The 72,089-nt window shown below is 45.9% G+C and overlaps 1 long non-coding RNA gene across 2 annotated transcripts; it reads right to left on the bottom strand.

Annotated features, from left to right (window-relative positions):
- Positions 1-38,156: 38,156 nt before the first annotated feature.
- Positions 38,157-47,168, bottom strand: LOC135902901 (uncharacterized). Of its 2 annotated transcripts, XR_011511174.1 has the most exons (4): positions 47,089-47,168; positions 43,664-44,828; positions 42,522-42,602; positions 38,157-40,368 (listed from the first exon to the last, which is right to left on the bottom strand). It is a non-coding gene; the product is annotated as an uncharacterized lncRNA (long non-coding RNA). The 2 variants fall into 2 exon arrangements; XR_011511173.1 differs by lacking the exon at positions 47,089-47,168 and having other exon boundaries at positions 43,664-46,986.
- Between the last annotated feature and the right edge of the window lie 24,921 nt (positions 47,169-72,089).

Raw genomic sequence — 72,089 nt, forward strand, 5'->3', positions numbered from 1 at the left:
TACAAAGACTTGCTTAGTCCCTGCCAAATTGTATTCCCACCATCATGTTCAATCTGGCATGCTCACGCGAACTTAGAAAGTCGAATACAATTAGCCCGGCGACAGAGAGAGATAGGTTCTATCGTGACACTAGAAATTTCTAAATCCTACAATAGTTTAGAATACGTAATTTTGTTGGATATTTTACGAAATCTAGAGTTTCCACGTTATCTTGTAAACTAGATGTGTGAATTTTTAAATGGGAGGCAATTTTACTGTTCTCTAAGAGGCTTTTCTTCGAGTATACATAACCAATCACGTGGTGTTCCTCAAGGAGCTGTCACTTCGTTATTATTATTTAACATTCTGCTGAGTTCCATTACTCGTCATCTAGATGTACAAACATATGTAAACAAAAATTATTTTGCTTTTCTTCGCATCAGAGAGTGATATTCACTCGCCCAATTATAGATTACAGAATCACCTATAGTACCGCCTCGAGACAATACCTGAAGTGGAGTCGGTGAAGTTAATCAATCAATCTTTGACGGTTCCCGCGGCTGACTTCACCATATGGACCTTATAATTAAAAATGGAGTGAGGGTAGTTGGCATGCTACGTAAGCTACGCAGCAGCCGGTCGGAGATGCGGAAACGCCCACTTCTAATGATATACAAAATGTTTGTGCAGCCCATTTTAGTATTTGAATGTTTATTATTTTCTGGTGCGCCAGCTTATAAATCACGCCCCATTCATTGTTCAGCTTGACGTAGAAGTTGTGCGGAAACCCGCAAGGTGGAGAGAAGTGATTAATAAAGAGGTGGATTCTGATTTTCCCTTTATTAATTGTTCAGCTTGAGCGGGAAGTGCTGAGATTTTGGTGCGGATTACCGAAATTTCTTGCCAATAACGTGCTACATCAAGAAGTCAGGTACTGCCCTCAATATTGTGTAGAGTTCGTTTACTGACGGTACGAACATTCTGAAACATGTACAAATCCCCTATTAGGAGATTGTAAAACATATTCATTTCCCAGCCTGCCTTGTTCTTCGGAGTACACTGGCCTCGGTTTTCGTACACCACACATGATCTTTGTACAAACCTTCATTAATGTGAGTTTCCGCGGCAACAGAATATTTCGTAGCGTAAATTGCCTAAATTCCTGTTCATGGTCTGCCTGATTACAAGTCAGCGAAAGACAGCGTTTCAGAGTTTCTGCCCGGCCCACGCCATCCTGAGCTGCTGGTTGTTGATGTGCATAATTTTCAACACGTGTACAGTTTTTTTTTCTCCTTATGGACCTCTTTCACAATGACGACAATCCTGCGCGCACTTCAGATTTCCGCCACCATCGTGCGGACGCGCGTAGGAAGGTCGTGGGCCGTGCAGGCTCTGCTGCAGGTTGTGCCGACTATTTATTCGTGTTTGACACTAATTAATACGCCGCTAGTAGTAATGAGTACAGCACTCGCAACTTTAGTTAACGCTTTCGTTTCACACTCGTGAGCTACAGCGTAATCAGAAGCTGCCCGTCAGAAAGCGCGTGTAGGCGACAGCAGTCACGCGTCTTTCGCTGAAATGACCGGCACCGATGGCTGTGACAAGTCGACCCGCTTGTGTGTGGCCGAGTACTGCAGCGCTTGCGAGACCACTTCGGGCGTGCTCTACGGTGGCGCTGGATTGCTACACCAGTACATAAGACATCGCGGCATGCCGCGCTTCTTTTTTCGTGTAATTTGCTCTGGTGGAATCGGGAGCAACGTATAGACCAGACAAAAGTTGCAGCTCCTGCAGTGAAGGCCTCTTTCCTTTGCCGCTATTGCATTGCAGTAGTCAACGACGCCTTCGTGCTGGAAGCGCAGGAACAATATGGGACCAAAGTATATTCGACCTATCCTGTTGCGCAGACTCAAGATTGCGTTCGCAGGGAGATGTTATGCAAGAAACATGCTATGTGTACGTCATAACACCGCAGCAAGCTCAATGAGACCTGATTCTATAGAGCCCGCTCGGCTCACAAACTTCCTACGCGCGTCCTGCGCTGGCCCGCACGTCTACTCGCCCCTTTGGTGGCGGGAACCCAATGTGCGCACAGGGTTTTCATCATTATGGAAGAATTCTATAGTAATAACCTGCATGTAATAATCTAGCTCCGCGCCGTCGTGGTACGATGACGATGTTTTTCTTTCCTTTTTATGCTGAGGTAGAAGTCATACAGTCGACGCTTATCCGTAGGTTGCTGGCCGTTGGTACAATGGATTTCAAACATATTATGGATGCTTAACTAGAGATGACAAAGGTTAAAATATAAGTAGCCATTAGCGCCTGAACAAACTATCTGAGACACAGTTTCACATCGACAAAAGCGAGTAATTAGGCTCGGCAAGCATTTTTTTATAGAATTACATCAGCGATCAATATCGACATCTTTAAATAATACCTATCTCTTGTTATGAACACTGTTGTTTCCAACGGCCATTTCAAATCCACTATATTTGGCAACACGGGTCATTTTATGTCTTATTCTTTACCTTTATGTCAACTGCGCAAGTTGATACGCACTCTCCATTCTAACGCGGTAGCGTTAAGGATCCTGTGTCGCTGAAAATCCGGCGACGGCGTCCCGCTACGGAGTTGTATGTCGCTTCGGCAAAAAGAATTTCAAACCAATTCCGGACCACGCATACCCAACCACTTCTCTATAACCAACGTTGCTCATACCTTGTCTTTCATTCTTTACAAAGTTATTCCTCGAAATCTTGAGAATGGCAGCCCACAAACAAATGTAATGAAAAAAGAAAACAAACACCGGCAGTGCATGTCCTTTATGCTAGCTTTTCTCAGACTGAAATATTAAAAGTGTGAAACAATAACAGGCGATCGACCCACGCAAGAGGCCGCATTTCTACCAGAAAGCTCGCCTTCGTGCATAGCGTCCGCAGTGAGCGTTCCCCTGTAAATGTTACAGTTACACAAGCTGTAGTTGCCGGTAAGCATGAAAAGCAGTAAGGGGTCTTTGAACGCTATCACGTTCCACTCTTAAAGGCGAAGCTTAAGCGTTCTCCATTGTTTTTATTGTACACTGAGCAAGCTGAAGTCTGTTTATCGTGCGATTCATCTTGAAAGAGCTAACAGATAATAGTCTCCTGCGATTTCCTGGCTGCAAAAAAAAAAAAGGCGAGAAACTTGACAAGCGATATCGCTTTTTTTTACCACCTTCTCTATCATAAACGCTAATGATGGAAATAAAATTCGTTGTATTGTATAAATTATCATGCGTAGTGAATTACCAAATTATAAACTAGTACATTCATGACAAACAAGTAGGGATAATCATAACTAGGAATCTCAGACAATGGCTCGGCTCCTAAACCCCAATGCAACGATGGCATCAATGTTTCTGAGGAGGCACGGGGAAGCTTCGCTGGCTTAAGATGATTCTGTGAGTGAAGTTATTTTGGGCGTTTTACTGTTTCAAAGTCTCATAGAGTGGCGCAAAAAAAAGGAAGAAAAAAGTAATGGCCGATCTCAATCATGCCCCGAGTGGCAGAAGTAGCGTACGCAGGGAGAGCAGACACAATCATATTGAATATGTTGTAAATTTCTGGGTCTTATTAAACCAGCTATTCGAATAATCTTCCCTCCTGAGTCATTTTAATGAACGCGCGCCTAATGAATGTCCAGAGCCGACATGCATGCACTTATGTATTAGGAAGACAAACGCCGCTTATTAGTGCAGATACTTTCAGCTGAATTTTCCCCTGCATGTAGCGACAACGAAATCTCGTAGCGAACACAAGAACATCTACACTTACGAGGTGCTGCAGTCTCGAAAGGAAGTTAAAATGAATGATCAACGTCGAAAAAGGAAGTTGGCGTAAATCATTAGAATGCCTCGATGATGCTAGGGTAGATAAGCGTTTAAGAATTACTAATCGCTAAGCCAGTCGAATTCAAAATAATCGCTTCTCGTAGTCCTCGCATTAAGGAAGTGTTCCTCGATTTGCAGCACAAGAGCGTATATTATTTTGACAGCGCTTAGAAACAGGCAGGCACGCCTTTGTCGGTGGTCGTCTCATGCTAAAAGGTGTTTCTTTCTCTTTTCTCTTTCTTTTTTTGAACGCGTCGAAAGAGCACAACAGCCAAAGTTACGTAAACAGAAGAAGCACGAAACAAGCGATGGTTCTCACAAGAATGTTAGGCTACATTACTTAAACATTGCTGGCTCTCCCGCAATCAATAGTAGATGTAAGCATTGTTACGATTCACTTTGCGCGGCAACGAATGGCACGGATGCCAAACGCCTGAGACACGACGTGCCTAATCGTCACGCTCGTCAACATGAAAAGATTTGCCCGTCGGATGTGTGCGACGGGATTATGCACAAGTGCAAATCCTACTCTCCTTCATCCTGCGTTCAAGCTTTCTACGCGGAAGAGCGGTTTCTTTCCGTGTTCCTCTGTGTGGTTTGACCCGACGTGACCTACGCTCAACCTTTCTACGCCAAAGAGTGGTTTCTTTCCGTGTTCCTCTGTGTGGTTTGACCCGACGTGACCTACGTTCAACCTTTCTACGCCAAAGAGCGATTTTTTTCCCGTGTTCCTCTGCAGAGGAACACGGAAAGAAATCGCTCGTTGGCGTAGAAAGGTTTAACATAGGTCACGTCGGGGCAACCCACACATGTGTGGGTGTACCCGACGTGACCAACGGGTAAATCCCCACAGAGAAATCCATCCAGAGAAAGATGGACATAAACCACACTTTGGTGTAGAAAGCTTGAACGTAGGTCACGTCGGCTCAACCCACACATGTGGGTTTACCCGACGTGACCTACGTTCAAGCTTTCTGCACCAAAGAGTGGTTTATCTCCATGTTTCGCTGTGTGAACTGACTCCACATGTCCTGACAAAGACATCTACCAGAAAGCAAGAGAGAATGAGGTTGTCTGGGTGGCGGACGGCATAAGAAGGCCAACGAGCCGCCACGTGGAGACACATCTTCTCTGCCTTTGCGGGCAGGAGCAAGCACGCGGAACGTTTCTGTATTCTTTTTTTTGTTTTGGAGTACAAGCTCACCCATAATGATGCGTTAAACGTCTGTTATTGTTTTTACATTGCCTCGTCTTCCCTACCGAACCTTCTCCGATGGTCAACCCTGGTCCGAGCTCCAAGCAGACGCTGTTGAAGGTCGCCGAAACCCCGTCCTCGTAACAACTTATCCGCAGCCTTAACGTCATGAAATGGCAACTGGCAAAGCAGATTGGTTGGAGATGATACCAGCCACAATCTTAAAACAGGAGTCCACATTCGCAACGGCACACCTCACACCACAACACACCACACCGCACCGCACCACGTCATACTGTGCACTGGTGCATATGGACGCTGTTCAGCTAGAAGAGGAAAAGCACCTGAACGAGACGCCACTCAGCGCGGCGCCATCTCTCAAGGTGACGCGAAACCCACGCTGCGGAACTCACGGACCGCTGGCGTTGAACAGGCAACCTTGTCACAGCGCCAAAAGATTACATGAAGTGTATGGTGCCCTGTATCTGCCTTTTAAACGTCGCTACTGGAAATGACAAATAAAGCTTCAGCGTACTAGAAGTCACAGCCTGAGTGATATTGTGAACAGAGATTACGAATAACTCATAAGCAATATTTTTTGTAACTTGTTTGGGCAGAAACTAGCCTATGTAATGCGATCCTATACAAAAGGTTGGGGGCCAGAGACCGCATTTGCTTAAGTTTGGACTGGTTGCTCGAAGGATCTCGTTTTGCTCTCGCAACTTGCATGGATGGTCTCGTTTGAGTGGCCGGTAAACGGCGCTGGTTTTTGGCTCAAGGTCAGTTGAAAATCGTCGACAACGGGAACTAAAAGCATTTCATGCTTAAAACGACGATGGAACAGAGGAAATGATTGTGTTACAATATACACTGTATTTACCAGTGTTCACGTAAAGATGATTTTCATGGAGCAGCCCGGATGATTGCTTGTGTGCACCTCGATTCATAAGTTTTACGCAAATAATCTTCACGCCACTTAGACGGCATCGAGACTTGCGCCTATTCCACACCTAAATATTATGCATTTCAGACTCAGTTTGTCTGTTCGCCACTTCACACGTAGGCCATTGGCGCGCTTCAGTGATCTTACGTTATCACTATAAGCACTAAGCAGTACAAATGTCAATCTTGTCACAAATGAGGACTTCTTCGGTGAAAAATGCAGTGACGTGCAGAACTGTATGGGGCTAATCGATTCCATGATCATTTATGTGGCGCAAAAATGGACTCACCTCATGTCAGACTGACACAAAGAAACTCACGTTTCCTTGTTGGGGGAGACGACTTGCAGTGATCTGAAACACTGCGCCAGCGGTTGTCGACGAACTGTATGTACCGATCGACCCAAAAGCCGTATGTATGTAGATGCAGTATGTTTATATATAGATATAGAAACACACGGCAGCGATAATTTCCCAATTCTTATATCGCGTACCAGCTTGAAAAGATGTAAGAAAAATATGCGCACATATAACGTACAGTATGTTGCAAGAAATGGGTCCTACTGGTAGAGTGGCATTGTTGGAATTACTTGATGACTTACGGATAAAATATTGTGCCCCTTAATCTTGCAAAACCGCTCGCGTGATACCTATATTGAAGCTAGGCAAAACTGCTTCTTCTCTTGAGTATTTTCGTGCAGTAAGTCTTGCGGGCTGTTTGTGTAAGGCCATGCAGAAAATGATCGATGCAATGCTAGAGTAATGGTGTGATCAAACACACGTACTTCCCGATCACAGGACAGGATTTAGAAGGCGGTGGTGCATTGCGGACGCAATTTAAGGTATCTTTACCTACGTAGAACATAAACGAGCTAGAGGAAATTTGACGACAGCAGCGTAGTTAGACATTTATCGGACGTTCGATACCGTAAGACATGTTCATGTATTGTGCGGCCTGTCAAAACTAAACGTCTCTGCATGGACGCTACGATGAACATGGAGTTTCTTAAATGGCAGAACAGTGTTCACCCAAACAAGCGAAGGAAAAAGTTCTTATCATAGCTTCAGTTAAGGTAACCCACAAGGAATTGTACAAAGTCCGTTTCTTTTTAACTGGACTTACCACGCGGACTAGACTGCTCGTTATACACATACGCGTCATTTGGGCCTCCGATTTATGCACCAGCCTTGTTTAATCAATGTTACAGCAAGGCTTAAATATTGTGCACAAATTCTTAAAGGAAAGAGGAATGTGACTATCCCACACTAAACGCGCTGTGCTTTCATTAATCAGACGACACCTGAAGCACTCTCAGCTCTGCCTCGAAAGACAACCTTTAGAAATAGTAAAGCAATGCAGGTTTCTTGGTGCTATATTAGTCAGACAGCTATCTTGGAATCTTCACATTAAAATATTTCAAGAGTAAGTGAACTCAATAATTAATTTTCTTCGCCGCGTTGTTGCAAGCAGGACATTGGAGGGGTCAGTTTCACAAATGCTAAAAATACGCACCTATAAAACAAAAAATATTTTTTTCCCAATTATGCACGCGCTCTCCCGCTCGTCTGGGAAACGGCTTTGGCGGTTAATTGCTAGGAGCCTTCGAGTGTGCTTGGAGGTTCCTCGGGTAACTTCCAGTTCTTTAGTAATTGAAAAAGCACGTCACCATCAATTTCCTGTGATGAGAACAGTCGAAACCTGCAGACATTTTTTTTTGCGTTTCTGTCCAGCCTGAGAGATATCTACTAGCATAGCACTTAATTACAGAGACACGGCTGGCTTAAACGTTGGGGTTTAGACACACAAAAATCTATACCAATAGACTTTTGGAGTGGAGATGTTGCATGTGCACTATGCCGCCTCACGGACAGGAAGATAGAGCTTTCGGTTGAAGGAGTAATTAGAAAAGGAGACATGCTCGTGTTTGCAGCACAATAATTAGCATTAAACTAGATAATAACCGGGCTACACCCAAGCAAGTATAGGTAGCTCTTGTCAAAGTAATCCTTCGACTTCCACATTTGTCAATCCAGAATGGAACCCTAAACAGACCTATAGCTATCTCATTCGACAGCATCACCTGCAGCAGAACCTTTTGCCATATTATTGGTACTACGGTGCATAAATAAAAGAAGGGAAAAATGGGTTATTCTGTGTGATTATCATGCAACATTATCATTTCTTGATAATGTAACATCAGTTCGCAAAATCTGAATTTAGTTATGAAACCGTAAAAGATCTTAAAAAGCACTTAAACAACTTCGCATTATAATGTTCCAGTGGATACTCAGTCACTGCAGCATCCAAGGGAATACAGCAGCTGATGAAGCGGCACGACAAGCGCCATGATCACAATGTTACATAAGCACTTCATCTATATAGCAAGTTGCGCCGTATTTTCAGAAAGACTGCAGCCTGTGGTTGCACAGAAACGTGGTTTGATCAAAATTCAAAATCTTCAAAATTATCTACCATTGACTCTTACTTCGAATTTCATGTACCATGCATATTAAATACCAGCAGATCGTTTGAAACACTAGTCTGCCGCTTGAGGTTTCCACAATGTCCACAATGCATTTGTGTCGACGCGGATGAAGACATGCATAATACATTGCTAGAACGCCCACGGCATGAAACTGAAAGACGTCATTTGATATGCTCTCTGACGACAACGGACCGCAGGCCCTTAAGCGTTAAAAAATACTTTAGGGCCATGAGGAATATATAAAGGTGAGCGCTAGTGGCCCTGCAGAGATTTCTGGATGGGAGTATTTTTGTTGAAAATTATTGATCGCAGTCTGTATCCCTTTTTGCGCTCGAACTCATGTGAATTTATGTGGCCCGAGTTTTAGTTTTCCGTATTTAATGTGTCTATGAGAGCTGACTTTACGTTCTAGTGTGTTTTATGTGACCTTCTTAAAACGGACGTTTGGGTGAGTTGGTAAGCCACATTTGAAACAGAACAGCGTGGTATTGACGGGGACAACCAGGGAGAAACGAGACGGACGACACAGCGCTCGTCCGTGTCGTTTCTTCCTGCTTGTCCCCGTGAAAACCGCGCTGTTCTGTTTCAATTATGTTACCTCTTTTGGGATCTTTCTTAATATATTCACTTGAGCTGACTTAACGTTTCTATGTGTTTTATGTGGCCTGTTCTGTCAGTTGTCTTGTCTATATATATATATTATGCCTTTATATTCCAACTTGTTTTACGTTATTTCCGTTGTGAACCGCTTTAGTGCATTTAAGTCATCTGACGGTCTGTCTTTTTCGCTCTTGTTGCCTTTCTTTTGTTCAGTGCCGGCTTGTTACTTCATATTTCGTATATATGTTTATGCTATCTGAAAACAAGTAGCCGTCGCCAACATCTCATGCATTTAAAGAAAAAGCCGTGTGGTAGCAACGCAAAAAAGAAAGAAACCACGGAAGAAATGTCATCACCGAGCCGTGGTCATTTCCCTTGGGCCGCTCGAACTTATGGCGCTCATCTTTAGCATGCGCCACTGGTCGTGAAACCGGGCAGGCTGTGCCTGTATGCCGTGTCATAACTGCGATCACTGGGCGAAGCTCAGCTCGCCTCTTTTTCGTATCTAGTGATCTAATGAAGAGTGTGGTAGGGAAACGCCCTCGAGCTTTCTCTACCGTGCAGCCGTTCGACATCGGTATTTGATACTGGAGGTGGAGCCACTTCTTACGACTTCTAGTAGTCACGACTTACGTCACCTGCCGCTTGAGCCAACTTCCAAGCGCTTTTGCTCAAGCCTTAGAGACGCTGTCACACGCAACGTTTCGTCATCGTATTACGCTCTCTGCAATGACTGGCGCGGAGAACACGAGGCCAGAAATGTTGCTCAGTAGCTCCAAGTATCAGTTTTGGGCTCCGACGCTTTGTTTTGCTTTCAGTTAGTCGACACGTGTATACAAAGACCCTGTCCGAAAGATATCTACGCGTATTACTCGCTCAGTGTGGCGTTAGGCAATCTCTTAGCTCACAGAAGTGCATTTGAACTTGAGTTTACGTCCACGAGGCCAGAGGGTCATCTTAAGGAAGTTCCTGTAGTCCGTTTCGCTAGAATGTACGACTATTCCTCGAGAATGAAATGAGAAGGGGAAGAAGAAAAGTGTATTGACCGGGATAACAAAACCAGCGGGGATGCACCACTGACATTATCTTCGCGCGCACTGCGCGATAAAACGTTCGGCTATTCTGTTCTTTCGGTTCGATTCTGTTCATTGTAGCGTCTCCTCACGTAAAAGAAGGAGAAACCCTCAGCAGGCTTCAGCATAAAAAGTCGCTCAAGCGACAAAACATTCTTCACATCAGCCTGCTCCTGCGACACTCAACTCGTCCCCTGCTGCTCCCTCTTTAGCTTTAATGGCCGTTGTTGTCACCATTCAGTCTTGTCGACGTCACCCTAATCTCTCGTGGCAATACGAAGGCCGGCATGACCCTTCTTCACGTATATGTTTATACATATTGCCCTTTCTGGAACTGGACCCGTATTCACCAAAAAAGTACTTACACCGGAACTGTGCGTAAGACCACATGTCATCTAATGGTGTTGACGGACAAATGATTATGACATATGAGGCGGCTGACCAATAACAAACAGCACTTACGAACGGAAACCTTTGTGAATTCGACCCCTGGTTCGTTACCACCAGAATCGCACGTCCATATTGTCTCCGTACTTTTCGATTCACCGTGTTTTAGCTAACCTGTGTCAAGACACATGTGAACTAGGCACACACAACTAATGCAAGAGTGTTCACTGCCTGTGTGTAAGCAACTCCGATAATTTTTGTAATATGCATAATTTGATAACGAACCAAAATAAGTAACTGGCTTTTAAATCAGCTATTTCAACGCAAATTATGGGGTTGTACGTGCCAATAACTGACTGACTGACTGAAAACCACGCTCTGATTATGAGGCACGCCGTAGTGGGGAACTCCGGAAATTTGGACCACCTGGGGTTTTTTAACGTGCACCCCAATTTAAGTACACGGGTGTTTTCGCATTTGGCCCCCATGGAAATGTGGCCGCCGTGGCCGGGATTTAATCCCGCGACCTCGTGCTTAGCAGCCCAACATCAAGCTATTTAAACGCATAGCACTCAGAGATTTACAGCGCACTTAGGAACATTCTATTGTTTGTTTCCGTGCAGATAGGTGCTATAGGTATAATTCTCCCTAGCCGAAAATAGGCCATCGCTGCAATGAAAGCGCTCCCGTAGACAAAGAAAACCCGACATTCATGTACAGTAAGCCTTCCTACGACTTTTTGCGCCCATCTTCGTTACACCGGAGTATTTTCTGACTGATCTTCCTCTTTCATTTGTTGAAATTAATTTATATTCAGGGGTTTTATCTGCCAATACCACGACATGATTGTGAGCCGTGTCATAGTATGGGACTGCCGATTAATTCTGACCACCTGGGGTTCTTTATCGAGCACCTCAATCGAAGTACACGAGCGCGTTTGCATTTCGGCCACATAAAAATGCTGCCGGCATCGGAACCTCGACAGCCGCGCAACGCCATTAGCAATGCGCTGCCACATTTCTTTTTCTTTTCTCTCTCTCTCTTTTCGTAACATATTCGCAGAGTCTTGCACATTTGTACAATGACGAATTAAAGCCAACGGGCAAGGTCCGCGTGGTGCGCACTGTTTCTTCCGTCTCGATCATTAAGTCTTATTGGGATTCGTGTAGCTACTAGCTCACCAAAATTACAGTTCCCTCAACTGAGGATATTATTTTTGCCTGGTACAAAATGGGTGAAATGGGTCGGCCAACCATATCAAACAAGCCAGAGCCAGTGCATGTATGACGGCATGCATGAGATGGGTCATGCAAAACAACATCATTTGCACCGTGGCATGCTGTCTCACCTGCAGATAGCGTAGACCCGCCGTTACTGTGTCTGCTGTAGTCGGCACTATAGGTTTAAAGGTGCAATGTCGGCTGAGATTGTTGTATACTCACTGCGGTAGCCCAGCATGTACACCGTTGCGCAGCTGAGGTCGCGGGATCGAATCCCGGCCGCGGCGCGCCCACATATCAACGGGGGCAAAATGGAAAAATAATACTCGTGTACTTAGATTGAGGTGAACGTTGAAGAGCCCCAAGTGGTCACATTAATCTGGAGTTCCTCACAACGGCGCGCCTAATAATCATATCGTGGTTTCGGCACGCAAAATCCCAGAGTTGAATTTTATATACAGCCATTCGAAGTAGTAATGAACAGGTTACAGAGGCTCCTTCTCTAACTATTGATGACGTTAAAAAGGCCTTGCAAGACATGAACCGGGGAAAAGCGGCAGGAGAAGGTGGAATAACATTCAATTCAATCAAAGATCGAGGAGGTATCATGCTTGAAAAGCTTGCGGCCCTTTATACGAAATATGTCAGTTCTTCAAGGGTTCCAGAGAACTTAAAGACTGCCACCATTATAATAACCCACAAAGAGGGGGACGTTAAAGAAATGAGAAATTATAGTCCCATTAGCTTACTTCCAATATTATATAAGATATTCACCAAGATAATCTCAAATAGAATAAGGGTAGCACTAGAGTTCAGTAAACCAGTAGAACAGGCTGGCTTCAAGAAGGGATACTTTACAATGGGTCGCACCCATGTCATCAATCAGGTAATCGAGAAATCCGTAGAGTACAATCAACCTCTCTAAATGGCTTTCATAGATTACGAAAAGGCATTTGATTCATTAGAAATACCAGCATTCATAGAGGCATTACGTAATCAAGGAATACAGGAGGCATAAGTGAATATTTTGTAATATATCTACAAAGATTCCACAGCTACCTTGATTCTACACAAGAAAAGTAGAAGGTAGATTCACTGCATGCTTGGATGAAGTATTCAAGCTACTAAATTGGGACGGTTTAGGAGTAAGTATCAAAGGCGAATATCTCAACAACCTTCGATTTGCAGATGACATTGTCCTGTTCAGCAACACTGGTGACACATTACAGCAAATGATTGAGGACCTTAACAGAGAGAGTGTAAGAGTGGCGTTGAAGAATAATATGCAGAAGACAAAGATAATGATGACTAGCCGGGCAAAAGAACAAGAGTTCAGGATCGCCAGTCAGCCTCTAGAACCTGTGAAGGAGTACGTTTACCTAGGTCAATTAATCACAAGGAACCCTGATCATGAGAAGGAAATTCATAGAAGAATAAAAATTGGTCGTATCGCATACGGCAGACATTGTCAGATCCTGACTGGAAGTTAAGCTTACCGTTATCATTTGAAAAGAAAGGTGCACAATCAGTGCATTCCACCGGTGCTAACATATGGGGCAGAGACTTGGAGACTGACAAAGAAGCTTGAGAACAAATTATGGACCACGCAAAGAGCGATGGAACAAAAAGTCTTAGGCGTATACCGTTAAGAGACAGGAAGAGAGCGGCGTGGATAAGAGAGCAAACAGGGATAGCCGATATTCTAATTGAGATTAAGAGAAAGAAATTGAGCTGGGCAGGTTATGTAATGCGTAGGTTAGATAATCGGCGGACCATTAGGGTCACAGAATGGGTGCCAAGAGAAGGAAAGCGCAGTCGAGGACGGCAAAAGACTAGGTGGGATGATGAAATTGAGAAATTCGCAGGCGCTAGGTTGGAATCGGTTGGCGCAGGACAGGGGTGATTGAAGATTGCAGGGAGAGGCCTTCGTCCTGCAGTGGACATAAAACAGGCTGCTGCTGCTGCTGCTGCTGATGATGATGAAATTATTTATTTAAATGAAATTAATATAATTAAGCTCGTCGGTATGGGTTCATGGTAGAAAATTTTCGTAATGGACCAGACAGGAGAGATAGAACAAGATACTGATGTGGCCATGAATGAAGTGATTATTGCCATGACAGGAATATATTCATTCAAAAAGAAAGATCACTGGAAGAAAGGTCCTAAAGGGGCCCTGACACACTTTTTTGAGCATAGTAAGAAAATATTGTTGATTTGTTGTAGAAGCTGCTGCGAACATATGAGACAAAAAATACTGCACTGCATGCAGCAGGGAATTTACAATCTCGTGTCAAACAAGGCGAAAAAGTGCTTGCTCTCGCTTTCGCAATGCCATGCTGGGGCGTCATCGCGAGCAGCTGAACCCACCAACGCTGTTGGCTAATTTTGTGATCGCGAGAGCATCCTCAGTAATAGTAATTTCTAATTTTGAGGTGAATAAATTAAATATGCATATATCTGCCATGTCAAAAAAGACAAAATAATCATTTGCACGGCGGGTCTACACACGACCGTCGCCCGTAGCTGCACCTGCTACGCGTGGCCTCTCAAATGTCAGTGGCGTGCTACGTAAGTTTGTCTACCGCGGTCACCATGGGGTGCCGCGAGGAGCCCTTTCGCCTTTTGAAAACAGAATGTCCCTGGGCTGATGTACGCGGACGAAATAGTGCTACTAGCGGACAATGCAAAGAACTTACAGAGACTTGCCAATATGTGTGGCAACGCAGCGAATAATCTAGGCCTTAAGTTCCAGCACAGAGAAATCGGGAATTATCTTTAATGAAGAGGTGAGTAATGACGTGGTGTCAGTTGAACAACAAATAATACCCGTATTATGCAACATAAATACTTGGGTGTATACATACACGAAAGAAAGATCTACTGAAGCGCCCACCAAGGCGCTTCAGTAGATCTTTATTTATAATAAATATTATAATAAATATATTAATAAATGATTTAAAATAAATAAATAATTTCTCCAAGAGAAAAGAAGCTACCTTGGAGCAGCTTGACGGAGTTCGGGGCGGTGCCCGTTTACAAAATTAAACATAAAGCCCTTTGGGACTACAATCAATACGAGATGGTGCGACGAGTTTGGAAAAATGTTATGGCGCCTGCGCTAACGTTCGCAAATGCAATTGTGTGCTATAAATCAGAAATCCTGTCGGGGTTGTAGACTGACCAGAGGGCGGTTGGCTGACAGGCTTTGGGGCTCATGGCGATGCCACAAGTGAGACAGTGCAAGGTGACATGGGTGGGGCTTCTTTTGAAGTCAGAGAAGCGCACAGCAATATTAGTTTCGAAAAAAAGCTCCGGAACGTGGATGAATAGAAATCGCCATCTAAAGTGCAAAGATAGCTGTACCTCAAAAGCGTGGCTACGGAATGACGGAATAGCTCAAGAAAGTTGGCAACCAAGTGCAGGGTAATTCAAAGTGGAAATATACATTCCGGAGTCATCAAAAAGAAGGTGAGAGAAACACAGACAGTAAATTGGGTGCAAAGGATCAAAACATAAATAGCACGCAGCATGGAGAAAGAAAGAAATCAGGAGGGAAAATCTCTGCGATAACGCAAAGGGGAGATAAAGCCTTGCTATTTGAGGCCTGAGCTGGCTGCCTCGGAATACAACATACCCTAGCAAATATGCGTCACATAATGAAACATCTGCGTGCTCGAAAAAAAAAAACGCCCGGGAACGACTCGGCACATAGCAATGGAATGCCAAGATATTGACCCAGCGAGACCCGTATGTCCACCTTCCAGAAGCGTTGGGATTCAAAGAAGATGCAAGCATTAACTGGTCTGCAGTCGAGATAAGTAAGAGACGATTGGAATACTGGCGGACGAAAATCACGGAAGGGATGGATAGAAACGGAGTCATTGCGATTGTAGGTAATGGTGCAGTTTTGTGACAGAGGTTCTAAATACGAACGTTAAGATCGAGATCAGAGAGGCAAAAGGGTAAAGGGCGATAAATTTAGGATAACCTGAATAAATCAAGCAGGCTAGGTGGCTATTTCGCTCCTCCCGGTTTCAAAGGGGATGCCACTAAACATCCTAATAATAATAATAATAATAATAATAATAATAATAATAATAATAATAATAATAATAATAATAATAATAATAATATCCCCTCAGCCTAGACATTCAACTTACCCCCATTACCTTGTCCCTTGTGTAGCTTCCAGCGCACTAGCGTAGACGAAAAGAGAAAGCAGCCTATCAGTGTGATTACTTCACTTATACTGGAAGGATTAGAAACTTATTTTCCGGCCTGAGATTCGTGAGCCAAAGTGCGTTAATAATGACACCATTTTATCATTATTTAGAAAGTGTTTCGGGGCTCCTCTATATATACACTCTAAGAAAAAAAGGACTAAAAGGGGTAGGGAGGTTAGTCCTTTTGGGGACTAACTTATCTGCCAGAAGCATCATTCCTTTTGGGGACTAACTGACATGGGATGAACTGTTACTCCCCATGCGCTTACTCCTTCGAGGACTAACAGTTCGCTTTTCTGATGCTCCCCAAGGGAGTAACGCTAATTTTTTCCGATGCTCCGCAAAGGTGGAAATAATGAAATTAGGCATTTATACCCTAATAAAAAATTACTGAGCTGAAAAAAGAAAACGTGCCCGAAAGTAGGATTCGAAGTCAAGTCCTCTCGCTCAGAAGTCAGGTACTCGAACCACTTCTTTTTTTTTTATTGCCGGCTTTGATATGCACAAACAATACACAAAAAGATAAAACATGTCAACATGGATTTTGCTGGCACGACATATTAAAATGTTTTCAATGCTGCCAGTTTATCTAGTATCCATGTTGGCTGTTCAGGGAGTGCCCGATGGACCTCCCTGAACCGTACTACAGCTTCACTGAAGTGATCACGTGTAGGTCGCGAATTGACATGAGTTTATAGAAAGCTAGAACGTAGTTCTAACCACTTCACCACCGTGGTCAGTTGACAGGACCGGCTATTGAGACAAGGTTAAGCATCGGAACGCAAGTGCGGCAATGTAAAAGCGACTGGGCATTTTGTGCATGCTGTGTAGTAAGAGTCTAACGTTGAGTGTACTTGCAACCATAAGTGACTGCGAAAAGAAATCAGCCAGAGTATTCTTAGGGTGATTTAAACTGAGGCACTAAGCGATGCATACGTGTAGCGAGCTCAAATGGGGCACGTATATAAGACGGTAGAGAAGGACAATTTCTCTGTCGCTTAGCGTGTCCCGTTTGAGCTAAACATCGCTTCAGTTAAGTTCGTAACCTCCTTGGTACGGAAGGAACTTGGGTGCTATTGACCAAGAAAATCTAGCCGTCTATCAATGACTTGCGCGTTTGACGTGTGTCGCTCCCTTATGGTGTGCGTACGAAGGTCATGGCTCTTGATATTCCAGCTTTTAAGTTTCACACAATTTTCTCACGAAGAGGCAAGGTGCTTCTTTGCATGTAGTTCAATAGACAGTGCACGAACTTCGAACTATTAACGATTTATAGACAATATCGTTTTCGCCGCATCGCTCTACGACACGGATGAAAACAGCGAAGTGCATGAGTAGTAACTGTTGTCGTTTATCCTCCTGTTGCTCTCTTTCAGACCAGGAACTAAACATACTCTCCGAAATTTGCACACGGCACGCACATTCATGCAGTTAGTCCTCTGAGGGACGAAAGCGCCATCTTTAGGACTAACAGCCCAGTTACTCCCGTTTTCCCCGGGATTTTTCTTAGAGCGTAGTAACGCCTGCGTAGACCTTTAGGTAACGGTACCAAAATGATCAATTCTTTGCCAGTGAGCATGCCTTGTTCTTCTATTTTTGTTGTCCTTACCTTTGCGTTGTTTTCCTATCTTGAAGCCTTAAAAATGCATTATAAACAGTACTACCATCAAAACAGCAGTGAATGGCTTTTAAACGCCCAACTAGCATCGTGAATGTCAGGGACGCGGTAGTAGAGGGCTCTGGGTTAACTCCCGCGATTTCAGTGTTCAGGGAAAACAACTGGAAAGTAAGCATTTCTGCAATAGAGAAGAATAAAAGGTGAGTGTGTGTGTGTGTGTGTGCCCCCCCCCCCCCCCCCCCCGGCGTGTGTGCGTGCAACCCAACACCCCGTTTCAAAGAGGATGCTCATAGCATCCGTCCGTCCGTCCGTCCGTCCGTCCGTCCGTCCGTCCGTCCGTCCGTCCATCCATCCATCCATCCGTCCGTCCGTCCGTCCGTCCGTCCGTCCATCCATCCATCCATCCGTCCGTCCATCCGTCCATCCGTCCATCCGTCCGTCCGTCCATCCATCCATCCATCCATCCATCCATCCATCCATCCATCCATCCATCCATCCATCCATCCATCCATCCATCCATTCATTCATTCATTCATTCATTCATTCATTCATTCATTCATTCATTCATTCATTCATTCATTCATCGGACTGTGACGTCCGCGGAAAGTTTGGCGAAGGGGCATGCTCGCGCTTAGAATTCCATCAGAATACTGTCGGGAATCGAACGGAATCGAGTCGCAGCGGTGGGCGCGTGCCGTATAATTCGGCTCAACGTGGAAGATCTTGTCACTGGCGTTAGATAGAAAATGCCGAAGCCGACTATTAGTGTACGCCATTTGGGCGGTGTCATCAGATCTCGAAAAAAAAAAAACTGCCAAGCCACTTCCAGCGTTATTAAATGCACACAAAACTAACACAGTCTGTTCGCCATCAAAGCTGCCAGACGACTCTGTGTGACCTCGATATGTCCACGTCAGCGCACTTGCATGCTGCTGACTAGGGTTATAAACACTGTACACAGCAACCTTAAGTTGTGTTCGCCACTAGTACCGTAATCCTAGACGCTACCTGCGATCGCCTATTAATGCGAGTGATTGTGCGGGCAGCCATTATGCCACTGGCATGATCCCCATTTTCGTGTTGTTTCGGCAAAGAACAACCGGAAGAACCCCGAAAAAAATGAAGCAGAGTGGTTAGATAGCGAAGGCGCACGCATCGCAAGGCGACGCTCGACAGTGGCCTCATTTTGGGCCGAAGGTCGCTAAATATGCGAGAAACGTGACCCGCAATAATTACACGGCGCAGCGGCATCGTGATGCCGCCTCCGCTTCGCGTATCTGCGTCCCTTTATGGTCGCATAAAACGAGCTCTTTCGACTCACGCCACTGCGCGGTGGCTGCGCGCATGCCACGACACAACGGATGCGCATTTATAGCATTTGTCACTCTTCCTCGCTTTTATCACGCGCGTTAGTCACCGCGGTCTACAAATAAGCCTTCGCGCCAGAGTTTTCTTGCATTTCACGACGCTGTGCGTGGTTTATACAAAGCAAGACTGGCAGATTTTGCGCCGTCACGTCTCCCTTAGGGTCTGTGCCAGCTCACAGAAACAAGACGCATGGCGGTGCGAGAGCGTTTTCTTTCTTGATGTTTGTGGGGCCAAGAGAAATTTTATGTTGTTTTGTTTCTTTCGGCAAAAAAAAAATGGTTTACGAAGACGCCATAAAGAAAGCAAAAGCAAAAAAGTGACTTAGTACCTTATACTTCGCGTATGAATTCGAGTGACAGCCAAGCATGTGCGAAACAGAATGCTTAGCGTTGATATTAATTTGTTCGGGAACATAAAGCTTACACCACCTCTATGTCTGCCGCTTTCTAATGAGCGTGTAGGACTCTTTTGCACTTGTGGAAGCGCTTTGGAAACGGAGAACAACGAGAAGAGAGGTGAACGGACGATGAGTCCATCGCTCAAGCTAGCGGCAGTGAGAACATCCGTGATGACTGCAGTGAGACGAGCGCAGAGTGAGTGGTGCTAGAAATCGAGGCGCAAGCCGTTTCAAGAAAGTATGCATTTGGGATCAATTGGGCAACCGCGGTGAACAGAAAGAAACAACGGTCGCTGGAGCGATCTGGCAATGCTGGTGTTATAATTCATCTGCCCTCAGATTACAACCAACCCTCACCACTTAAACTTTGTGTTCTGTTCAAGTGACGATCCGCGAGCCTTAACCTCTGCCGCCGCCTCACAGTAGCCGCACTCAAGTTTCCTGCAGCGGCCTGATGGCGCCATGCTTCCGTTGACTGCACTTAGCTCAACAGTTCATGGCAGCTCAACAGGTGATGAAGGTGCTTAGAGAAGCAAACGAGGCGTTGCGGAAGAAGAACACTGAACTAGAGGCGACAGTCAATAAGATCAATAAGGAAATGGGAGAGATCAAGAAAATGATGGCGGTCCAGCTACAGCATCAGCAAGCACAGCAGTTATTGCCACCGCCATAGCAGATGGCAATGACCGAGGATGAACCAGAAGTAGCGGTGAACCCGAGGACAGAGAACGCGGGCGCGGCGGGTCCGGCACCCAAGAGAAGGGCAACTGAAAATCTTAAAGAGCGTAGACTCAACGATAGGGTAGACAACCTTGAAGATAGGCGCAATCGCTTTGAGGAGTATATTCGCACTACGTTCACCACGACGATCACCGACCGTTTCATAGCAATTGAACAGATGTGCCAGCAATTGGCTACGACAGTGCAGAATTTGGTGACGCTAATGGCTAACTTTCAGCAAGCATAGATAGGACATCAACCACCGCAACCACAACAGCAGTGAAAGACCTCCTGGTCTGGCATTGGAATTGCAACGGTTTTGGTGGTAAAAAGGCTGTACTTCAGCAACACTTAGAACAAGTATAAAGAAAACCAGATATCATTATGTTGCAAGAGATCCTCACTGAGGAAGTCAAGCTCTCAGGTTACCGGTTCCACGCCAGTCTGCCAAGCCTCCGGGCGGCGGCCGGCAGTAACGGCAGGGGAGTTTGCACCTTGGTGAGAAAAGGCATCACGTACGTGGAGCACGAGTTGTTGAGCAGGAGCACAATCGAGCACACCATGGTAGAGGTGGTTACCGGGAAAAAGCAGAAGGAAAGCACTTTTATGATAAACGTGTACAGTAACCCGCCACACGAAAAGCAGAAATTTAAAGCACTGTTACTCAAACCGTGTAATGTCGCGGGGCCCGACAGGAGGCTAGTAATCTGCGGGGACTTTAACGCGTCGAATCAAGCCCGAGGTTACCCCAAAACAGTGGCAAAGGGCAGGGACTTAATGATGCTACCGCAAGATGCTACCGACTTGGGACTAAATCTAATCACCGACCCAGCATACCACACAAGAATCGGCAACTCGATCACCCGAGACACAACGCCCGATCTCACTTTCGTCAGGGTAAGGGCGGCGGCACGGGGCTTGAGTTGGGCAGTGACAATTACATTGTGGAGGTCACTGTCCCGCTCGGTGGCAGCGACGAAGTCGGCAGAAGCTTTCGGAAACATAGGCTTACGGATTGGGACGTGTTTCGAGGGTTGTTACCCGAGGAGCAGACCGACATTACAGACATTGAGGAGTGGTCGACCGAGATTGTAAACAAGGTAGAAAAGGCCACCAAGGAAGTTGAGACGGACGAGCGTGTCCACAGAGTCGACAGCCGCCTGGCCCACCTCATCGCGGCCAAGCAGTCCATCCTGTCGAGGTGGAAGACGCAGCAGACAAACAGAAAGCTACGCAAGAAGGTCGCCGAACTCAACCGCGAGATCGAGTTTTACAGCAGAGTGCTATGCACTCAGCAATGGACTGAGGTTTCTAACGCAGCGGACGGCTAGATGCACTGCGGCAAGACGTGGAATTTGCTGAGACATCTTTTGGATACGAAAACGACCAAGTCTCGCCAGCACCACAACCTGGCCAAGATCGTCCACAGGGCGCTCACCGAGCACGGGGAAGACGAAGTGAAGAAACTCCTCGACGACAAGTACCTGCCGGTCACTCCCACAGAAACGCAGCTGGACTTCCTACGCGAAGCAAATGAGTGGCTAGATCAAGACATTGAAGTATGGGAAGTAAGAGCTGCCCTGCACGATCTCAACAGCAAGTCCGGCGCTGGTCCCGACCGCGTTACGAACATAGCGCTAAAAAATCTTAACGAAGTGGCCATCGAGAGCCTTACTGCATATTTCAACAATTGCTGGTGAGCCGGGTCAGTACCTCCGCAGTGGAAAGCAGCCAAGACCATCTTGATTCCCAAGCCGGGCAAGTCACGCAACATTGAGAACCTCCGGCCGATCTCGCTTGCGTCCTGTGTGGGCAAAGCGTTGGAGCATGTACTCCTGTACAGGTGGCAGAGGTACCTGGAAGATTCGGGGCTTTACCCAAACACCGTCATCGGGTTCCGAAACAAACTCGGAACTCAGAACGCCATGATACATCTGAAAAATGAAATCCTCGATGACACTACCAACACGAAAGACAAGCGAGCCGTCTTGGGTTTGGACCTGCAGAGCGTTTTTGATAAAGTGAGACACTCTGCTATCCTGGCCCAGGTGTCACGGCTAAACATGAGCAAGATAAGATATGCGTACATCAAGGATTTTTTGACGGAGCGGACCACCGAGATCATCGCCCGTGACCTGCGGCTCCAAAAGAAGCTCGGCAGTGTCGGGACCCCCCAGGGCTCAGTCATCTCGCCATTGCTTTTCAACCTTGTAATGATAGGGGTGGCCGAGCGGCGCTTGCGAGTCGCCGGGGTCCAACGCACCATCTTTGCTGACGACATAACGCTCTGGGTCCCAGGAGGAAGCTACGGACACATCGAGAATACATTGCAAGAGGCGGTTGACGCTATCGAGGAGCAGCTGGACTGGTCTGGGCTCGTCTGCTCCCCAAGCAAGTCTGAGCTGTTGGTGATTCCACCGAAAGGAGCAGCTAGGAAGAGAAAAGGCAACGAACCTGCGAGAGAGCAAGAGACAGTAAAGATCAACACGAGCGGTGGTCACACGATCCCGGATGCCGAGAAGATCCGAGTGCTGGGTATACTGATTGAGCGCAAACGAGTGAACGGCGAGACGGTCAACCGTTTCGCGGCCAAAGCCACCACGGCCATTCGCCTCATCAAGGGGGTGTCACACAGAACAGCAGGCATGAAGGAAGAAAGCCTCATCCGGCTAGTGGAATCCTTCGCTATAAGCCATATTGCATACGTTGCTGCTTTCCACAATTGGAGGCAGTGCAAGCGAAATAAGATCAATGCGCTCATACGCAAAGCGTACAAGGCAGCATTCGGACTTCTCGACTGCACAAGAACCGACAAGTTCCTGGCCCTGGGAGTGCATAACACCCTGGAAGAAATCGCCGAGGCGCACAGGACCGCCCAGCTCGCCGCGGTCCTCTGCGTGCAGGCCTAGGTCACGCAGTACAAGTGCTGCGTGACCTAGGCCTGGGGCCGAAGGAAGGGGGACCCAAAAATACAGAAGTGCCTGTACCAGACGCAATTAGTAGACGGCTACGGGTATGTCCGGTGCCAAGAAACATGAACCCTGAGTTCCACAAAGAGCGGCGGGCGGCGACGGCCAAGGCGCTCATCGATCTCCATGCCAAAGACAGGGGTGCCGTGTTTGTGGACGCGGCAGAGTATCCAAATTACAGAGAGGCATTCGCCGCAGCATGCTGGGGGGCATCGACCGGTGCAACGAAAACTGCGGCGAGTGTGCGTAGTCGAGGAGCGCATCGAGCCGAGGAAGTGGCCATCGCCCTGGCCATCGCCGACCCCGACTGCACGACTGTGCTCTGTGATTCAAAGACGGCAGTGAGAAATCACGCCAGAGTATGGGTGTGTGGTGAAGCCTCACGTGTGTTGCGTGCGGTCGATCTCGCGAGTGAAAATCGGTGTGTCATGATAAAGTGTTTTCCGGCCCACATGGGCAGTGATGCGTCGGATCGCGGCAAGGAAAAGCACAACGAGACGGCGAACGAGACGGCGCGAGGACCAATCAACCGTGGCGCTGCTACTGCGGTCGACCCGTCGTGGTGGTGGGAAACAAAGGACAGAATGACCTCCTACAACGAAATTGTGAAGTGGTACAGACTAGAGAGAAGGACTATGCCGCCATCTCATCCGGGCTTGGCCCGTAAGAAAGCGGTGTTATACGGACAATTTCAGACGGGGTCGTTATTCACCCCGGCGCTAATGAGGCACATGTGTCTGAGTGTTTATGTTAGTGACCTCTGTTGTGTGTGCCGAAAAGAAAGAGCCACTGCAGCTCACATCCTTTGGGACTGCGCCAAGAACCCGCATGAAGCTTCACGATGACAACTATCCCACCGCGGCTCAAGGCCGCAACGAAGTGCTACGATTACGAGGTCCAAGCCCAGGCCGTCCAGCAGATCTCGGCGGCCCTCGAAAGGCAACGACTGAGCGAAACCGGAATGTGTGCCGTTTTATTTTTCGTCTTTTCCTTCATTATGTAGCTCTTTTTACTTGCAGTTTTTTCATGTTTGTACGTTTGTTTCTTCTATTTTGTACTCCGGGGAGTTGGGAACTAGTCAAGCTGACTTGTAAGCTTTTTTTCCCGCACTCCCTCACTTAATGAGGGAAATGAAGATTATTATTATTATTATTATTATTATTATTATTATTATTATTATTATTATTATTATTATTAATAAAGGGAGTAGGGCGGCCACGGCCGGAGTAGAGGCGCCACACGCCGGGAAGACGTCATGGTCGCGTCACGGTGGCGCCTCTCTTACAGGGGAAGGCTAATCGTTCTGCAGGCATTCCTGATAAAGTTGCTTCGTTGGCTCACCTATACATAAAAATTACACAGTAGCCTTCACTGTAGTGCCATTTAATAAAGGGGCACGTTCTTAGAATCTCGTGCACCTATAAATTAAAAGGTATGTAGTAACTTTTGGTATAGAGACGTGCAGCCTTTTTGTAGTGTAACCTTTCGAAGGGGCGAGCCTTGCAAGTCTTCACCCGCGCCTCCTTCCGCGCATGTCCGTGAATTCAGGACATTGTCTCTTCGGCCAGCCGCCAAACTTCACCGCAATGTACTCCCGTAACGCGTTAAGCAACACTTTATAAATATCGATGCGAAAGCATGAAATGGCTCATTCAACGAAAAGTAGGCGTCTGTAGCAGCGAAACAGGACCTAAATTGCCGTTGGCTGCGACGCCACGTCACCCTCGCTCTCGTAAGCCTGTGTTATTCGTGTGGTCCTTGTCCGCGCAAGCTCCACCTGCGTTCTAATTTCACCTCGGTAATCGCTATACCGAAATTAATGCATAAAAAACAGAATGAACTCGAAAGCAAACGGTTGTGAGTTTTGAACCGACCCTACGCTCAGAAGCAGAGTGTCTTACCCAGTGGGCTAAACCAGCGCCTCTTAGAGAGCACGCCTGTGTACTCTGCTTTATGACATCGTGCTACTTTGACCGAAATTTCTGTTGCCAAGCCCGGCGTGACGAAAGAGGTGACGTCAAAATAGGCGCGGCTTACTCGGGAGCGTCCCCATTAGATTCTATGGCAGCCTGGCAAGGTAGCATGACGTCACGGATCGAAGCGCACCGGTCTTGAGCTATCTAGGAGGCGTAGGCCAAGCGTGTCAACGTGCTCACTTACCCGCGAGGAGTTCACAACTCAAAGGACCGCTCAGCTGCGTTCATTTGGACATTCACAACTCATAAGAAGTGCTTAGGTGTCCTCTGAGTTTTTTATATATTTCAAAAGATCTCCCAAATTTTAAAACTTTCAGTTAACAACGTCAGGAGCTAGATACTCTCCTCTGAGGATATAGTCATTTAAGGCACTTAGTCATAACTTCCCTGCTGCGTTAAAACAGCATTTTGGTCAGGATTAAAACGCTCGTATAAGGCAGCAGGGAAGTTGCGACTAAGTGTCGTAAAAGCGTATGTTATCAGAAAAGAGTGTCCTTTCGACGTAGGTATACGGAAAGTTGTTGAACTTTGGCCGGTTTTCTGAAATACCATTTTTTGAAAGCGCTGCTCAATGAGTTACGATAATGGACTGTGCACTGCAGTAAAGTTCCATGGATGGCCGAAGAAACAATGTACAAAATTGGTGGGCATGCGCAGAAGGATGCGCGGGTGAAGACGTGCAAGAGCGTATGCTAAAACTATTCGCCTGAAATTTTTTCTTATCCTTCTGTATGTGCGCATGTTTGCAACGTCTTGCAATCGCGTGCGGTTTAATTTCATCTCGAACAATTGTACAAACAAATGTCCCTAGCCAGACGTCCAGAGGCGTCTGGCTAGGGACATCAATGGAGTTCAAATGTATTTTGGGTATTTTACCAGCACGTTCGGAACATCCCGCCAAACATTCCACCAGAACATTTGTACAAACAGCATAACAGCAAAGGAGGATATAAATCGATAAACTTACAAAGCGTCTGTCTAACTGTGAGAGCTGTCGATGGTCAAAGTAAGTCATTTTCCTTATTCTCTCGCTCGTACTCTTGTACCCTCTATATGCGTCTTTCTCCTTTGTATTAAAGTGTTTAAATGGTGTGGCGTAATATCGCGAGGTCGATTTGGTTGACTTCTGCTGTTCAATAGCGGTAGCTTTTACGTAATATGGAAATACCGTTTATTTTGTATATCCTATATTTCACTGAAATTTATGCCTAGTCTCAAGGGCTGCGCATGTGCCACCCCAGTTACCGTAATTCCTTACCTTATTTCTTCTTTATGTACCCTCCTACTTACACAGTGCATACCGCCATTTGTGCTTTTCTTGTGTATGCCCTGTTCTCACTTCCGTCTTCGTACTTGACCATGCCTCATTTTTTAAGTATTTATATTCTGCTTGCAGCTTTTCATGACTTGTCCGCACCGAAGGCAGGCGTTATGCTTGCTCTCGTTCTAAACGTGCCTTTGCTTAGGCTTCGCTGACAGCCGCGTCTCCCGATTAATTGCTTCATTTCGTCAATCAGTCCTTCGAATACTTTGTCATTGCTGTTCCTCACTCGGGCTCAATGGCAAGAAGAAACTGGAAATTAAGTAGACTACAAAGTCGCCCTAGTCATCAAGTACATCAGAAGTGGCCGACCTAAAGAATCACGCAGTCTCGGCTTCTGACGGAACGCAGCCATTGCGAACAAAATAGCTCATTGTGAACATGGCTCTCGTGGAGGAGCCGAAACGTCATTCCATCTTTCTTTTTTTGGTCGGTGCCATCTAATTTTCCTCATGTATACCATCCAGACCAGACGGGATTCCGTCAGGCCGTTGACTTCCAGCGTAGCCTGTTGCACAGCTGCTTGTGTTGCGGTGATATCCGTGATTAGATAAAAAAAAAGCAATCCGCACGGAAGAAAAGTCTTTGCATCACCGGCAATGAAGCAGCGGCTAATTACGTTGTTCAAAGAAGTCATTGAGCGAAGCGAATATGCCATGTAGCCAAGGCGCTGGGTTATTACTGAAGTAGCTACTCCGTGCGACGCAGGGAGCGTGTTTATTTACAGAAGAAGGGGGAGCAGTGGAATCCTTGAATACGGGATGTCGCAAATGTGGGGCACGAAACGAAAGAGAGAGGTCAAAAAGTTATCTTTGGCGACTGAACCTGGCGGTTATTTACGTACTTAAGACGGACGTTTCTCTTGACTTGCGGCACCATCTTTCGAAAGCCCGTTGAAAGCTGACAAACATTGCTTCTATAGCAGCGAAGAGTACAATACACACACCGTGCAAAATCTCATTGCTCAGATCAAAGGGGAGGACATGTTTGCGAAAGACTGCGCTGATTGGCTGCATTACAGAGCTATGTGAAGGGCAATATCACTTCAATATCAATATCACTATCAAATATCAGATAGTGAATATCAATATCACTAGTGATTGATCACTTTGAATATAACTTATGAAGTGTACCAAATATGGAACTTATGTTAAACCCATCCCTTATGTAATACCCCCTCCGGGGGTCTTTAAGGACAATAAACTGAACTGAACTGAACTGAATATTTGACCGCATGATCAAACGATTCTTTTCTATAGTGTCGCACGTGCTGCCACACGACATAATGTACTTAAATGCGCGCAAGCCACCTTCGCGAAGAAGCTGCAGTAGTGCCGTGTGGAACCCATTGGTGCATGAACCGCACGAGGTCTTTAGGCTGGTCTGTTCGTATCCGGGCACCTTTAAGCTCTTTCTCCTGCGTGACCTTTTTTTTTCCTTTGAACGCAACAGATGGCGAGGATCCGTTGCAAATGCTGGGGCCGTTCATTTTTCACTGCTATTGCCTTTCGTTATTGGCGTGCACAGAGCCGTGCCTTCACTGTCACCGGAATGGACCATTCGGCGCGACGAAAGAAGAGCTAGACATTACTAACGAAGAGGAGGACAGTACCAAGGTGAGAAATTGAAACACATATTCAACTTATTAATCAAAATTCACTAATTAACTTCTTGATTAGTTACTTTACGCCCCATATTGCGATTTACGAATTTTAGCCATTGATCTCGCAGGGCGTACGCACTTCAAAATAATTTTCTGGATGACACCAGTTTTGAGATATTATTTCCCAAAGTGGGGGACGAAATGCATGGGCGTTCCAGTTACTTTTGTGCTTCAGTGTATAAAAGAGCTTTGTGTTCAAAAAGTAAGTGAAACAACAGTGCATTTTTAGGGTGAGTTTGATGGCGCATATCTCCAAACTGGCGTCATTCTGGAAATTCATTCCAAGTGGATACGCCTTGCAAGCTCATCGGCTACAATTCGTAAATTGCAATACGTGCCTTAAAGTATACAATTCAGAAGTTAATAATTGAAGTTGCGCTCATTAGTTGAATAGGCTTTCGAATAATCGCGCAAGTAATGTCCGCTTCTGTGACTAATCCAGCTCAAGGAGTACAATCATGCCTTCTGCAAAAGGATATATATTTTTAAAAATTCCGCGAAACTTACAATGGATCCCCCTCTATCCGTACAGTCGGAGTCAGAACTTCCTTGATCACGAGTGCCAGCTAAAAGGTCGGGTTGTTTGCGGGCTAGGTGCACGGGCTATACTCGACGGGTACACTGAGGTGCTCGGAATTGGAAGCTCGCGCTGCAGCTCTGCATTGCAAGCTTTATGCTCGCAGCGGAAGGAATATATTTGGTCCACAAAACATCTGCCCGTGCGAGCACATTGTTAGTTCAGGGCTCCTACGCACAAAACCTTTCTTGCGTAAGCGAGTTCCCCCATTTTGTCAGCGTTTGGACAGCGCCACTTTTGATAGCGATCGGCGAGTTTTACGAGATGATCCCCGTGACGGTGGTGAAGTGTGCAGGGCACTTGTGTAAGGGATGTGCTGTGAATACAGATCAAATAGCAACCGTCGGGCTTACGGCCGGCGTGTGCGGGAGCACGCGCTGCAAAAGCCAGACAGTGCTCTATTCTGTAATATTGGGCAATATTCCCAGATTCGCCGTCTCGTTATCTCTGATTGGCTCGTAGAGTGGATACGCCTTCACTTATTGGCTCAAAACGACAACATGGAGGGATTTGACAGTGTCCAGGATAGCATCCCCCGGGCTGCTTTTATTATAGAACCATGGCCGCTCGATCAAAGTACACGAGGTGTTTTGCATTCCCCGACACAACACCAGCGACTGCAAGAGCGTGAAATTGATGTTTTTCGTTATTGTGACAGCAACAGCGAAACGGCGAGTACCATACAAGGCGAGCGTGATAGGCAATGATTATTGAATCCAATGCCGTTCCTTTCTGGGCTTCGTCAGCGGTCCGATCGGGGTTCAGCCTGCGCTATCACCAGGACTGGCTGGCGGTGGTTGAGAAAAAAAGAATAAAATCGCAATCCTTACATTATATCAGCCCAGACGTGTTCTGCTGATATCATCTCGAAGCATTTCGCAAAATATGCGGCAACAATTCAATCTTCGTTCAGTTTATTGTTGTTAGGACGGTGCACTGTTGTTTATTGAGGCCCGGAGTCACTGAACAGCGGCCGCTTCTGCATCATAGCAGACTGCGACGAGCAACCAACCAACAAAGACGACCAACGGCGATGCGCGCTGCTGTCTGGAGAACGTTCCCCAAAAAACGCCCTGCTCAGTGATATGCAGCTTCCCAATAATTGTTCTTAAAGAAGGCGCTCTTTTCATGCACAATGCCAGGTTTCTTATTTTTATTTTTCTGTTTGTTACATACTGCCGGCCATTTTTGGAGGCCTTAGGCAGGAGTGGGAACAGGAATACAAATGAATACAAGCTCAGTACACTAAAGCAAAACAAATCACATAACAAAAGAAACAAAAGGCAGGTTCAACAGGAAAGGGTAAAGAAAAACTTCATTCGCATTCAAATGCACCGCTGGCAAGAGCGTCGTTCACTTTGACAAGCATTCGCTGCAAGGCGCTGTTTCAACGTTTGTTGGCGCGCGCGTTATTCTGCAAGTGCGAATCAATCTGAATAATGGACGCTCTTGCAAGTACGCGCCTTAGCCTGGATGCTTTGGCCAATCGTTCGGCCTCTCGTTTATAGACATTTTTTCCGTGTTCCTACTTTCATTTGTCCGTGCCTCTGTCATTCGCTTATTACTTATTTTTTCTCCTTTTTATTTGTTTCCTATCGTCTTCTGCTCTTCTAGTCTTTTCATTCCCTGCTCCCGAAAGAGTAGGCAGGCGTTGTACCCCTCTCGGTGGCAGTTATCAGCTTGCTCCCTCCCTGTTTCCTTTGTGTGCTTGTATGTTTCCACAACTAATGATAATAATAATCGGCACAACATACGGTAGCGTTAGCTGTTGCTTTGCGCGCGAAGCATGCAGGCGACGACGCACACCTGCTGACTGTCAGGACAGACGCTCGAGCATTCTTATTTATTTCGCTCGAAGTCTTCGGCGCCTGCTGACGGGAACAGATTTGCGCCGTAGTTCCGGCGAACCGTCTTCGAGCCTGTCGGTATGTTTCGAGCCGCGCGCTGCCCACATTGCGCTCAGGATGGAATTGCGTTAAAAAAACATTAAATTATGGGATTTAACGTGCCAAAACCACGTTCTGATTATGAGGCACGCCGTAGTGGAGGACTCCGGAAATTTTGACCACCTGGGGTTCTTTAACGTGCACCTAAATCTAAGTACCCGCGGGTGTTTTCGCCCCCATCGAAATGCGGCCGCCGCGGCCGGGATTCGATCCCGCGACCACGTGCTCAGCAGTCCAACACCATAGCCACTGAGCAACCATGGCGGGTAATTCCGTTCCGGACGCATTGATCACGTGAAGCAGCAGACAAGCGAAGCGCGTTTTCGCTGTCATTACACCTTATATATATATATATATATATATGGTCCATTTCAAGGTTCAGCACGAAGGACCCAGCCTAGCATATGCACGAATGAGGCGGCGAACATTTTGCAAGTACGACGTGTTTACTTACTGTTTTCGGCTGGTCAGCCTTCGTTACAGTGGAGTAACCAGGTAACCAGAACTGTACTCTGACGAAGGCTGGTCTACCAGCCAAACGCTGGTATATATATATATATATATATATATATATATATATATATATATATATATATATATATATATATATATATATATATATATATATATATATATATATATATATATATGCTGTGGGTGGAGTGACATCGGTAAAAATCGAAATCGAGCGATTTGCTGTCTGTGGAGTGAGAGCTTATCTGATCGTCTGATCAGCCCACGCGTGCTGTCAGGCGGTAGAGATCCACACAAACTCTCACTCCACTCCTACGGACAGCAAAGCGCTGGATTTCTATTTTCACCGATGTCGCTCCACTCGCAGCTTTCTGAGGCTCCAGCGAGACGGCTTGTTTGGTCAAACCGGGCGCACCAATTACAGAACGGGCAGCGACGATGCGTCGGTCAAAGGAATTTTCCGCCGCGTTTGCAGCACATTTCTTCCTGATGTCGCTCCGTTGAGAACTCCTATAGCTAGAGCTCAGCGGTGACTGTGGGCTGTTCAGTTGACATTCTATATAATGGGAGAAATGCGCGCAAGTGGAATACAATCCTTTTACAAGAAGCAATCCCTTAACAGGAAGTAACGAGATTGCTTCTTCTTATTCTTTCTTTCTGTCTTTCTTTCTTGAATGAAAATCAAGATTACGTACTGGTGCATTAAATGGGATATCCCAGAGCTAATCCGCTTGTAGCTGCTTGCTTGGCTTCAATAGCGCAACAGAAATGCGCTTTGTAAGAAGCCTTCTTGTGTTGCCGCCGTCGAACAATGCGTCTTGCGAATTCTGACATTCTTCGTATAAATACGCCTCCCCTTCTATAAATAAAGCAGGTGAACGGCTTTCTGATGGAAAATGCCTCTCACTCTCTCTAACATCAAATTTCCTAGTTAAACAGCAAGAAAACCGCAAGTTCAGCCATCAAAAACCGCTTAAAGCCGCAGTTAGAGTCTATCGAAACGCCAAAAACACGCTAAATGGGAGCTACGATTAGAAATGGTTCAGTGAACACTTTCAAAAATGTTTAAAGATTACCTGTGGCAGATAGCGCAATAATTTAGCCCATGATCTCGTCTACTCGAAGAGGAGGACATCACTTGCACGAATAATTTAGATGCATAACCGAATAATTATAAAAAATTCCACTAATTAAGTTTTAAGCTAGCTTATGGCACATATTGCAATTTACAGATTCTAGTCGGGGAGTCTGTAACGCGGATTCACTTCGAACGAAATAAAGAATTAAATTATTGGCTTTTACGAGCCAAAACCACTTTCTTATTATGAGGCACGCCACAGTGGAGGACTCCGGAAGTTTGTACCACCCGGGGATCTTTAGCGTGCACCTAAATCTAAGTACACGGGTTTTTTCGCAATCCCCCCATCGAATTGCGGCCGCCGTGGCCGGGATTTGATCCCACGACCACGTCCTCCGCAGCCCAACACCATGTGAATTTTTTTATTCGTCGATTATATAATTCAATCTTTTGTGCAGGTAAGGTCCGCGCCTCTTCGAGCAGGCCAGCTCATGGTCTAGAATTGTGCTATCTGCCACAGGTAATTTTTGAAGAACTTTTGAAAGTGTTCGCTGAAACACCCCGTATATTCTGCACGTACATGAGATTGTATCTACGTAGAACGTTATTATAAAATAATAGCACGAAACGATTCTCTTCCTATTTCTACGAAAAGTAGAAAGAAAAAAGTGTAATCAATATCAGCAAGCGTTCCTTCTATATACGACCACAAATTCTGGAGTTATACTACTCCGTGCTTTGAAAAAATAAAAAAAAGCTAAAATTCAATTGTGGGCTTTAACGTCACAAAACTGCGCAGTGTGTAATGAGGAATGACGTCGTGGAAGACCTTCGAATTATTTTGGCCACAACTAAAGCATTTCATTTCATATTTCATTTATTTATTTTCTGAAAGTGCCCAAGAACAGCTTTACGCCTTAATATTGGTTAATAATAATATTCATACTAATATTGGCATAACACGTGAACGGTTTTTTCACTACGCCTCCATCTGAATGGGGGCCGCTGTTGGCATTCGAACCCTTGACCTCAGCAGCACAAGGTCAGCCGCTGAGTCACCACGGCGGGTAAGAAAAAATAATCATGTTTTGAAGTGAGGAAATGCTGCTCGTTCAAGGCCACTTGGGAAGTTTCAGCCACCATATTCGGAATCGAATCGCCACTGTACCCGCTGTTTCTTGAATATTGCGGGAACTACACCGGCATCATTCCTCAGCAAAAAAAAAAAAAAAAGAATTAGCCTAAATCCTGGCCGCAAAAATAGCGAAGGAGACCAGTGCCTAAACCTGAGCTTTCAGAGCAGCAGAAGCTAGTTTCTTGCTGACATAGACGAAATAGAATTTAAAACAGAGCCAGGATAATTCGACGAATTCTTTTTTCCGCGCTTCGCCAGAGACCCAAGCGGCGCTCCGCGAACGTTATCACCTGGATGGCCAGTCGCGAGCGGTGGGTAGGCGATTGGAAACGAATAGGCTGGAGCGCAATGAATTCTCACGTTATGCCGACACAGGGCGCAACTTGACGATCATGGTGACAATCCCTCTGCACTCAAGAGAGCGTAGATAAATGGCGCACGGGGGTATTCAAGGTGGACGGAGACAGCGTGGTCGCAACAACTGAAGCACCGCTTGTTAAATGGAATGAAACATCGATTTGCCACAGAAAGAGAAGGTAACTTGAAACGAAAATGGCAAAAATAAAGCACGTCAGTCGCATGCATAAGGAAAAACCCCGTTCGTTAAGGATTGTCAAAAAAGATGTTAAATTAAGCGGGAATACCTGGTATTACTGCCTAACAATGTTGAGGTGGTTCATCAGAAGCTCGACATATCTAGGTATACACGTGTATAAAAAGCAAGCAACGTCTTGTTTTCCATCGTAAATCATTCGTAATGAATTTTTTTTCGGAATGAAAATGCGCAAGGACTAAAGGGAAACGAGCCGACACGAGCGAAGCATTCACATTGGCGACTATGAGCAACCTACCTCGCGCAGTCGTGCTGGGCTCAGCGAGCCTTGTTTTCCTAAGGCGCGGGTCACGCCTGTGCTCCCACGGCAGCAGCACCTTGCTACGCTGGCAGACTCCTATCGCTAAGACCCTCTGGGGATGGCCACAACCGCCGCTTAACATCTACGCAAACAAAACTCGCGCCCTTAACAAGGTGGGGCGCGAAAAGGAGCCTTTCTTTGGCAGCGCACGCAAGGCTGCCACGCGGCCATGCGAGAGATGCCTGTTGCTTCCTTGGTCCTCGTCTCTTCCTTGTATGAAACATACAAGGGCTTTGTACAACGTTCAGTGTTGATTGAATTTGCAAATCCGCCCGAGGCACTGCGTGCCGTCATTCATGCGTAGTCGGATGCAGAATAACAAGCACGCAATTGTACTTGTAAATTAAGGGCCGCCCATGGTTTATTTACACAAGCGTCTCCCAATCACTCGCGCGCGCCTTGTGATGGAACTCTTCGCTGAACAATGCGAGGAATAACAACAGGCACACAATCATGAGCCGGTTTACTTGGGAAGGTAGCCGGGTATAGGTTTCCGCTTGAAGTTTCGGTGTAGCGTGCCTTGTGGTAATAACGACTATAATACGCGTCCTGAAGATATAGAAGGCATAGAAAAGTTGTTAAACGCAGAGAGTATACCGACGTGTCGAATTGGTAGTCTTCAAGAAGTCAGCATAAGTTCTTTCGCGGCATTTATGAACCTTTCGCAACCGTTTCGGCATGATTTGGTCTATTTTGTAAAGTTCTCGAGATGAACGTCTTATTGTGTTTTCTCCTACACTCTAAAAACTAAGGGAGTGCCGGGCCCTCCCTTTCAGGGAGTAGCGGCTTGTCCCATATTTCACTCTCTTTTCGAGAGTAGATCGACCCTCTTTGAGAGAGAGTAGGTCAACTCCTGTTGACAGAGTTTTGTTACTCCACCGCAAGGGATTGCTAGTACTCTTCTGCAGAGTGATAATACTCTTCCCACAGGGAGTGCAAGTACTCTTCCGCAGAGTGGTAATATTCTCACCGTAGGGGTAATGGCACTCCACCAGACCGAGTACTTCTACTCTCCCAAACAGAGTGCTAGTACTCTTCCCAATACCCTCTTAGCGAAGTCCTGGCCACGCATGCAGGCAGGAAATCAGATCAAATTAGGGTCGCTGATACACCGTTCCCTATAGGCGGCTCCTCAGACTCAGTGGCCCAATTCCAAGCGACCTTCAGAATAGGCGTGAGCAATGTTATGCAGGATTTTAAAGTCATTTTTTCCTGGGTATTTGCTGCCTACCATGAGGCGTGACTGCTCGGAATCGGCCTATGCGTCCCGAACGACACTGCGGAGAAAAAAAAAAGCGAATGACCATTTAATCCGCAATTATCTTCGCACATTTCACAATCAGGAGACACATAATCTTATTAGAACACAATACTCGAGGGATTCACATAGTTATGGAAAACCACATTGCTCGATACATCACGTGGATTCGAACCCGCGTACACTCGCATCTACACAATTCAAAACACACAACCTAACCATTACACCACAGCGCCACCACGCGCAGTCGTGTTGTTTTAGAGGTTATATATATAACAAATGTATTTGAGGAATCTGCTGCGGTGGGTGGAGTTTCTCTGCAGTGTGCTGTGCTGTTGTGTACTGAAATACGTTTGCGTTTGCATCATTTCCGTTCCTTGCTACGACTAACGAAGGAATACAACGTAGACGATGACGTGAGAACTATTCATGGCTTGTCGTCACCCCAGGAAAATAACAAATGTGCCGTTCAGCTCATGATCGAGTGCTTTTCCAGTCCATGCATTATATGTTCTCCGAAAATACGCAGATACAAAGTATCGTGCCAACCATCCACGTATGTGAATTTAAGTCGCGCGTATACTGGTGAGCATTTCTGTTTATTTTTTCCGCCAGTTTAATTTGTATGTGGTTAACTGCGACGCCAGTACCAGGCATTTCGACGTGCCTCACGCTGCCGTGTAGGCGTTCTTTTCAAGTGCATTAGTTTAGAGTTCGGTTCAGTCCGCTGTGAGCTGTTGTCCTGCATTAGCAGCGGATCGTTAGCGTTTTGAAGAGCATGCATTCCAGCATTTGGAGACTGCTTATGCCGATAGCCGCGTCACATGCATTGGCACGCATGTTTAAATGACTAATGTGTCCACTTGTTACGCGTGCACTGCTCGTATCCTGTGGCAGTGCTCGTTCTAAAAGCTTCGAAGACCATCTACATTCATACGTGTGTTCAATATATATGCACAGGATGGACTTGTCGGCTAGTTGGTTGAGCATTTTAGAAGAAACAGCGCAACGCAAGGACGACGCAAAAACATGGACCACACCACGAAGCACTGGTGTGGTTGATGCTTTTTTTCGTCCTGGTGTTTGCGCTGTTCCTTCTTGCACGATACACGCACACCACAGGTAGGCAAAAGTTTAGGAGCATAGGGCGTTAACTTTGTTTTCCCAGTTTCCTCTCGGTGTCAATGGCACAATGCGTTGCCCGGAATTGCGCACGCTTACCCTCATATTCAGAAATGCATCATAACTTGAAGCCCATGCTTGACTTGATCTAAATGACGCAAGCCGTGAACGCACCAAAAGAAAGGCAGTGAGCCTCTGGGGACGTTCGCACCAGGCGTCGTTTATATAAAGTCAAGCATGAGCTTTGTATTAAGATGCATTTCTGAATATGGGGGTTAGTCATCTACTTCTCACAGAAAATGTCGAAGAAACGCCCACCAAAACCAGGCACATTCGTAAACTTAACTAGGCAATACGAAGCTCCATAGAAAAAGAGTGGTATTAAAAGCTTTCAGTATTTTTCTTTACTCCAATATGATGCGCTCTCGTGGCTTCCATGTATAGAGATAGTGCAGCGTTAGCTAAAAAGCATGAATTTCCAAACTCCATGCCAAAATAAGCTTGTAAAATTATTTAGGTGCTAGAATCCAGGGTTTGTAGCGATCCTTGAAAACCCTTTATTTCTAAAATGCCATTTTGAAGGCATTGAAAACCCTGGAATTTTTAGAAGTACTGGAAAGTCCTTAAATTTGTACACTTGGCTAGACTTAGCAGACATTGCCAAGCGTTTCTTTATCCCTTCTGTGACACTCTTCGCATGTCACAGAGAATTGTCTGTGGAGGTAATAGAAGGAAAGCGACATCCTTAAAGTTGAAATTACAAAGGAGCTGCAGATACCAGTTTTAGGCACACGGAACCGGCGACAAATGTACTTGGAGGAGCAGAAGCAGGAAGCTCAACAGTTGAGGCATTCAAAGAAAAGCCGTGATGAGTAAATCGAGAGCTACAGACACAATCAAAGGAAATTACAAATGACTTGCTTATTTGGTGGTGAAAAGCTGAGGCAACAGATGACATCACATACACTGTCAAACCAGACAGTATTCAAAAACTGCAAATGTTGCAGGTCCAAGTAGTTAATAGTGCTATTGCAGAAAAACTTTAGAGCGCTTTCTTGAAATGCTTCCTTGTGTGCGTTTAGTGATTGGCGGTGAAAGGCAAATTAGCAGTCGTTCAAATGTTTGAAATCAGTGAAATGCGATTTGTTTTGTTTTCTTTTGTTTGCATTAAAGTTAACGATGTTGTTGAACAAGTTATTGCCTGTCCAAACTACAAAACAAATCGCACGAGGTCCTTGAAGTTACTGTGTCGGGGCCTCGAAAGTTCTTGAAAACCATTGCATTTTTTTCTTCAATATTGCTACGAACCCAGTAGAACAACTGTCATGGAGTAAAAACCTTGGCTGAACAGGGGCTTATACGAAGAGCACAGGAAGACTAGAAATGCAGTAGTAGGCATAGAGGGCCCTGAAAAAAATGTGCCACATCTGCTCGTCTGCCTTATGTTTCTGCATTGACTGTCACATTTTTAATAGAAGTGCACTTACTGTTCTACTCCAATAAACGCAACATTACCAACTCCAGTGTGGGGCAGTCCTTCAGCCAGTGCAGAACTCTTTCTGTACATCCTTGTCAGTTCTGTCATTTTTCCAGCATTGTAGTACAAGATTTGTTAAACTGGTTTCGCAGAATATGAGCAGTATACTCTTAAATTAGCTGTTTATTTGTATACACAAGTTCAGGTCCTCAGTTTGGTTGCATGACAAATTGCCATACCTCAATAGATACAAGAAAAAATGTTATTAGAGTTTAATAAAATCCAAGCAGTAATAATCACAACAATATAATGACATACATTTCTTTTGGTACGTATACAGCCCATGTCTTGGCACTGTATAAATTCAACTATACATCGCAAGTACTGTGTCCTGACCACTATTATTCACATGTGTAAAACCATCACAGCAATTCTTCAAAAAATATCACAGTGATTAGTGAAATACATTTTGTAACTGCTTTACATGAGCATAATGTATACAAATGGTCCCTGTGTACCTACACACGACTAGTGCCACCCGAGTACTATTACTCACAGGTGTAAAACCAACAAAGCAGTTCTTTAAAAATATCACAGCGCTTAGCGACGTACATGCTGTAACTCCCTTGTATGCTTAATACAAACAAGTGAGCACACAGAAAGATAGCAGTGCGCCTACATGGAAATACCACCGCCTCAATACTAATTCACAAGTGTACAACCAACCAAGCAGTTCTTTAAAGATTATCACAATGCTTAGTGACATACAATTTGTAACTAGCTTATATAAGATTTATACAAACATGAGAACATACCCAAAGCTATCGGTGCACCTACATGGAAGTGCGGCCATCTGAACACTATTATTTGCAAGTGTAAGCTCAACAGAACAGTTCGTTATAGTGACGCCCATTTTGTAACTGCCTTATACAAGCTTAGTGCAAGCACAAGAATGCGGAAAATATAAATTAAAAACTTGCTCTATGAATACACAAACAGATCAACACAAATGGTAAACACCGCTTTGAAGACACGTGACCAAAGCGCAAGCGCTGTGCCGGTTGAAACTGCCATCCACAAAAGCATTGAGCAATGCTTCAACCACACGCTATAAAGTGCTGAAAGACTGCATCTGTAACGTACCTATTTTAATTCAAATTTCTTGAATATAGGGCTCTCTTGGAGATAAGGCATCTGATCCAACTGACCTGATTTTACACCTGCTAAATGCATACAATGCACTCAGATATAACTGGTAATAATAATTATAAGGCATTTAAAAACTTGATAGTATGATGAAGATGCATGACTAGAAAAGTTCTGTCGCCCTCGTACTTGTTAAAAAGGTGTAAGTACGACACATGTTCTTTTTTTCCGCAATTTTTGCATTAATGGACACCTGGGAACCTCGAACCCACAAAAAAAGAAAATACTGCTGTGTTAATAGTGTTGTGAATAATTTTTTGTGAAAGCTTTTTACAGACAAGTTGCAGTCTCGTTTCTGGAGGTTGAGCTGTATCATGCAAAATAACATGGAAAGTGGTCACATGGGAGCATGACACTATGCCATAATGTTCGTTTCAGTTGACTCTCTTGCCCTACAAGTCAGTGCTCACTGTGACCAGTGATGGAACAGCAGTGTCTGTGTGACTTTCATCACACTTCTGTCCCATGCCATCTTTACCAGAGTTGGCGGCACATAGATACCCAAATTTCGATAGTGTTGCTTTCTCAGGTGGTTGTTTTTGATTTGCTCAATATCAGTTGGCACTTCAGCTGCATCAAACTTCTTTTTTACCTCTTCAACAACAACATAAACAACAATCTTATGACACCTGTGTTGTCCTTCTAGTTGCCTACAAAGACCAGTTAATCTAGCAACAACACTGACAGTCTCTACTATCTTCTAATGGGGAAGAGGTGTGTCCCACCATGTGTTCCACGTTGTCGCTATGTGGGCTGGCTGGGGAGGCAACAACTGTAATATGTTTGCATATATTAAAGTGATGCTTGTACTGTGTTATAACACCTAACTTAGTCTCGCACTTGCTGCACAAGAACACTGGCTCACAGTCATGGTGAAAAGCTTTTGTATGTTGAGCAAATGCACTACAAAAAAAGTCACAGTGATAGCACACATGTTGCTCTACCAGGCCTGGTGTGGTTCCTTCTGACACTGCTGCTGATGCTGACACACTGCTGCTTGCCTCGTACACTGTTGCAGCTGCAGTAGACATGGCCGTCTCTGTATCTATTGCTGCCGTGCCACCTGTCATGGTAACTTCAGGTGGTATCGGGCTCACTTCTGCAACAGAGATGTCGTTTGCCCCTTGAGAGCTCTCGTCATCATGGCCAATAATTTCGTAGGCATTGTCTCCTGCATCGAAGAACCAATAAGAACAGCCTGAATTAATAAACATAGCTCTAAGAAGTACGGACATCAAAACTTAACCACAAGCTTTGCACACCAGTGACCAGGCTTAAGGAATAATACTTGCAGGAGGAGTTACACAATTGTGTGCTTACATTACAGTTAAGCCTCATTAGAAGAGATACTCAAGAGGCACGGGAAACATGTCTCTCGAAACCAAAAATTTTAAAACACTGAGGAGCCAGACTAGATCAGCTTATTATGCATCATCACTAAAGTATGTTTAGATATATCTGAAGGAATAATTGCTCAGGGTGACTTGAAGGGCCCCTAAACCACTTGACATTTTTTGAACATTTCAAGTAAACATGCGCATCAAAATCACAATGGCGTCACAATTGACGACGCCAAACGCCACAGTGCGTAGCACTGTGGGAGCACCACAATATGACGAAAACGACCCCATGCGCCTGTCTGGACCTATCCTGCACCCCCCAGTTTGTCCTGACATCATCAGGCTGTCTCTGATGATGTCACCAGTTTCCAGTGCTGTCGATTGGTCGAACGAAAGTGTACGACTGCCAGCGAGGCCTGCAAGCAAATACACACTCCTTCCTCGTCGCGTTGCTCGCGATGCCATTGTGGGCAGCCAATGGGGGCAAAGAACAGAAATGCCAACGGAAGGGTCTCCCTATGAGGCTCTTCAACTAGAGTCACCATACAGTTCCAATGTATTGGCAAGGTCATTAGCGCCACCCCTCGCAGGATGACGAGCCTGCACGGCAGCAACAGAGCTCGTTGGTGATGGCCTGTCCCGTAACATTTGGAGGTGTACTAGGCGAGGAAAAGACGATACTGTCCAGATGGCGTGTACCAGATGAAAAAGTAAAATGAGCGGGGACTACTTTTCGATAATCAAACACGTAGCTCCACTATTACTGCACCGTTTTGAAAAATTCTCGTGGCTACGTGTTCGTTGCCTTAACATGTACAACTGCAACACCGCAACTGAATTTCAACCTCGGTGGTTTAGGGGCCCTTTAAAGAAGACATTCACAGCTTTTTAGTGACTGTAGATTGTGTTAGCTTCCTCCCTAACTTCTGGAAGTTAAACACTTCACTTTGCAAGCCTTGTTGCTCGCAGTGCCTTTGAGGTGCTCTTAGACGCTCGTCAGCTTCAACTGTCGACACTTTCTGCCCTGCACTGTCCTCGTTGCCCTCCTTTTCTAGTTCATGCTAAAGAGACATGCACACTTGACCTGTGTGAGGATTGCGTGATCTTTACGCCCTTCGGAGCACACAAGGTGCATGAAGTGAATGTGTCTGGGTTGTGTCCCTTCGAAGTAGTGAATACTTAAAAAGTCGTTAGTAACAAAGGTGACTCTTGTGTACAGTGTTGTTAATGTGGCAAACCAACCAAACCTTTTTCAGATGTCTCTTACAACCAAGTGTATCTTGTAATGAGATTCTACTGTACTGAATATTTTTCATCTATGGATCATCTGCATGTACATATAGTCACAAAGACATGCTGTGTGGAATGGCGAATTAGGAAAAAGCTCGTACTCTTACGTGATCTGAGTTTATTGAAACAAACAATACGTAAGGTTGCCCTGTATGTAATTTTATCAGTGCTTTTTAGATGTCCTGCTGGCAATCCTGGCTGCACAATGTTTCTCATGCTTTTTGGCACGATTCCTTTATTTTCCACTCCACTCTTTTTTCTGGTTTTATCCCCTTTCCCTTCCCCCTTGCATAAAATAGCACACCTGAAGTATCAAACCTGTTGAATTATTGTGTGTATCATACCTGTTAACATGCGGGCTTCTCTGTGGTCTGTGTTGTATTTTTGCGCTGTACAAGTCAATTCGAAATGAAAGATAGAATGTCCCTGATTTTAGTTTAATTGTATGTGTGTGTGTATATATATATATATGTCTCTCTCATGTTTTGAAATATATGTACATTCAGGAGTGCCTGCATGCTCTTCTCCCCTGCTCCAGTGACGAAAAGGAGAGCCTTTTTATGTAGCATAGTAAAACATTCACATGTTTTCGCTGTGCCCATTACATCACTTATCATATGGATCTGTCACAATACAGAGTAGCAGTGGTCTATAATACTAACTCATCCCAACAAAACTATAGATTAGCACATACCGACATGCTGTGAAACAGCTGTTGCAAAGCCGCTGGTGCTGGCAATTTCAGCAGCACTGCAGTGGTACAGCCGAGTGCCACCTGTATAGTGACAAATGCACATGCATGTTAGCAACTCACTAGTTGCTGATGGTTTCATAAGCTTTACACTACACAATAAAGTAATCTAGACAACTTTGTTGGAACAAATACACATAATTAGGACACCACTTAAAGACTAACACGATTAATTGCCCCCAATCTCTCTCACTAAGGGATGATACTACTGAAACATCGGTGGAGAGCTCAGATTAACACAGTCCATAAAGGACAAGCTTTCTTTGAGGAAAACAGTTATAACAGCGGTTAGTTTTCTTGATCATCTTATGTGCTAGCTTTGATTTAAATGTCATGCAGTACTATAAAATATGAAGTGCCGCATTTCTAGCAGCAGAAGGCGTCATCAGCCTCATGGTACCACTGATTTTTGCACTGTTTGTGTCAGTGAGCCGACACATACAAAGAAAACCGAATTCACACATACATATACAGTGCCAAGTGCACTCCTCCTTCTGAAAACGCAGCCGCCAGTTACAATGCTGCTGAAAGGAAAGGTTATATAGAGTGCGAGACTGCATGGAACTACCACTTATGACTCTAAGTTTATGATCTGCTGATTGGAGAGGTAGTCACATGCTATTTCTAGTGTCTTTTGGAAGCATTACTAAAGGATGAAATAAAATCTATTCATAAGTCATGAATTTCACGCATCCACGGTTTGGTTAAATAACTTGTGAGAAAAAGACATGTTTACCTGGAAGAGCAACCTTTTTTTCCTGCTGCAAAATTTTCCTTCGAATTAATGAAATAACTTTACAGCGTCATAATATATTGTGTTTCTCGCAACTACTTCCCAGCAGTGGCGAGTTAGTGTTTATATCTGACTCATTGGGCGACAATACTGCCAAACACAACTGCTTCACGAACACGAGAACACGTCCCTCGCAGAGAATAGCAACCATATATGCCTCTGTGAGACATGATCGCACCTTTGTGGTCAAAATGTACATTAGAACGACACCACCATCTGATTAAAAAAAAAAGCCTCAGTACAAGGCAGCAGCCAACTGCATAATGTGAAATTCCAACTGATGTCCACTTACTGGTGGCCTGTGTTCGAGTCACTTCTGGCAGTTGACTGGGTGCTGAGAAATGCACGTCCTAGGTTGTCCCTACAAAACATACAGGGTTATGTCAAATGTTGAAAATATATATACACCGGCATTTCATAAGTTGCAAAACAAATGAGTAAACTAATAAACAACTGTAATGTAAACAGAGTACACATAAGATAGGCTGTCAACTGGTAATGCATTACGTGAAAAACCTAATGCATAGGAAAGACTATATCTATACACACGAAGCTGACGCAAAATTTGATTCACTCTAGGTTTTTCCGTGCAGTATATTCAAATTATTATGTCTAGTGGTTAGAGCAAAATTCGTGTAAATTACGCACTAAATTATGTACCCTGGAAAACTTTTCTTCAGTATGCACCTGTATGCACTTCGAATGAGTAGCGTTGTAAAATTTACGTACATAGCATTTAACATCGTTGCTGAACACGGATTTCCTTTGCCCTGTGTCGTGTACAGTGAGCTACATATATCTGCCTCCCCCCCCCTTTTTGTACTAGCCATACTGCGTGCCATTGCACTTATACGCACGTCAATAAACCTTACGACACAGAAATAAAAAAAGCGCCAATCACCCATGCCTGCATGTTGTAGTGGGCCTAACCTAACCAAGCATGGGCTGTTGCTTTTTATAGTAAACACAGGCACCGTGCTCATTGCAAGTATGTATCATGTCACTAAGCAAATACGCAATTTCATTGTACCACTATTTTTTTATCACATGGATGTATCTGTTGAGAGGCAAGACAAAAAGCAGTCACTTCTCAGAACTAATCAGCTTTTTTAAAACACATTTCTAACTTTTCAATGACACTTGCTGCTATGTGTTTGTCTCCAGAGAACATACTTGATTTGACTTTCCAATCGGAGACATTACATAAGTATACCATGTTAAGATGACTGCCTGGAGCACGTGAGAATTTTCATCTTGGTGTAACATACTGTATCTTGATTTTGGTTACATTTGGTCAAATGGTACACCCAATATACCCACATACTAGTTTTCTTGTCTAAATTGCATGGCAATGTATTTTGATTTTTTGGCATTGGCTCCTCTGCACTACGCTCCACTGGCTCTTTCACATCCTCGTGTCCTTGCAGCTGCCTTCTTGAGTTATATAAAGCGGGTGCCTGAAAAATATCATATGCAAAAGTCAACACAAGGGCATGGTGCAAAACAACATCAAGACAGTCAAGGCCATGGCAATAAAAGAAAGTCTTAGCTCTTAGTCTTCTTAGTGAAATGCATGCAAAACATCCAAATGACTGCAACAGTCAACTGCTAAATTAACTTCAATTTTAGATTTACACAAAAAAGAAATAACGGACAGTTCATCCTCGTTCGGCACGAATGTTAAAATACTCCTGCTAATGAATAGAATATTGGTCATTTTCAGACATCATAGGTCTGCCATGAGCCTGGTGTATCGCAAACACCATTTGTGACACATCCTAAGCACGTGCCCACTGTGCCCCCCGCACCATCCCTGGTTGTGCCACTGCTGAAGCCATAATTTGAGGATTATAGCTGCAAACATGATGCTCAGTAGGGATGAAAATATTGTCCTTCAGTTCAATGGATATATGGATGTTCCTATAAAAAAGGGCAACGAGGCTTGTTATGGCAAGCTTACCCACATTTCAATACTAACAAGAAAGTTCACTGCGGCCTGCATCTAAGCTTACTAAAAAGCATGAACTTATTTTCATGTATGAGGTGCACAATGGAGTTCATTTTTGACAGACCCGACTACTGCTGCAGTTTGAAATCTAGCATTTTAGATTCTTGAAGACATGTAAAAGTTGCAGTTAAACCGCAGTTATTGGTTTATTACACCAACCTATTGTTCTGTGTACGACAGACTGGTTACACGGAATTAAAGCAACATTTTATTTTCATATTTTATTTCTCTACTAAAAATATTAAAGCGATAAACACATTTTGATCTGCCATGCAATAGCAAAATGCACACATTACGCTTGTAACCCCCAAAGGAAGGCTGATTTAGCTATTCATATGACATAACTCTGACACGCCAACTCATATTAGCAAATGCACAGGCATGTCCAAAACAATAAGCGTATGCAAAGCGCCCTTGCAATTGTAATTCCACACAGCAGCCGTTATATTCGATGCCGATGCATAACTAGCTGCTCAACAATTCACCGAGTTCGCAGACATAAGCATCCTTTCAGTTTCGCACCATGCACGAAAACCGCAACAGGAGACAAAACCAGACCTACCTATAACCACACCATTTTAATACATGAGCAAAAACAGTTCAGTCTTAGGGATAAACACTGTGAGAGCGATTTAGTGCGCGGCGGCGATGAGTGACAAAACGGGCCGTCGCTTGAACAGATGGCTTGGTTCTGGAAATCTAGAAATCATCGCTCGTTGCCCGAAAGTGCTATGAGCGACTAGCCAATAGCACGAAGCCGGAACTAGATGTACTACATACATCGCTCAAATACTACCGATTGTAGCGCGGAACGAGCAAATGATTCAATTTTTATACGTGCAAGGATAAGAACCTACGGCAAGACCTCCGGAAATATTTTATGCTACTTTTTTAGTAAAATACATCAACGTAAATTACTAAAGCACGCGTCACGCGTGATTGCAGCCCTCATGCCGGCAACAACGGGGAGGCGTCGCTCAATATCGTCGCTCGCATGGAGTACGACTTGTAGGCGACGAGCGAACGCGACAGCCATCTCCATCGCGTCGCTTGTAGCTGCCGCGCGCAAGATCGCTTATATGGGGTTCATACTTTTTTCAGCATAAAACATGGATTCCTCATGCGTTTTCAGTAAGTTCAAGATAACGCGCCCAACTGACCTCTTGCAGCATGCAGCTGAATGCCTGCGGCAAAGTTTCTAACTAGCACTGGTGCTGCACGTAACTTCAGTGGTCGCAGATTCCCCCTGCGCGAGACACCGTCAAGCGCGCGGTTTATTTATAAAGAAAGCATGCTGCCAGCAAAATGACGCCTTCTGTTATGTGATTCCTTAGTTCAACAGCGTTCCGTACACAGTAGACTGCTAAACTGAATAAATTCAAACAAACAAAACGCACGCTAATCACGCTCCGCATAGGCTCGGAATCACGGGCTGGTGAACGAACCATTTTAAGCGTCCTCTCGCCTGGCGTCTTATTGAACATACCATAGTTCTGGCAGCGTTTGCGATCTTTAAAACTCTTACGGACAACGGCAACGTGATAAAATCACATGCAGTTATAGCGACGACTGGCTTTTTCGATTGACATGGAGAGACACAGCGCGTATGCCTAGCCCTTTGTCAATCGCGTCGGCTAAGCGCAGCGACGACTTCCTGGCGATAGCATGACATATACGTAGAATGTGCACCTAAGTTAGAATTCACTTACCGTGGAGGATTTGCTGTTATATCCAAGGCTTGACGAACGACTGTCGTGTTTTCGTAGCGACGCGAGATGGCTGACATACGATCTCCTTTGGCTGGCCTTCGCGGCGGCGGTGCAGCTCGCTGTAGGGATCACCTTTCTCCGGCGCTGTGTTGTTCCGCGATCTTGAGCGCGCGCGCGCGGTGGAGCAAATCCGAGTGAAAAAGTAGAGCGCTCGCTACGCGTTCTTTTGAACTGCGGCGGTCTGTTCTCTTAGAAGCAACTGCATGTAATGAAGCCACAATTAGGTTTCTGGCCTCCTGTAACAAAATCCCGCCGGACAGATGTCCTATTCTGCCGTCTTAGAATAGGACACACTTTTGGCACACATAACTTCTTACACACGGGATACGAGCCTCCAACCTGTGGTAGATGCGGGGAGAGGCTGACCGTCCTCCACGTCCTACTGGAGTGTCGGGAAGCCGAATCCGAAAGAAAAAAAAAGCATTTTCTCTTAGCATACGGGCACCACATCCCCCTTCAACCTGTTATGTTACTTGGCCCAGAACCACTCTTTGACATCAACGCCGTCCTAGGTTTTTTGAAAGATGTTGTGTTGCATGTTATTAGCCCCACACGTTCGTAGCGCTTCCTCTCTTCAGAGGATGCCGCTGCGATAATTATTTTGAATAGCACATGCCTCTAGGCCCTTGTGGTTCAAGGGCTCTGGCGAGGCTGTAGTGCTGTAAGCAATTTAACATCTCGCATATTTTAAACAATGCATCATTCCTTTACGATGGATTTGAATGTTCATAGTATTCGTCATTAGTCATCGCCATAATTTTATAGCACGTATATTTTACGCACTTTACAGCGACTATTTTTAGGCCGCTTTACGGCCAAGTCACATCTTCCATAATACATCGATCGTTAACATTACCAGTTGTCATGGCGCTCTTTGGCCCCACCTGGCCCTTGCGCCACAAAACACCACACAGCATCATCATCTTAGAAGCAAAACGATGTGTTCTTTGCTCAGCGTGCATGAATGATACATTGCCATGTTCGGGGCCAGCGACCTATACAGTTGAAGCAGAAGATTACGCTACGTTTTGTTCTCTATTGCCGCAAGAGTAGTTCTACTCTCTCTCTCTCTCTGAAGGGGAGAGTGAAAAGCACATTTCACTCTCTCCTTGGTGACAGAGTGAACAATGCATTTCACTCTCCTCGACATTTTGTGAGAGTAAAACGACGCTTTGAAGAGTGAACAGGCCGCTTCACTCCTGCGATACCCTTCCTAGTTTTTAGAGTGTAGGGTGTGCGCAGTATTGAGTAGTTGACCAGTGCTGAATTCAAGGCGCCAATGAAGGAGTGATCTTGGAATCCAGGATTACGTTGCGCTGAGCTTCATACTGACAAAAAGATGACGAAGAAGGGACAAGAATGCCGACGGACGGAACGGTTTGCCCTTCGCCTGTCTGCGTCCTTGTTTCGTTCTTCGTCATCTTTTTGCCAGCGTAAACTCAGCGCCACGTAATCACGAACCTGCACCAGCTGGGCCCCTTTCATTGCTTTACTTAATGATCTTGCAATGCTTGCCTGGCGCTGAACTGGGAATTGAGAGCAGCGCCGTTGCATAAAAATATGGGACAAAGCTTGTAATATGTGTTAGCTTTGGAGAGGAACAAAACTGCTTGCTACGCAAGAAACCAAATTTGCATGCTTGCTGACAAACGCGCTATTCTTCAGGGCACAGCGTAGAAAACCTATACCAGTCGCTAGAAGGTGACAAGCATTTGTATATCTATGTTTGCTTTTATGCTAATGACAGTAATCATATAGCGATCACTTGAAATGTTCCTTTGCTGAAGCACAAAAGGACTCCTTCCCGGCACCGGTCGCAAAGAAACAGATACTCCTTTCTGCTATTTTGTGAGGTGCGGCATGCCGATTGCTGTTTACCTTGACACCACACAGCCGTTCTTCCCGGCAACGGTTCCCGGTTTCGCTTTCCGATTCCCTGCAACTAAGCAAGATTCCTCTGATTTCATTACATTGAACGCAGACGTGTCGAGGGCTTTTAGAGGTGTAGCACTCAGTTCTGTACGCAGGTCAGAAGAAAGCGACGCGGCCAATAACGCCAAGAGAACGGCGTTCTCCGAGTTCTCCACTGCATCTAGCCGACAATGCGCTTTAATTTGTATGGAGGAAGCAGGCGAGAGCCACAATCATTGCGATCAAGTGAAGCAGTTGCGATAACGAGGCGCCAAGCCGGCGTGCATTGTGCAAGAGCAGCCCGTCCTGGGAACTTCCAAGCGTGGCGGCCCCTTGGTATCCGATTAGCCCGAAGGGGGCTGGGGATGCAATCAGCATGCAAACTATTCCGCAGATTCGTGCGCTCTCTTGTTCTGCGTTCTCGCCTAATGGGCCAATTTGCGCGAGCCCTTCTGAGTATAGCGCGCGCGGAAAGGCGGCTACAGAGGCTGACGTACGACGACAAGGATCCTCCGGCATCGTGCAGTTGCTAATAAGCAGCAAACCTTCATTAAACGCTTCGATGGCCCGTCCTAAAGTGGCACTTGCTGGTGCCACCGTGAAACATACGGCGTGGAGGCCTCGAGCGGTGCTTGCAAATGACGCGCCTGACGGCGGATTGGCCGGTGACTGCCGCAATTATTAAAGCTTCCACGCTTTTAAAAGAGCACCGGGTAAGCCACCCACAGCAGTAGCTCAGCGGCTGTGGCGTTGAATCAACAGGCACAGACTCTTCAGTTTGATATTTTTGGCAGCGGGGGTCTAACTCTGATGACAGTGAAAAGCAAGTTCATTGGTGCGCAATGCCGCCAGTGCCCGAGCGGAGGAGGTTAAAATAAATCTCGAGCTATGGCGTCCCCATAGAGCCCAGCTTTGTGACCCTATAGTGAACGAGGAGAACGCGGAAAGAAGCGAAACGCAGCGGCGCGGATACGTGACAGCCTGTTGTGCTGTCATGGGGGAAGGCCGTAATCCAGCTGAGTCGTCTCGCGGGAGAATGTGCTTGTGAAAGAATGGTAAGCATATTTAGTGCAAGAAGACGTTAGCGCAACCCAACTGTAGCACGAAGCTACAGAGGAAAGTCTTACCGGTTTCTCAGAAAAATACTTCGCTGTTGGAAAAAACAATTCGTCCTGCTACAGGATTCAAACCCATGACCAACGCCTTACCGGGGTGGCCGCTGTACCATCGGAGCTCACCAGGAGGCTAGCAGATCACTGGGCGTGGGTGAATCAATCGACAACTCGAAACGCTGGAAAACTGACCATGGCAAATGAGTTCTGCGCGAGCGCTCAGGGGGGAGGAAAGTTCATGAAAGAATTGTCATCCAGCCGACTGTAGCACAAAGCTACAGTGGGGTGGATGACAATTCTTCCCTTCCAGTCTCTTATTTGCATTTCTTTTAAATTTTCTGTAGAGCTTGTTTGTTTGAGCCGGCCGATCTTTGCTATTTACTGTTTGTCTAAGCGACAAGGCATCGCCTATGATGCCAACCTCTCCTACACACATTTAATAATAATAAAAAATAAAAGACACAACTGGTGGCTTGCTTTGTTCAAGGTGTTGGCGCCAGCACGCGGCGAGAAACACAGCGTCGGAGAATAACTTGCACCATATCATTGCGCTAAATTCTCTCTATCTGACGGTTAACTGCTATTGCTCCGAATGTACAGATGGTTTTCAGCAGAATGTGAACAGAATGTCAACAGTATGTTTTTGCGTCCGTGCCTTGAAATGTGTGTTTATTTTCTGCATTCAGCAGAGCAGAAGATCTGTCGAGCGGATTCCATTCCCAGTTGCATGAGCAGCTGCCGTGATCTATTGGTTAAAAGAGGCTGATAACGCAAGTCGTTGCGAGACGGTACGGCAGTACATTGACTCTGTTTTCATGCGACCACTCGGCTGATATCAAATTATTTTTTTTTCTCGACGGACCTGGACTACGTCTGCGAGGTCTATTCTTTTGCCTTGCAAGTTGATCTGCCTGCAGTTTGTTCAGTGGAGCTTTCGTGCGCCGACCAACGCTCGTAAATGAAACCTTCGTACGATACAAAGTATTCAAGCTCAAGCCTTCTGGTTTGTCTTGGTCTACCACAGCGTGCGTGTGCAGCAACAACAAATGCAATTGCTGCGGTCCAATTTACCACAAGCTAAAGTGCTGCGAAGGCGCGGGTGGTACATACTAGACTCTTTGTTTAGACCAACCCACCACTCTCTCTCTCTCTCTCTGTATATATATATATATATATATATATATATATATATATATATATATATATATATATATATATATATATATATATATATATATATATATTGCCGAACAGCATTGTTTCATCGCGGCTAGATACCATCTTCCCTTACGCCTGCGGCGACACAACGCAGAACGCAGCACCGACCGTCCTATCCTAACGCGTGAAGAAAAAAACAAGCGGGGTTGTCTGCCATTCTTGAGCTCAGTGATGGCGTACAGGGTTTGCGAAGTGTTTCTGTCATTTGCTTCTCCCGAGCCTTCGTGTTGTCACTTCGTGCCTCTTACCGCTAGCCGAGAAGCCACTGACATGCAAATATTTTAATACTGCCCGAGAAAATGCGCCTCACTGTTCGTGAAACACTTGACAGGCTCCATGCTTGCATGCTTTCCTCACATGCCCACATCTGCTGCCGAGAACCTATTACGAAGTGTGCTATATTTTAGACGACCTTACAAGTGGAGCACAGTGGCGATCAAGTCCTTCGAGTCTTACAAACCGATGCCGACATGTGTGCAGTGCCGGTGCGCACACATCAGCGAAGGGTGACTTGCCTTACGGATTTATCCTCACCAGCATCTGACTGCTCTTGCCAGGGAGATGCAGTGACTCCGTGCGAATTTGTTCTGATGGTACTTCTACTGTTGCTGTGGCCATTCCAGTAATCACCGTCGCCATTAAATTTGAGACGTAGGTCTTCACCCCGTCGACGTCTACGAAACATGCGTCCTTTAGGTGCGCGCTTCGGTTTGTTGCCCAAGTACCCTAACAAAGAGACCAATCTTGTGGGATTGATAAAAATATTCGCTTTGAAATCAAGGAGATCACCCGCGACCTGCGTGAAAAAAAAAAGGCAGTGGCATGCGGGGTCATCGTCAATAAGCACAGTGACGAAGCTCCTGGATCAGCACAGTGAACGAGGCCTGCCCCACGCAGGGTATTTATGTATCCGCAGACAGACTGTTTCGTGCATGAGGGTTATGCGCCCGTTATGTTGTGAGTTGGCACCAATTTGACAGCAGTTTTTAACAGTACGGATAGCAGACCACCCCATCTATGCACGATCGCTTCGGCGCATCTTCAGGAATAGACAAACCACTTAAGCGACGTCGTACCGTATTCGGAACAATGTGTTTAAAAAGGCACAGATATGTCAAATTGTCGCTTTCATTGTCGGTTAAGATATATATACAATGGTGTTACCTGACCAGAATGTATTCGGTTAAACCTTGATTGCAGAAAGAAAACAGCGATTTTGGCTGTACAGAACGTCGCCTGTTTTCTGTATTAAAAAAAAAAAAGCGCCGTTCTTGCCCCCACCGACCGAAATCGCACTCGGCTAAGATATTGTACATCTTCGCTGATGCCACTCGGCGGGTCCTGAATCAAAAGTGTGCACGCGAGACAGAGAAGGAGCAAAACGCTAGCCGCCGTGGTGGCTTATCGACAATGACGTTGCGCTGCTAAGCACGAGGTTGGGAGTGCAGAGGGACGCGGAAGCGGATAATCGGGGGCGAGGACTTACGGAGTCGCCATCTGGCGGAAGCGCCTCCCTTGCGTAGTATGAGGGATCACGCGGCGCGCTCCTCATAGTTTTCGCTTACGGCGTTCAATAAAAACACCACGCGGCAGCCCACCTGGACATTTATGTAAGCACACTCAAAACGAGGGAAGTTTTTTACTGTCGATATAATAATCTTGGGCAAATTCCAAGCACAGAATCGTTTACAGACGCTATCTCTTTACTGAATACGTAGAGTGAACGCCACTGCGCGTGGTCGCCACGATGGAGTCTCCCGAACCGGCTTCTTGCGTGAAAGGTAGGCAGACGCTGAGAGTGAACTGTGTGAAATATGTTCTTATAGTGGACTGTCTGTATGACCAAATGGGGCATAAAAGAATGAAGCCTCAATACAGCGATCGCAGCGACCGACTACGCGTCTGCATGCATGTCCGCGCACAATGTTTTGCTTTCGCTGTGAGCGCGTTTTTGCACCGTGCTGTAAGCTTTAGGCCGCAGCATATGAGCATTTGACAGTACATTAGCAACTATTGTTGCGTGGAAGCTATCAGAACTATTTAAAAATAATTTCGTTATAGAAATTTCAAAGCCTACGGCGACTGTGATGTGCCGTCGCGACGATTAAATCTTTTTTTGTCTTCTAAATTCTTGGACATTTCAATATTATTTCTCAAGTTCCGTCGCACTGTATGTTTATCGGTCTTCTCAGCGTGTGATTTCCCTCTGCTTCATATTCGTAATCCAGTGCATTAATTCATAACACAAACGTCACCATATGCCATGCCTTTTTTAATGTGCGTCTTACCACTCCCTTTCCCTTCCAGTGAACTTGCCAGTATCTAGCATCGACAAGTTCAGAGACCAAACCGTCATGATATTAGCCGGGCAGCGGGCGCGGGCGAGCGTCTCAGTGCGCGTTTTCTGCTACTCACCGAACATCGCAGTCCCGGCGCCGCAGCAGAAATCTTCCTCGCGTCTGTGCTTGCCGATGGCTGTCTGCCGGTTCTAAGTTTCGCGAGCCAAGCTTCACGCAGCTCCTTGTCCTGCGGCTACGTGTGAACAAGGCTGACACCGGGCTCCGTTGCGTACGTCCGGCGCTGCGGCACCGAGCAGTAGCGTATACCACGCTGCACGCCTCCAAAGGCAGCCACTAGCTACCTATTATGGTATTATCAAATGTTGCCAAGCGGTAAAGCTTCACCACTTAATCAGTACCACAGCGCAGGTGGGACATATAAACTTTCGTTTTCAGCTCGCATCGGCGCTTCCGAAGCAGCCGACGCGGCCGCTGTGTCCACGTGATCCCTCATGCCACGTCAAGCCGACGGTGGCGCCAGCTTTTCCAGTGGTGGAGCTCGCCCCCGATGCACTTTGCTGTCACTTGGAAGTACTACGTCCACCAGCGCTGTTGATGACCGCTTGGATAATGGTCTGCGCTCTTAAAAAGAAGTTATTGAAAAGTTTCTGCCTGCAGGCAAAACTTTAGCAACTGCATCAGTTACTGCGTCTCAGAAGTTTGCTAGCGTTTAGCTAGCTATTTACTAACTCTAGAACCATACAGGCGCAATCTTGGTAATGCGTAGAAATAATTATTTTCTCTCTTTCCCGTGGTGTAATGTGCCACTTGGTGGTAGTCTTGTAATGTGCCACTTGGTGGTAGTCTCAGTGCAGCATTTAAATCAAATGTAGGCTGTGCAGTGTTTGTACAGCAGGTCCGGCGGACCAATGGCACATCATGGGGGACTGTGCCAAGTTCCCGACGGCAGCTACCTCAAGGACTTACCCGCCCGAACTTCAAGGTGCACTGCAGTCTGCAGACAAGGACACACAACTGCAGACAAGGACACACAGCAGGCCCGGGCCGGGTGCGCTCGAAAAGCACAAGCCTCATGACCCACTACAAACAGGCCCAACTGGGGTAGCGCAGAGTAGGGTATAACCCCGGGTCGACGCTTGGCCAGCGTCACGACGCGTTAAAACGTTGGTTGGCGGCACTTGATTAACGTTCTTCCTATCCTAGTGCTTTTTCTTTATTTTGGACTAGAGTTTTGCGCTATGGTGGCTATATGGTATAGGTATATGTTTGTGTATTTCAAGGCATGTCGAAAAGTAGCTAGTTAGTTGTGCAGTGCAACTTGTTGTTGGGTCTTATCGTGTGTTTATTTCTGTTCAGTGCAATCAGTTTTCCGCAGCCTAACGTTCCTTGTACGGCCATTATGTGCCAATAGTTTGCAAATAGTATATCGAAACGTAAACGTGCGCATATGGTCCTTCTTTTTCCTTATATCATTAAATTAAACTGTTATGTGGTTTTACGTGCCAAAACCACGCTCTGATTATGAGGCACGCCGTAGTGGGGGACTCGGGAAATTTGGACCACGTGAGGTTCTTTAACGTGCACCTAAATCTTAGTACACGGGTATTTTCGCATTTCTCCCCGATCGAAATGGGGCCGCTGTGGCCAGGATGCGATCCCGCCATTATATCATCTCTCTTAGTATGCTTTAGTTGCACGTATCGCCAGAGGAGTTTTGACAATTGTAATTCAATGCGATTGCAACGGTTTCATTGCTACGCCGTGCCCTAATCGAAACTGGCTCGCGCAGACATGCCCTCGCTTTTCTAATGAGATTGTCGCTATACGACGGGATGCACGCGCGAGTCGTATCAAAGCGCTAGTTTGCTAGCGCTAGTGCGCACATCTTCGAACAGTTTTCAGATTATCTTCAAGTATTCACAGATGCATCTGTACACAGCGATGGTCAAGGCGCCTTTGCAGCTTTTTTCTGCCCTTCAACTGAAGTACAGGGTATCTTTCAAGTACCTCATCCAACTTCGTCAACAACTGCGGAGCTATAGCAGCGATTAATGTTGCACTGAAATACATGCAAGAGGAGTTAACTACATCGAACGTTGCTACCTTTACAGGCTCCCGTGCTGCCCTTAGCAGGCTAAAACGCAGTGAGATTGATTGTCCACTTGTGCGCAGCATTACTGACTGCGAGCAAAATTTAATCACGTGGGGTATCCCTCGTTGCTCAATGGATGCCTTCACAAGTAGGAATCGCCGGAAATAAAGAGGCTGATCGGCTCGCTTCAACTCGCGCTCATAACTGTGACTGCCCAGAAATTTTGTGCAAGCTTGATGACGCTCGTCTGCTGATTCGTCGCCACCTACTCAAGCAGCATCCAGACCAGCGCGTCGCAAATGGAACGTTGCCACCCTGTGTCCGCGGTCGAGGCTTGCCTCGTCGCGCTAGAGCACACTCAAGCTGAAGGTTGGCTGCGTGAACGTGCACGAGCGTTTATACAGACAAGTAAATGTGGCAAGTCCACTGTGAACGTCTTGCGGCTGCTTCGAGACACTTCAGCACCTGATATTCGAGTGTTCCGCTTTCAGTGCGCAGCGCATGTCGCTAGTGAGGGACTATCATCTCCTTGGCCTGCGGTGCACGACACTCGACGTATGTTTATACCCCAGTGGTTGTGCGTCTAAACCTGATCAGGCTCATCGCGCCCTACTTACTTTTCTAAAGTTAACTAACTTAGGCTCGCGTTTGTAGCGTCGAATCTATTCTATTCAACATTCTGTAGTAGCGTGACCTTCAGTGACCGGCCCTACTGTATGTGATCTATACTGTGTTCTACTTTAGTCTTTAGATTTGTCCTGTAGCTCTTCCTTTCCTCTTTCCTCCCCTCCTTCCTATATTCCATTTCTGTGTTGCTGTCACCTCCCTTCTGAAGAGTAGGCAGGCGTCGTGCCCCTTCCAGTGGCAGTTGCCAGCCTGCTCCTCGCTTTCCCGTTCCTGTTAATTGCTTATATGTGTTCAAAACAAAGAATAATAATCATAATCATGCGCTGGGAATTATCTCGCCTCTGCCTTTTAGACAATATCTATTATCCCAATAACGTACTTAAATCGCGCAGTATACAGCCTGCTCCTTTCACATCTTCATGCCTTGATCACCATTGCAAAGTTACGATACCTCAAGGAAACACGGTAACATATTCCGATTCACTTTTACCCAAAACTTGCCGTGACTAGAGTCACTTGCCCGCGAAGAACTTAGCAGGTCCTTTTGATGCCCTTTTCTTTTTGTTTTTACAATCGTTTTTTTTCTCGCCTTTTTCTTCTTCTTTGGCGCATTTCATCATCAACATCATCACCGCCATCATCATCATCAGACTATTTTATGTCCACTGCAGGACGAAGGCCTCTGCCTGCGATCTCCAATTGGCGCGTGTATGCGTGCATAGCTTAATGACCTGTGCGTTACCACGTCATTCCATGTATCTTATGACAACATGCCATTATTATCTCTCATTCAGTTTTATTGCTGCTTTTTCTGATTTATTATTGTTTTTATGTAAAGTGCTCCTTATCAAATTTGTAAGCGTTCTTTCTATGCCCCTCCCATCTACAATGTCGTAAAGCCTTGAGGGCACAATAAATAAATAAATATGGCGGGCGGCCGCGATCTTGTCGCACTTACGTTTTACACGGAACATCATGGCGACATCGACGATGATGACGGCGGCGGAAAGACGCTCGGACAAGACCGGACAAGACACGAGCACTTGTGCAGTTTTATTTCTTGTCTGCGTGCCTCTCTCTCTATGTATGTATGTATGTATGTATGTATGTATGTATGTATGTATGTATGTATGTATGTATGTATGTATGTATGTATGTATGTATGTATGTATGTATGTATGTATGTATGTATGTATGTATGTATGTATGTATGTATGTGTGTGTGTGTATGTATGTATGTGTGTATGTATGTATGTGTGTGTATGTATGTGTGTGTGTATGTGTGTGTATGTATGTATGTGTGTATGTGTGTGTGTATGTGTGTGTGTATGTGTGTGTGTGTATGTGCGTGTGTGTATGTGTGTGTGTGTATGTGTGTGTGTGTGTGCGTGCGCGCGTGCGCTCGTGTGTGCGTGTGTGCGTGTGTGCGTGTGTGCGCGCGCGCGTGTGTGTGTGTGTGTGTGCGTGTGTGCGCGCGCGTGTGCGTGTGTGTGTGTGTGTGTGTGTGTGTGTTTGTGTGTACATGCATGCGCGCGCGCCCGCGCTTGTGTGTGTGTTAGAGTGCATTACCTGAACGCCCATGTAGTCTGTAGCGCATTTTAAGGCCATATATCTCAAAAATGGTGGCATTCTTACGACTTGTACTAAGCAAACATGAGTACTGCTCGACTTCCCGACCTTGTAGCTTAGTGGCAATGGTGTTACGCTGCTGTGATAAAGGTCGCGGTTTCGATACTGGACGTGGCAGCCACATTACGATGCGGGCGAAATGCAAAAACGCTCGTGTACTTAGGATTAGGAGCACGTTTAAGGACTGCACGCGGTCAGAATCAGTCCCGAGCCCTCCGCTATAGCTACGGGCCTCGTAAAGATATCGGGGCTTTGGCACGTAATACGCCATAATTTTCTTTTCAAGTGCTTGATGTCAATTTCGCAAGTGCAATATGTGGTCTAAACGAGTAGTAGTAGTATTAGATGTATAAACTTTATTTCTGTTAGGGCTTTTGGGCGGTGAGCGGGTCCCTCATTCCAAGGCTCCACTTGTCTTTGTGGCTCGCTGGGCTTGATCGAGAAGAGCTCCTTGGCTCTCTAGATCTTCTCTAGCAAGCCGAACCTCCCACTGCCTGTTACTCGGCATTTGCGCCGTAAGGGGCGAATTGGAATTTGGAGGCCATTGAAGCCAATAATTTAAAATTTTATTTAGGCACCTTTTTAATTAGGCACCTGGGCATCAACATTTGTCGCGTAAGGAACGTCCGCCTGTTTCATAAATGCACCTTGAAAGGCAGTGCAACGCTATCTGTTACAGGCAATGTTTAAAAAAATCTGTTCCAACTAAAGATAAACAAATAAAAAATAAATAAAGAAAAAACAGATGGTATGCAAATAAAGCTCTATTCATGGACGACGCAAAATACGCTGGGCGTCAAATGGGAGCGAACCCTGTACTGCTAAGTTTTAATCTCCTATTCGTAAAACTGTAGTCGCTATTGTTACCCGTGTATGCATTCTACTTGTACATTTCAGCGTGATGTTTACTTGAATTTATCGGTCTTGAGTACGTTCAGGCGGAACTTTTACCGATGCAACATCAATAGGCTGTTATGAAGCTTTTCGAAGTATTCAACAAGCTTAATTGACTAGCTAGTCAATTGAAACGCATTTGGGTCAGGTTCAGGGAACCATGTTCAACTTCGTCAGTTCCTACACATTCTTTTGTGAAGTCCGCTTATAACAGCTGCCGATGCCATGAAAAACAACTACAAACAAGCTAATCACCTTTCACAAAGGTGGTGGTTCTTTTCGCTTTTTGTGAGCTTCACCCAATCCTCCTTGAGCGGTTGCTGAAACGATGTTACGCGCGTGTGACTAGGTCATGAACGCGTGTTTGTCAAGAAAGTGTTCTGAATTTTTTAGAATCTCTGGCTTTTGAAAATCTGTACTAAGCATCTTCTTACCAAACTGCTTTCGTCTGCAATATAATTTCTTCTTTGCAGTGCCAGCTTGTGGATTTATCTTCTCAAAATCAAAACTGCTTTCTATAGTAATCGCATAAATGTGTTCATTTTATGAAGATGCTACGAGGTATATTGAACAATTTTCAGATCGCGGAGAATCCCGCAACCAAATGATGGCCGATATATTTAACTACATTCGAATAAATGGTTGAGTGGGGCTGCGAGAAACATGGCAATGGAGGTTCCCGGGTTAATCTGGAACGCCTACAGTTTATACTTTGGCTGCACTCAAGCCTCAGTGGGCGAGCATTCACGCCTTCTGCCTCCCATCAGCCGTCGTCCTCCGCAATGAAACCGCCAAATCGTGCTCAGTGGCGCAAACTTACTGCTAGTAAGCCACTGCTGCTGGTATTAATAGATTTCGTGGAGACATCGAGTCAAAGAGAAGCCACTACACTCATTGTGTAACAAGTCCACACATCCTTCGTCTGTATGCAAGATATTGAGGTTCGCACTGTGCTCTCGGTTCACAGGCATCTTTCGATGTTACGCCGATAGTAGTACGGTGACCTTTCAGAAGTCCGATCAGAAGCCGAACGCCCAATCTTTTCTTCCGCTGCTGTAGATACGGCGAATGTGACCTTCACGACACAGCACGGAGGCCAGAGGCCGCGCCAAGCATCCTTTCCTTTGTTTTAACGTGTAAATGGAAGAATAAGAAAGTTGAGAATCAAAGCCTTTTGTACAGAGCAGAAAAGTCTCAGGATTTCTCCGTGCCATTCTACAAAATTGAAGCGGACGACGCTACTCTCACAGTCGACGTCCGCATCTCGAAAGCCTGCGCATTTCGGAGCAAGACGACGAACACTTGTGCTGGCTGGTTGCGCTATTTGCGTTTCGCTCTCTCTGACATGGGTGGCCGTAAAGGAAGGCCAGAAGGCACGCCTCGTGTTGAAAGCATTCTCTTTCAGCTGAAGCATCTGAAGAAAACATTTTCCCTTTGTTTGGAACACTTCCCTCATATAACGACATGTCCGCTGAAGCTTTGACGTTACGACTGTTCGGCCTCTAAAAGCCAGATAGTCCTCTTCCCCTTTCCCTTCTTTTTTTATTTGTTCTTCTGTTCCTCACCGCAAACTGTGATGGATGAGTGCGCCTCCCAATTTTGCGTTACAAGATAAGACGGGACAACAACCTCTGTAGATGCTGTTGTCTTTTCGATGGAGTTGACGTCAACGCTTTCAAAGACACACCAACGGCAAACGCACAACACAGCTATGTCGCGCGAGCGGGCGTTCGCCTTCGTTTGTCGAGGACATTGAACGTCTCACCGCCCGTGCCGCGCTGTTTTCAGAATGGTTCTGCGCGCGCCCCGGCAGCAGTGTTTACAGCGAGAAGCGTCTAACCCCTTCATGCTCGTTAACGCCGGCTGCCGAGATTTCCGGGCGTTCACGCTGGCCGGGGCCCGCGTTAGGCAACGGTGACCCGCGGTAGCGTCCGTAGCTGGCGATAGGAAAGAAGAACTAACACCCGCCGTTGAGATCGCTGAGGCCGAGTTGCGTACGGCTATCGCATTTTCGCCGCCCGTGCGGCTATCCCAGCTCATTTCCGCAGAGGCCGCATTCAGTCTTTGTCAACGCGCGGCTTTGCATGGTAAAATAGAAAGGCAAAAGATATGCGGACCTCCTCCGCTTCCTTCCAATCCTGGGGCATGTGCGCTCGTGGTTATTATAGTCTCTACTGCCCACTGCACTGATCACTGGTGTGCATTATAATGCCCAGCCGAGGTCCAGCGAATGCGCCCGCGCATTCGGGTTGTGTCTGTGCGTGCGCAGTTGCGCTTAGCGCGTCCGGGCCGTCGTGAAGGGTGCACGACGCAGACCGCGGTGGCACGATCGCAGCTCGTCTTCGGGTCAGTGACACGCCATTGCGCGCCATGTGCGGAGCCGGCGAGCCACGCGACCGCCAGGCTCGTCGGAACGGAGGCTTAGTGCTGCGCTCTCGGCGAGTTACCACGACCCCTATATAAGTACCCCGCTTTATTGCGGGATTTACCTCGAGCGCTATGCGCGCAACGGCCGAGTCGACGGCGCCCCGAAGAGGAATTCCTTAGGCGCATGCACTCGTTCTCTCGTTCCTCGGGCTGCAGCGAGAGCCTCGTTCCTGTTGTGAAACTTTACTGGTTGAAGCCGTAATCATGCACAGATGCCTGCATGCATGCAGCACGTATCAGGCACGCGCTTTGTTATCCCGGAGAGCTCAGTTGGGCTAAGGAGAAACAGCCCGATACAGGAGAAAAGAGTAAACACTAAAACTGATGATGCGATTTTCGTAGCCCACGTGCGCAACCCAGAGAGCATGCGCGTTTTGTGGAGAAGGCGATGACCGGCACAACGCACGGTTACGTCGGGCCGTTTGTTCCGTTCTCTTGTATAGGTGCATGTATACATGCATGAGACCAACGCTAACATATCGAGTCTGAAGTATGGCTGAGACAGCCCAGCAGGAAAGTGTTTACGCACACTCGTGCCTCGCGGGCCCGGATTTCAGAGGCAGATTACGCTGTAGCGACGAAACAGCGTCTGGGTACTGCAAATCACAAAGTCTGCGTTCAGATGAACGCTAAGTGTATGACTCCACTCACGCCGGGCTGGCATGCGGATCTGACCCGACTTGATGTTTGAGAAGCCCCGCCGGCTGGTGTTTGAACGTAGTGTGGGGCTTTGAGCTGTTTATACTTCACCCCCGTTCATCCACCAAAACACACCATTCTCTAACCTTTAAACAACTGTATTAGGGGCTTGCGAATATTCTAAATTTGGAATGCTAGTTGAATACTTCGACTTTCTTCGAATATTTCATTATGTCTGAATACACGGTTTTGCTACTATTATTAAAGCCTTCTTGTCATAGGAGAGGGTCTATATACCCCACCTGGGTGTATACCTGAGTAAGGTATACGAACCGCTGTCCGCATGCGGCCTGACTACCGACCTGTCGAGCGAGATCTACAGAAGTGAAATTTATCCACCGACTGCGACAAAACAGGCTGCTCGATATTTTCGTATCCTGATCGCGGCCCACTCACTGGTCCATCGACTTCGTTTAGAAGCAAAGGCCTCGGGAGCCTGGCCTCACAGCTGATCAGCCGGCGTTAGCATACTAAGAAAAAAAAAGAGCAAGAGCCACGCAACTAAATGATGTGGATGAATTTTCACATCAATATTGTTCCGGCTCTCCAGGACAGTGCCGGTCGCGTATGTGGCCTCTCGAGAATTGTAATTGTCCATCCCAGGCCTTTTTCACCGGCTAATTCGTTCACTACAAAGGAGAGAGCGCTTCTGTGGCGCCTATAGCCATTTATTGCGTCAAGATCAGCCGCGTTGCCTGCGCGGTGATTTGATTACCGGTCGCGGGAATTCAAACCCTTTTGTGTTTTCATTTAGGTGCACGTTATAAAGTACGCCCGATGGTCGAAATGAATCCTGAGGCCCCACACTACCGCACCCCTCATAACGAACTATGCAGCTTGAGAAGACTAAAGCTCACATTCATTTAAAAATATGCTGAATACGCTGTAGGCGTGCACACTTGAGTAAGGGTTCTTCCTGGTTAGTGGATTGACAGCTGTGGCATTCTCACGTGCATATTTGTATTAAAACTGACCAGCTTGCAGTGTTTTGTCACTGGGGAAGCATCGAAAAAAAGATGTACCACTCGTTCATGGCGAGTCGCTTACTCTCCTTCAATTTAGCTTCTGTCCGTTCAGGTTTTCTTCGTCCTTGGTTTCCTTGCGCCACGACCCGGGAATAAAATGCCCAACCGTCATCTAACTCAAGCCAAGAGTTTGCTGTGACTGAAGAATTTTGCTATTATATTAAAGCTAAGAGATTTCTTAGGCTCATCAGAGCAGTTTTCTTTCCTTGCATCGATCCGTTTTCTTGGGCCGATCCCAAAGGCTGTGCACTCTAACACAGTGTTTCAATGCGCTAGCTTGGAATGCTCTGTCCCGATGAAACAATTGACGGGGGAAGAAGGCGAGACACTGACGCGCGACTTTGGCACAATAGAAGCATGCCGGTGACCGTGGGCTAATGGTTAGAGCATTAGGCTGCTTTGCTGGAAGACGGGTGTTCGATCCCACCATATATAGTTCACGCATTTATTTATAGTATTATCGGCGAACTTCGCCTCACTGGAGGTATCTAGCAGAAAACGCGAGGTGTGCGTCGTGAAAGCGTCACACTGCAGTGTGCGTGAAATCTCACGTTTGTAAGAGAGATATATAGAAAACAAGCCCTATAATAAAGCGAATAGCGTTCTGGAAGCGTTAGGCCATTCGCTTACGTTGACAAGTGCCGTCGATAGTTTATGCACTATTTTATGATCAAGGGAAAAGTTCCAGGAAAATGTGATGACCAGATAGCGCCGCAAATTTAGTGCACAGTTGCTCGCGCTTGCAAAGATTTTTTTTTCTGGTTTCCGCTAACGTTTAGTCTGACTCACAGCCACGTGTTTGAAATGGGTGGTCTCGTTAGAGGGTATTCCGACCAATAAATTATTTACAGATCCCACGCAAGAGCGTTCGAAGCTGAGCGTTTCGTCACGAGCCACAACGTAAACGATTGACCAACGATATTGCCTCTTCTTCTATAAGCTACCACAAGAGTTCAAAACGCCGATATTGTAAGCTCGGAGCCTGTAAAAAAGAAATCTAGCGGAATAGGCATATTCACAATTGATTACGTAGAAAATAACGCAATGACAACGCAAAAAAAAAAAGACGTTACTGCATCAAAAACATGACAACGTGACGCTTAAAACCATTGTCAATAAATAAAGAAAAGAAATACGATGAGCGAATGACATTTATCCTAACTTAGTAAAACGGCAACTGTTCAACTGTCTTGACAAACAACTTATAGCCCTGTGTTCTAGTACGCGCACCGGACAGCAGTGCTCGCAGCATCTGGACAAGGCGTAAGGAGCTAGGAAGGATGGCTATGTCAGCTATGCAGGCTCTCTTAAGCTTTGATCAAAGTTTTGCGTCCTTCACCTACACATTGTCGACGACAGCTACTGAAATCGTGGCTTGCTGCGTTGCATCGGCGTCATACGCTGTCACCGTAAACAGAGGCATTGGAGGCCGTGTGAGGCAAGGAGTGAACGCGGCACCACGTGATCAGATATGCCGGTGCCCACGGGAGCGCGGTGGTCCAACGGCCACTCGCAAGCGCCTCTTGTTAGCCAGCCAGATGTACCTTCCCGTTCAGTTACACTTTGTACGCTAGAACTGACCTCAACATAATTCCAGTGAAATATCAATTTACCCTGTGTTGAGACGTGGTACATCAAAGCACTTCGCCACAGAATTCTAGAGAGAGTTTGTCCAAAATGATGCTGAGCAAATTATTTTTGCTAAATCATTGCGACTTCACTGCTGCTCTTCTTCAATTCCGCAATTGAAACACGTACCTCAGAGGTACGTGTACCTCAGAGGTACACTGCGATTTGTCATGCAAGTAATGTCCGCCTGTTGAAGGAATCCATCTGATGTGACAGAATTGCGCTTTCTAGCACAGCCAACTTTTGATACGTCTGCTCCCACTCAAGAAAAAAAAAGGACTCAGTATATCGTAGCCTAGGTGGAGCAGTCTCGTAAGCTAATTTCACACCAGTGTGAGAAAAGAGCGAGTTATTAAGATTCATCTTGGCTACTAGGCGCGAAAACACACACGACACAAGGAAGGGGACGGGACATTGTGTCGTGTGTGTTTTCGCGCCTAGTAGCCAAGATGAATTGTGACCAACTCGCCCAACAAGACGTCCTTTTGAGTTATTAAGAGTAAAAGAACACACAAACACACACAAAAAGCGGGCAAGTTCGCGCAACATTCAGCCGCCGCATGTGACGTTCAGCATGCAGCTAGTACGCGACTAGATGCAGTTATGATGCATTTGTGATTGCACCAACAAGAGACTTTCTGGGCCGGCAGCAACGAAGGAGGCCTAGATTATCACGAGATGTTTTCGTTATGCAGCAAAAATGTGGCTCATACCCAAGATCAGGAATTGGCCAAGAATTGTATGTATTATTACAAGTGATAATAGGAAACAAATTTTCAGGACTGTGAAAGAGCAAATTATGTGGAAAGGCGGAATTACATGTTAAGAAATAGAAGGACAGTACCACTAAGGATTACAAACCGGAAAGTATTGAAAAATGAAAAGAAAAAATCCAGAGAAAATAGATACACATTTAACAGGGCAATCAGTGGGACCCCATAATGTCGCTGGTTCGATCCAGACGGTGGCGGCCATTATCCGATGGGGGAGCAATACAAAAACGTTTCTATACCGCGCAATGGGTGCGCGTTAAAGAGCCTCAGGATTCCAATATAATGTGCAGTCGACCAAGTCGACCATTCGCTTGCCTCGTAGTTCATTGTAGTTCTGGCACTTGAAACCCTGGAGTTTAGTTATTTTAATTACACCGCGCCTTGTCGCCTTTCATTTTCCTTCTACCATCTAGCTTTTTACTTAATACTGCCTCGTGCCCTGTGGAACCACGACAGGTGCCCCCATGAGCCTTAGTTGTCTGTAGCACTCACGCTTTGTTGATTTCGTATGTGCTGACTACTCGCGATAAACAAACGACAAAAAAACGTTATGGCGCACTTAGCGGGTGGCGTAATCTTTCTTATTGGGAAGATTCCTGTTTAGATAATGGCTACAGTGCTTTCTTTGAGCATTTGCGATTACATTGTCGTCATGATGAAAAGATGATCGCTCCTTGTTGCGAACCTCTAATAGTGAACGGGTTATATAAGCCAGACAGAACTGCGCAGAGGTGCTCAACGCAAAGGCAGGTGAGTTGCCTCTGCGCGCCGAACCATAATCACAGAGCAATCGAGCGGCAAACTATTCCCTCCACGCTCTCTTGTATAATAGTTGTTGTTGCACGACGATCGGTGAATATCTGCATGACTTGCACCGGCCTCTAGCGCACACGAACGCACACGCGGACACACATAGATGAGCGGGGGCATGGCCAGAGCTTTATCAGCTATAACGCTCGGCGAGTGATAATAAAAGAAGAATGAGAAATGAAATGGACGGTCAGAAAATAATGACTCCTCGATTACAACTTATAATGTTTCCACAACTGAGGGTTAATTTTCGAGAAAGGCCGTTAGTCGCATCCGAGGTCACGGTGTCAAATTCACGGCAAGGGCAGGTCTCGGGGCAAAGAAAGCCACAAATCTCGCGCTCTTTATTACAGGATGTCCCCGTTGTCGGCGCTCACGTTTCATCTATCATTCATTCCATCACTGGCGAAGATGCATGTGCGAGCAAACCATGGTGAGCGCAGAGTAATTTTCTGCACGAGTGGAAGGTTGTCTTGTGGTTGTGTAAATTTCCGCACGACGGCTCATACATACAAAATGCGTAATGAACATTCGCAGGGACAAAATGCGCCGCCGTCCGACTTGCCGCTGCAGGCTCGGTGGCTCTCGACGTGTGATGGCGAGGCAAATTACCGGGACGCAAAAGCCGGAAGCTCTAGCACCCCATCTGTGCTAGCGGAACAAAGCCAGACGAGGCTCGCTCGCTTCGCTCAAAAAGAAGGGAGAAAGAAAGCCGCCGAGGGGCGACCCTTTTCGGCCCTGTGGGCGACACATCAGCCTCCGCTGGCAGTCCGCGCCCCAATCGCAGTGCGCCCCTTGTACAAAGACGATGTCACGCGCCCGGCCTTCGCTCAGTTCTTGGTCCCAAGAGCAGCGCGCAAATACTGAGCTTAAAAAGCTCCTCGGGAGATTTCCGCGCGAAACCGCTCGCAGGATTCGTGCGAAAACGGCTCTTTCTGTTCCTGGTAACCATCCGTTTTCGGCTCCTCATCCCCCGTGAAAGCTTTTCTTTAAAGTGCTGGGATTGTGTCGCGGAATCGGTGGAGTGCCATAGCCGTGCGGCGTTGCAGTTTTTATTATTATTATTGTGCGACCCTGTAGTTCGGCTCTCAATTAACCACAGCGCTGTTTTCAGTTGCACGTGCGCACAGCGTGCAAGTTTCTTTGCCCTCTTCGAGAGCCGAGCGAGTCAACGTGTACTATCAGCGGAGCAGTGCTTGGACGCGTGGCTCTATTTTCTCCGCATCATGCGGGAAGGAAGAAAACCGTTGTTCAAGGAAGGTGAAAGAACACTCGAGCTCTCGCCGTACAACGACAGGCCCTGATTTGCATATTTTTGTCGCGCTTGTTTCTCCTTCTCCTATATTATTGAGGTGAAGTATACGGAGCGGTTAAGAGCGTAAGGCATATTTCTTTGACGGGCCTGCATATGTTTGCATGTATTATAGGGAGAAACCTTCGGGGTCGCTATCAGAAACAGCGACCGCATTCGAAGCTTGTGGGCTCTCGTTGGTCGCTTCAGCGCAGAGTTTCATGAAGAGCCTCAGGCACAGAAAACTATTCAATCATCGGCCGTGTACTCGTCCCTTGTTTGCTCGTTTTTCAGCGGGAGCGGGGACGCGCTTCCAAAAAGCGACTCAGCTTTGAAGCGCAAAGAAAGAAAAAGAAAAGGCGTAGAGAGCGTCACCTGGCATAGACTTGTCGCTGTCTTTTTGCCTCTTATCAGCTACACGCCGTCTTATCAGCAGCGTCTCATGCAGGTATTAAAATGTATACAGGACAGGCAAGAAGGCGGTGCCACTACGGAATCCCGCACACTTTTTAAGCGAAGCTCCGACTCGCAAGCTATTCATTTTCCACGCTGATCCACACGAGTGGTTTCAGGCATATATAAATTCTTTTTTCGTTTTCTATTTGCGCGCTCGATATTTGTGGTGTTGGATCTTCCTGAATCTCATTCGTGGATAAACGCGTCTGGGTAGTGGTTTGAAAGGAAACGGCGCATCGAGTGCAATCACTTGCACAAAAAAGAAAGCGATTGAATCATCCAAGAGCTGATCGCGGGAAGTAGATGTCTTCGGGGGTTCAACGTACCGCTTTTTCAGTCGCCGCTGAACGGCCTTGAAGGTAACTCGGCTCGTTGTACGAACGTTGTAGCTGCTAGCGAATTCGGCTCTCTGGCGGTGCGTTCGGTGTAGCGCGAGCAGCGCGCAATATTTCTCCGCATTTAAGTACGTTTAACGCAATGCTCTTTGGAAGAATAATTAATTTACGTTTTTTTTGTGCAGTACATACTTAATATGAAGGATAGTCTTTCTTTCTATACAGCTATGAAATGTTGAAGACAATTAAAACGAGAAACTGCATTTCTATAGTTATTAAGCTAGTCTCTCTTACATTTGAAATGAAAGACTGCGTTTTCATACTGATTAGGTGGTCTCTCTTGATGCAGCTCGCTTTGCACTGCGTTTCAGCTTCGATATAAAGGCTTAGAAATGTTTTTAAAAGGAAGCGTAATCTTCTGCATTTTATACGAGGCCATTGCAGCTGTGTTTTCTTTTCTTGCTTTGACTCAAGAGAAAGAGAGAGAAGAAAACGGGCACCTTACTTACGTATGTAGATGTACGTGGCTTGTTTTGTGTGCCTTTTCTTGCCTTCGTACTCTCATTCCTGCGTTGCCATCGCTGCATGGCATTCGTACTTCAGATAAGTCTTGTATAGGAAGCTACGCTGGTTTATATTTCTGATAAAGTGGCTGATTATATCTTCTTTCCAAATGATATAACGAAAAAAAGTCTATAGCTTCAGTTATCATCACTTTCCTGTTAAAAAAGATACGTAAAAAGACGTTTTGCACAGCTAATAAAATTCCAGCGACTTATACATCAACTACTGAGAAGCTGCATTTATAAATGTGACATAAGGGAGAGGTTGCTTTGGTGCGCTCGAGGTTCGCGCACCTTCAAACATTATATGCAGGGTGTCCCAGCTAAAAGTAACCAATGTTAATTTTAAAACGACGGAGTGTGCAGAGGACTGAAACCAATTCAGTGGTGTTGAGAATCGCGCGGCCTAGCCTGCGGTATTTATTTCGTTTTCCAAGGTCATCTAATTAGTACGAACTAATTAATTTATAGTTTCAAATATTGGCCTCACCAAGAAAGTGATGCTACGAAAGTTGTCGATCACATTCAAAAATGGCTGACTGAAATGTTTGCAACTAGGTACCTTTGATGGAGCTTCTTGTGCTTGCCCTTAAAGAAAACAAGCGAAATACAAGAACAAGCGCGTGATGGCGCCACTATTTCGGCGTTTCCAGACGACCGATCAAGAAACTAAATCTGCTTGTCTCTGCAGCGCTGTGTGGGACGGGCTTGGCGTTTCTGGTGGCTGCAAGATACGCTCCAGCAACTCTCGCTAGCAAGAAGTGATTGCGAAAAAAAGAACATAACGATTACATTTTCCTTCCCGATGAAATAGTTCTGAGGTCAACGCTTACTCAAGCCCAAGTGTTTTCTTCATTTTTATGTGTTTTTTTTTCATTCCACAAGTGGAGCGAATGATATGTTTATGCCACGTCACGTCGAAGCGCGACACACGTTCATCTCTGCCGCTCACTCGGTGCGCACGCTTCCTGATCGGACGTCTGGGGGCGCTGAAGTATAGTGGCTCTATCAGGCGGCTGTTTTTTGTATTTCGCGGGCTTTCTATAAGGGCAAGTACAAGAAGCTACATCAATGGTACTTAGTTGCAAACACTCCAGTCGGCCATTTTTAGATGTGATCGACAACTTTCGCATTAGCAATTTCTTGGTGGAGCCAATATTTATAAAGTTAAGCAATTAGTTCGTTCTAATTAGTTGAGTTTGCAATACGAAATAGATACCGCAGGCTAGGCCGTGCGATTCTCAACATCACTGAGTTGGTTTCAGCACGCTAGCACAGTCTAATTTTTTAAAACATTGCTTACTTTTAGCTGGGACACACTGTAGATCCTCGATAGCTGAGGTCTTTTCTAACGCTTCACGTATCCAGCGTACTCCTTCACTTAAGCGAGCTCTTGCAGATGCAGTCTTTGTAAACGCTTCACCATGTGCGGTACAGTTCTTGGTTACACCGAAGTCTTTTTAAGTGTTCGATATATCCCAGGTCTAGTATATCCGTACCTGAATGTGAGAGGTACACCGGCCACGTCCATATCTTATGCTGATGGGCTCAGTCAATCTCAACGACTCAATCGGAACGGTCGTCTTACAAAACAAGGCCGTCATTTCCAAGACGCCTCCCTCGGCGACATCTAAAGCTGTGTCGCTGAACTTCTCCCACAAGATAATGGTTATCGACTGCCGTCATCTTCTTGGAGAAGCCACACTGCGCAATCTGGCAGATGCGGTAACGAGCGGCTAATGGTGCACTCTAAAAAAATGAACAAATTGTCGCCGGACGGTTTTCTTGACCTTCATTTCCACAAGTGTGGTTGCCTTCCCCGCTTTCAAGATACAGTAGCCATTGGAAATAAAGAAAACAGTACTAGGCCTGCCGAATCATTGAAGGCGCTCACACTAAGGCTTAAGGCCAAGCGCGTGTGATCAAGAGGTCAGTGTCACTGTCAAAGAAAGAAATGGATTTTCTACGCATGCGTTAGCGATAATAGTGACTGTTTGGTTTGTTTCGTCATGTTTGGCTACTAGTGCTTATTTTCTTGCACTATGATTGGTCACCTGTGTCTGACGTAAAGTGTGGGAGGCGCAGGGAGACATTCGACACCTCCTATATTGTGCTGCTATAATCATGGAGCTGACCGATAAACAACTAAAGGACAACGCGCACTCTCCTTGCAAGCACTGTCCTGCATGCCCGTCCATGTAAGCACTGTCTTGAAAGGAAGCTAAAGGGGAGCGTTAGGTTGGATATGTAAATTACATTTCTGGAATAATAAAAAGGCGTCTTACCATGTGCGGCGTCTTGGTAAGCCACAAAAGATGCAAAAGCGAAAGACGGGCCTGCAGTTTCCGCGCCAGCTCTTCGTGACGTCATAATATTTGGACATCATGTGATACGGATCCCTTACTTATTTTCATTACCGCTAGTCTGTTAGTCGAGATTTTAATAAATTGGCACAGTAGGCAACGCCGTTATACCACTTGAAACAGCACAAAGTCAAATAGGGAAAAGAGGGGGAAGGCATGAGATGGAAATTCAAGGTGATGAGCAAAACGAACAAGGGGAAAGCAGGAGCCAACGTTTAGACAAGTGTGCTTGTCTTCTTCAAGGCGACGTAAGCTTTCCTCGCCTAGTATATATAGGGGGGGTTCTTTTAAAGGGGAGAGGGTGTAAGGCGGGTAGTTGCGCCAACGAGCGAAGGTGTGTTAGCGGCGAGGGTGACGAATTGATAATAAAGGAGTGCTGTGCACAAGGCGAGGTGCACAAGCGCTCAACTATTTCGAATTCGATTCAATTCACTACCTGCAATCTTTCGGCACTGGCATGGGAACCCCATTCGCTCCCACGTATGCGAACATTTTCATGGGACAGGTTGAAGCAGACGTGTTCAAATTCTATCCTTTAAAGCGCCACACTTATCTCCGTTACATTGACGACATACTTATAATATGGGAACACGGCACAAGCGCGTTAACCGACTTAATTAGCCATTTAAATCGCTTTCACCCGAGTATTAAATTTACTGCTCACCACTCTCCTAGTCAGATCAACTTCCTCGACACGACGGTCTACATAGAAAACGGAAAACTGAGAACGACACTTTACTTGAAGCCCACCCATAGCCAGCAATATTTATACTACAACAGTCATCAC

The sequence above is a fragment of the Dermacentor albipictus genome, chromosome 1, assembly GCF_038994185.2.
Source record: "Dermacentor albipictus isolate Rhodes 1998 colony chromosome 1, USDA_Dalb.pri_finalv2, whole genome shotgun sequence".
Taxonomy (NCBI): Eukaryota; Metazoa; Arthropoda; class Arachnida; order Ixodida; family Ixodidae; genus Dermacentor; species Dermacentor albipictus.